This window comes from Lipotes vexillifer, unplaced genomic scaffold (genome assembly GCF_000442215.2).
Source record: "Lipotes vexillifer unplaced genomic scaffold, Lipotes_vexillifer_v1.1 scaffold230, whole genome shotgun sequence".
NCBI classification, from domain to species: Eukaryota; Metazoa; Chordata; class Mammalia; order Artiodactyla; family Lipotidae; genus Lipotes; species Lipotes vexillifer.
Window position 1 is genome coordinate 4,158,910 of NW_006775143.1, and position 67,654 is coordinate 4,226,563.

Sequence of the window (67,654 nt, forward strand, 5' to 3'; positions counted from 1 at the left end):
AATCATACTCACATCTCAAATGCAACCCAAAGCAACAATTCCCATTTTCAGAACTCTGGAAAATTTTGTTTTTATTTGTCTTCTGGTGTATATTTGTGATGTTCAAAGCATAACCACTTTAATTCTCTTGTTTCATGAAAACATCTGTTTAACTTTCACCCATCACTTACATTTGGGAAGGCAGAACCCAAGAAAATTTACTGAATTTCTGTTAGATTCCTTTGCCTATCATTCTAAATGACTATATCAGGTTGTATAATATTCGGGCATACAGAGTAATACTTTTTATGCAGTCTGTTTCATCTTATAAATAGCACAAATATATTGCAATATATTTTTGGTACTACAAGTTCTAAGTTGTTAAATGTTTACAATTAATATAACACATAAATTCTGTATTTTTGCTTTCTAATCTTTGCTTAAACTATAAGGCCCTCACCATCGTAAATAAAACCTGCCTACATCATTCATTTTCCCCAAATACAAAGATCTCCATCTTTCTTGTCTTGCCTTTTTGCTTTCTCATTCACAACTCTGAAATTCATTCATTCATTCATTCATTCATTCATTCATGGAACTCATCAAGTGTCTTAGCTCATGAACATCAAAAGAAAGGCTGACCTCAAGTTGTCACAAGTCCACGGCATGGTACGCAAATTCATTTCATAACACTTGTCATTTTCATTAAACTAATAGTTTTTTCTTGTTCTAATTCAAGTACAGTTCAGTAATTTCTCTTGTTCTCTAAATAGTACTTAAATCAGGTTCCTTTATCAGTCTCTTGACTTTTCAGATAGCTCTCAGGTTGACCAAAATAGAAAGGCCAGAATGAACCAAGCATTGAAGGGGAATTCAGGATCCTGGCCCGGCCCAAGCAGCAAGTTCATGCTAGAAAAATGATGAAAGAGACTGTGCAACAAGAGAGCCTGACCGGCTATTTGGACATTACCTTTCCGGCAGTGGGGAGCCACCGAATATTTTCTAGCTGACAACAGACATTTAAAAAAAAATCCACAGGTCATTTAGCATAACATGGCCTTTAGGATCAGAGAAAACACTACATTCAAATCTGGTCAATTAATAACGATAAGATCTTGGACATCTCACTTCCCATAACATAAACTTCTGTTATTTAGTGAACATAATAAGATACACCTCAAAGAATTGTTGAGAGGATTTTAAAAGACAATGACTGTAAAATGCTTAGCATAGAACCTGGCATAAAATAGGTGCTCAATAAATGGTGGCTGTCAAGTCATATTATGAAGTCATGTTTGGGGAAAGTTAATCTATTAGAGTTAGGTATGCATGAAGGATTAGAGGCAGAAAGATAATTGTATTGATAATATACAGTAAGGTTGGGATAATGGCTTGGAATCCTGCAAGATCTGGGATAAACAGGACAGATGGGACAAGACAAAGGCAAGACTAAGGATGACCCAGATAGTCAGCCCAGCTAATCAGCTAAATGAGAGAATATCAGTGCCTTCCAGAATTAATGTTGGGACAGTGGAAAAAAGGGAGATAAAAGCACTGGACGACCCAGATAGCCCAGCTAAACAGCTAATCAAGGGAACTTCAGTGATATTCAGAGGGAATGTCATGATATGGAGAAGAAGAGGATAAACTTGCTTCTACATACAGTGAGTTTAAAGTCATGGTGGTAAAACCAAGGAAATGTTTACTAGAAAGTTGGAAACATGAAACTCTCAGGAGATAAGTCACAGTTAGAAAAAGAGGCTTTGGAAAGGCTTCCACTGAGGCAAGAGTTAAGATGGTAGAAACAGAACTCTCCATAAGGTGGGACATCTGAACCACACAGGGTTGATGAGACAGGCTCTCTTACCCACTGGTTTTATTCTGGTTTGATTTTCCTTCCTGCTCAACTCAAAACTCCAAGAGAACAGAGAGACTGTGAACAGGGATGCTTATTACTATATATCCAAAGCCAAGTTTAGGGTTGGGCACAGAACAGGCTTTTCTTGAATATTGTTTTTCTAATCCATCACGCATGAGATAATCAGAGAGACCACAGCAAGTCCAGGCTTGATGCTAAGTGTTTTACATTTCTGTCATTTAAAATTCACTCAACACCTCTTTGAGGTGTATATTATTATGCTGTTATTATGTCTGCCTAAATAACAGCAGCTTATGTAAAATGATATGTCCAAGATCTTGAAATTATTGGTCTCTCTGATTATCTCAAGCAATTCTGAAGCTCTAATCATCTTCGATTAGATGTCTTTGATTCATATAAACTACGGAAATAAATTATTGGTAGAAAACAACTTTCAAAACATAGAGTTTTTTTAAAAAAAATACCGTTTTGTTGGGCAGCAGAACTGCAGAGAAATAAAACTGTCCCTGAAGGGGAAGAGTTGGGAGCTGCTTGTGGGCAGGGATTTCAAAGGAGAAGGGATGCATGCAGTCAAAAGCAACAAAATGGTCAAGAACTCTAGAGGACAAACACTGCCCCTCCCTGTGTGTGTGATTCCAACTTGGGGAAACAATCCCATTTGCCTGGATTACTAAAACAGGACCCTGTTGGGATGGGGGGAGGGGTCTTATCAAAGATTTGGCCCATGTTCTTTTTTTTTTTTTTTCACACACACACACACACTGCATTTTATTTTTACAAGAGATAAATAGACTGACACCAAGCATTGTAAATGGATGACCACAACCAAAGCAACAATGATTGCAATTACCAAACACGAAACACACTCACACTATGTCATAATATTGACATTCAGTCCAGTATTAGCCCATGTTCTTGACAGAAGGGAGATGAAGGCAGGCTGAGGAGGAAGATCAGTTCGGCTCAGACCACACCTGCCTCTGCAGCCCCTCCCCGCCAGGCTGGGAATCTCTGAGCTCACACCTCACCAGCTTTGCAGGGTGCTTTCCTCTCTTTCATTTCTCCACTCCCAGCCTGACATTTTCTAGTACCAATGGGCCACTCTCATCATTCCATTGGAATGAATGCCATCCTTCTGGGTATACTTTTCAAGTAGAGTCAATACTCACCTCTCTTTACAAACGGCAAGAGGGGAAGATGATGCAGCCACGGAAAGCCCAAATCTTCTGATAACTGAAAACCAGTCACAGTTGGATGAGGCTGTGGTCAGACATGTTCAACAATCAAGCTTCCTGAGGGACTTTCCTCCGTAGGTTTCTAGGCTTTTCAAGATGTTTCTATCATCATCACAACAGGAGAAATGACTCCAGCTAGCCTAGGAAATCAACATTACATAGATCAAAATGACTGCATCCCTTCTACCTACCAAAACAGTGCTATTGTATGTTTCCCAGCCAAAATATAGGCTTCAGAAAATATCTCCATTAGTAACTTCAGTGTGGCTGCAGTAAAACATTCTAGAATGGTCTGACCTTGCCCATGAAGAAGAAAAAAATTCCCAAAACAACTAGCTTTGCTTCTCCTCCCCCAAAAGAAGGATGAAATAATAATAAATCAGACACCTCTCCCCTCTAACATCAAAATCTGTCCCGTGGGGTGTAGAACTGACTCACCTGTGTGACTAGCTGGTCTATAGCTGAGGTAGCTGCCAAACATAGGGATTTAAACCACAAACCCAAACAGGAAACCACGATGTGAGGAAACCTTGGACACACCCCTCTCTGCTCCCCTCACCCTGGAAGGGGAAACAATCTTCAGACAGTGTCCAGGGCCACTTTTCCTATTCTGCAGCAGTACGAAATTTGACAACTGGTGACCAAGCTTCTTTTGAAAGAGGGGAGAGAGAGGGAGCTCTGCTAACCCCAAAGGCGGATATTGCCAGGCGTAGGCAATGTAGGTGATGGCAGGAGAGCACATGATTGTTTCCCAGTTTTCTGAACATAATAACCTCAGAATAAGACCTGTGTGTCACCAGGCCTAAAGTTGACTCTTTGCTGGTCCATTAGCTCCTCAAAAGCACGGGTATTGTCTGTCCTGTCCACTGCTGGCTCCCAAGCCCCTAAATAGTGCCTGGTACACAATATGCACTCAAAAAATTGTTTGGATAAATGAATAGATGCCTCAAATTTGGTTTCTATTTGGAATTAGTGATTAATTCTAATGAAAGACACCTGACATATCATTGATCCACAGCAACAAAAGAGCTTCCAGAGGCAAGAACAGATGTATAGGGTGGTCCCTAGGGTGTCGATGACTTCCCTCCTATCAGCATTTCAGAAAAAGCACTGATTTGGGGCCAGACCGACCTGGCCTCAAAGCCTGGCCCTACCTCTTTCACTCTGGGTAAATTTGGGCAAATTATTCCACTTCCCTGAACTGTGGGTTTCCATCGCTAAAATGGGAACAGTAATATTGACCTCATACGGCCTTTGTGAGATTTAAACAGTCTAGGGTGTGTCAAACGGCTAACACAGTACCTGGCCCATAGCAGGTGTTAAATGTTATATACCTTTGCTGGTGTTATTATTACCACCAGGTGGAGGAAGGAAGGGCAAACAGTGAGTGACCGCCTAATGTCTATTGTCTCCATTCTTCTGCATTCCTCTCTAGACATCATTACCCTTCTGCCCAAGTTCCTGCTGGCAGGGAGGAAGACCAAGCTGGGCATTCAGGATTCTGGAGGCCCACTTACCATAAACTTTCACCTATCTTAGCCAGTGCTGGGCTAGTACATGTTTAATAACTGGTTCTCTAAGGAAGAAAAAGGGCCTTGATTTGTAGCTTTTGCCAATTTCCATGGTGTAAATATTCCCATGGCCAGTTTCAAGCTGCCAAGGTGATGATATGGAGCACAGAGTTGGTAAGAGATGAGTAATATCATTATATCATATTTTCACCATTCAGCTACAACAGACGTAAATAACCTCGAGTAAACTAATCACAGTAACAGTAAAATGTAGTAAAACAATTAAGAAGTGCTGTCTTGAATATTCCCTTACCTTTGTTTTCATTATAATTCATTTGATTATAAGTTTATATAATTTTCAATAATGGCTGTGTTTCACAACCAGCTTGCAAAACTCCTGAAAATTTAACAAACGGACCAGTGTGAACTGGGCTCCAGCACAATGCTGATTCTAGTCTACTTCTGCCCACAGGGTCAGTACCATCAGAATGGAGTTTGGGCAAATGCAGTGGGCCTGGACATTAAAAGACTCCAACGGCCAGTGAGACTTCCGCAGAATTCAAGAAAACTTTCAGGGAGACAAATTCTCCTTTGACCTTCTCTAAAAGTCTCTCCAGAAGAAAGCAATCACCCTTTGGGGTCTTTAAATGAGGAGATTATTCAGTTTCTTATATTCAGGGAAGATCCAGCATAAGTCAGAACACTGGAATACCAGAGACTTAATCTATAAAGTTGGGGTGATGGAGTGACGTCCGGAGAAAAGAGCATGAGTCATCACCTGCCTCTGGCCACCACATGGCTATGTGTCTTTTGGCAAGTGACTTCATCTCCTGTAGCCTCATTTTCATCATCTGCAGAATGGGGACAGCACCTTCCTATAAGTGTGGCTGTGAGGTTGATGAGATCATGTGTTCCAACTGACTCTGTGAACTGCGAAGCATCATAAACACATAAGGCATTGCCTCTATATGAGGAATGAGACAGAAACCTGGAGTGAGAAAGAGCTGGATGGGAAAAGGAGGGAGAAGGTAGCCAATTTAGACAGGGGACTATGGGGAAAAAACAGGAAGAAGAGGTTGGGAGCAGGAGGAAAATAAGGGAACTAGGGGTGAGAGATGGCAGTAAGCAGTCCGTTGCATTTGGAGTCATTGCCTCAATGTTTTTCCCACCCTCTAGTCACACTCACTGCAGCAGGTTCTTCCTTATTTCTTAACAGTTCCCATGTTCATCCTAGGACAGGGCTTTTACACCATCCCTAATACCAAGAATGGATTCTGGCTTTCTCAGCCTGTACCCTGTGGCCTTCCTGACCCACGTGTACTCCTTCCTCATCACAGACGGACCCACCTCAGCTACCGCTGGCATTAGAATTATCTGACACCCAGAGCTCTATCTTGACAAAAATCCTCCTTGAGCTCAACCATGTTTCTGTCTCTCTCTAACATGAAGCTAGAAATACTATTGGGTCTCAAAAGAGAAAAAAATGAAAATCAATTTCAATCAAGGCAATGGCTTGCTTTTGTAATGACTTTGTTAATCAGGCATTTTTGTGCAAGGATTCTTAAGAAAGTCTCTTTCAAAAACACTCCATTCCCTGGCCAAGGCGGGGTAGAAATGGGATAGATGGGTTGATGTTCAGTGTTGAGACTTTTCAGCAATGGAACAGGCAGTTCAGGAGGTGAATATCTTTTCATTACAGGAAGGACCAAGAAGAGATTGGGCAATGTCTTTAGTAATCATGTCGTAGAGAGGTTGAGAGCACTCAGCAGGTTGGCTTCTCAAGATTCTTCCAAACTTAGACTCTCCTACAATCATTCAAATATACCCAACCTCAGCTCCCATTCTTCGAGTTTCACAGCATAGTTTCCCCACCCTTTAGCAGGGCTGTTATGAAAACTGGAGCACTCCCTCCCCGCAATACACTCAGCCAATAGAATTATGGGGAGTCTACAAAATGGTATTCCTCCTGAGGACACTCATTTCCCAGGGTACCTCCAACCTCAACCATAGTTACACTTTATTTTTGTCTTTGAGGCTACCATAGAAACTTGGGTTCAAAAGTATTTAACTTTATTTGACTTTATATATGGGGAATCTGAGGCCCCCATCCCATATCCCTGCCTGCTGCCTTAATCATCTCTCACCTGGACAAGTGCCACAGGCACTGGTGGCCCTCCTGCCAGCCTCTCTCATACCACCTCATCCTCCACACAGCAGTGGAATGATCGTTTTGAAATGTAAATGTGACCGTGTTCCTCTTCTGCCTACAATTTTTCCATAGCTTATCACTGTCTACAGGTACAAAAGTCCCAGTGAGCCTGGTTTCACTGGATCTTTATGATCTGTGCCCTCCCTTCTTCCCTGCTTTCTTCTCCCTATTACCTATGATGGAACTGTACCCAATCGCAATTGATTGCCCAAAGACACCATGCTACCTCCTGCCTCCATGCTTTATGCAAGTAATTCTCTCCTTTGAGAACAGTGCCACCTGGCCCATCATCACTCCTACTCCACCTGGTAAAGGTCTCTTCTTCCCGTAATGCCTATCTCAAACACCACCTCCTCTTTAATACCTTCCCAGAACCACTTAAGAAGGTTTAATTCCCTCCCGTTTTTCTATTCCCACAGAACCTTATACATCCTTTAGCTCTGCAGTCATCACTCATCTTTGCCTTACCTACCTGCATCTCCGGGGGCTGTGAGGACTGAGACTGAGTTATACTCATCTCTATCCCCCAGAGGGCCTGAAACAACACTTGGCTCTTCTCCAAATGGCTTGTCCAAGGTCATACAACTAGAAGAGGTCAAGTGTGAATCAACTTTTGATAACCTCATTTCCTCACTTGCTTTCTCTCAGTCTCTCAGCCCTATATTATTCACCTTTCCTCATTTTTTTCCCACCCTTTCGTGGATACAAATCTGACCTGAACAACCCGAAGTTTCAACTTTAACTTTTACTGATATGCTTTTCCAAAGCAGCTCAACGAACTTCTGTGCTGCTCTCTCTGCCACTCCAGCTTCCTCAATGGTTTCTGGATGCAGCTCTGAGCATAACCCATCAGGGAGGCACACAACACTACCCCCAGTACAAACTTCCAGAAAATACCTCAGTCTTTGCCACTTACACATACTTGATCTGATTATAACCCACCTGCCATAAACCATCCAGCAACGTCTTCACAATCCACCCTGGTGTACAGCTGGTTGTCCACAAGAGTCCAAAAATAAACATATCTGCAGAGTCTCCTATAGAGAAAGTTTAAAGAAAGGAAAATGATGAAAGCAAAGTATTTTTCCCAAATACTTTCATATCCATTACTGAACTCAATCCTCTTCATATCCACTCATCCCACCCACTTCATTTTACAGACCAGTCAGCAATCCAGAGACGTGAGGTTGCTTGCCCAACGTTGCACAGTTAGTTATAAGCGAAAGTATAGATGTCTTCAGGATCTCTCAGCACCAGTCTTTAAGGTTCTTTTGCATGCTCAAGGAACAGCAGATTCATTCACTCATTCATTCATTCATTTTCTTCCTTTCTTTCAACTCCCACCAACATTAGGGCCACTATTCTAGGTACTGGGGACACAGTAGCAACAAAACAAAGTTTCTGCCCTCATGAAGCTTACATTCTAGTTTCTTATGTAATTCTTTATGGACCCATCTGAATCACAGGAAAGATTTATTTTTCAGAGAAGCCATGAAGAAAAGGAAACAAGGTGAGTTCAGAATTAGAAAACCGAAACAGAATTTGACTAACTAACTATCGTGTTGGGCCACACAACATACCTTGATGCTTTGTAAGGCAAGACTCTGGTTCCCAAGAAGAATGCGTCTAACTAGCATAACTAGATGGTTTAGCACAACTTGGGGGGAAAAAAAGGGGGCAGAATCTGGTTGTAGAACTCCACGTGGTAAAAGTCAAGGCACACAACGAAAAAATAACCAAGATTCAATTTGATTTAGGAATGCACTGAATCTCAGCCCAAAAAGAACCCCTCGCATGCTTCAGTCCCCTTTATCCTCTGGTTTGTTCAGCTCCTGCCAATCACTGAAGCGCACGAGAATTAAGCTAGATTCAGTTCTGACTGGCCACACAGAGTCAGTCTTTGTCAACCAAGAGCTATGGTTGTACCAGGTTACAGAAAATCTTATATACCAGGTAATCTAAACTACCTGCTGCTGAGTCCCTGTGTGAAACTGGGCAGTCCTTCCCCTTCCCTGGGCCTCAGTTTCTCCTTCGGAGACTAGGTAGGCATCAGTCCAAGTGAGCTCTATGGACTCTGATAAGTTAAATATTCCTGGACCCCATATTCATTTATTCAGTAGGCATTTGTTAAACTCTGGCTATCACCTGTCCCTGTGCCAAGTGATGAGGACACAGCTGTGGACCAAGGTAGACTTGATCCCAACCTTCAGAAGGTGATTATCACAAATTCCTCTTTGGAGCAAATTTCTCTTTCATCTGTTCTGTTTCTTAATGAACTATTTATTAACCACTTCTATATAAGGCATGGCCCTGGTGGACCAGGAACTCAAAGTCGAGTCTGCTATGAGGCCTCTTCAGGGAGCTCAGAGTAGTAGGAGAACATATGTACACATCCAGTTTACCACAACCAAGGTGGAAAGTGTTCAGTGGCTTGAAGAGATATACAGAAAATGCCGCGAGGTCAGATCAGAGAAGAGCAACTCATGGTCCCACTATGATTTAGCAAACATCTGCTCCGATCAAATTCAGCAGTGCCAAGTGCTTTTACAGATGTGGCCTTTTTGGATCTTCACAACAACCACATTGCTGTCCCTACTTTACTGGTAAGGAAATTGAGGGACAGAGAGGTTCAGTGTAACTTGTTTCAGACCAGAGAGATAAGAAGTGCTGGGATTCACACCCAGGTCTGTCTGCCTCCATAGCCCTTGCTTGTGTGCCATGTGAAGTTTCCTCTTCTATCACCAGGCACTTATTAGGGTCTACAGGTTTTGGCACCATAGTGAGCTCTTACAGATAAAGAATGAAGAGAAAATTGGCTTCCAGTCTCATCATTTTGGTCTGGAAAAAAAATGTGACTCTGACCCTACCCAACTTTTTCACACTTGCAGGCATGGGTTTGGAGAGAAGAAATTTGAATCAAATGAAGACAGGTTTGTTCCGAGCAGAGGAACAGGGATCTGACAGGTTAAAGGGCTCAGAGGAAGCTAGGATTCGCAAGGGGGCTCCAGGAGGAGAGAGTGTGTTGGGAAATGAGGCTGGCTGGGTGAGCTGGGTGCAGACCATGAACGGTTTTAATTAGATCTCACCGCAATTTGGCCGAAGTCCCTGAGGCCATATTGGGCAGGATGGAAGAGGGATGGATATGAGTCTGAATTAGACATTCACCGAAGATAAAGCAAGAATTGACTCCAGTATCCTCAAGGCTTAATAGAGCTCAGATGGTCCTCAAGGCACCAACAGTAAGAGATCTACTAATTAAGATGAAATTTGCATTTATTTTAGCCTCACGAGGTGAAAAGCATGCCAAGGGGATGGCTTGGGGCATCTGAGGTTTTCTGAAGCTCATGTGTGGCTTTGAGCAGTTAGAGGGGTGAGCACAGCCAAGGGGGCAAGAGCCCTGCTTTGGAGTCAGCCAGGCCTGAATGTGAATCTTGACTCTGCCACTTCCTCACTGGTTGACTCTGCAGTTTCCTTCATGTCTCTGTGCCTCAAGTCGCTCAGTGGGAATAGGGGGAAATGATACTAACCTCCTTCACATAACTTTTGCAAAATTTAGTGAAATTACGTCTGTAAACTTACTTAGCACTTTGCCCACGCCACGTTAGCGCTTCATAAATCATAACTGACATTAATCTAACATGAGCTGAAGAGAAGACTAACCATCTATCAAGCACTCAGTGGGTACCAGGTGCTATACAGGCATTATTTTATTTAATCCTGCCAGCAATACTTCTAAGGAGACATTATCAATGCAGTTTAGCATATTAAGAAACTAAAGTTCCAGGAAGTTATGTTATGCTTAATCATTTGTTTTTAATCTCAGTTTGGTCATTTATAATTTGGACCCGGATTGCCCTGGGTTAAACTCCTCACACCACCACTTCTAACTTTGTTAGTCGATGTACCTTTGTATCTTAAACTACCTGAGACTCAGTTTTCTCACCCATAAACTCTGAACCCTTCTGCCCACAGCTGTCATGAGAATTAATAAGATAATATACGTAGGGGCTTCCCTGGTGGCGCAGTGGTTGAGAGTCCGCCTGCCGATGCAGGGGACACGGGTTCGTGCCGCGGTCCGGGAAGATCCCACATGCCGCGGAGCGGCTGGGCCCGTGAGCCATGGCCGCTGAGCCTGCGCATCCGGAGCCTGTGCTCCGCAACGGGAGAGGTCACAACAGTGAGAGGCCCGTGTATCGCAAATAATAATAATAATAATATATGTAACGTGACCAGCCCACACAAACCATTCAAAAATGGTGTTATCCTTGTGATAAATTCACACAGCTATGAAGAGGTGGAGCTGGAATCTGAACCTATGTCCACAGCCCAGGTTCTTTCCTCTAAATCACATGATGGGAAACAACCCCAGGGTGCAGCTCTATATGAAAGGGTAGACTACATAACCTCCAAAGATGGGGAATTTCCCAAAAGGATCTAGCTGTTCCAAAAGTCTTTCTAAACCTAGCCCAGTGCCTCAAATTCCTACTATTAGTTTCATTTCATTAGCTCAAATTTGAGCTTTCATTTCAAAGCTCAATTAAAAGCCAAATGTTTCTGCTGGAGGCAAACACATTACTTCTTGCTAAAGTGTTATGGTCCTGTGTTTGCATTAGATGGCTATCACCAAGCAGAAATCAGGATATAGGAAGCATAAAACCAAAGACATGTTAAGTTTCAATGAAATAAAGACTTCCACTAAGAGTTGAACAGACACGGGTAGGCTCCCAGAGTTAGACAGCACAGAGTGGGAGGAAGAAACTTGGGTCATAACTGACACTGACAAGTAAGTTCTAGAGCTCTACTAGTTCTAAAGCAGAGCACCTATGGCTAACAATGCTGTATTGTGTACTTAAAATCTGCCAAGAGTATGGATCTTAGTTAAGTGTTCTTACCACCAAAAAATTTAATAACAATAATAAAGGGGGCAGGAGTAAACTTTGGAAGGTGATGGATCTGCCTATGACCTTGAGGGTGGTGATGGTTTCACAGGTGTATACTTTATCCCCAAACCCACTGAGTTATATACACTAAATATGTACACCTTTTTACATGTCATCATACCTTAACAAAGCAGTTTAATAAAAAATAAAGGAGGGCTTCCCTGGCGGCACAGTGGTTGAGAGTCCGCCTGCCGATGCAGGGGACAGGGGTTCGTGCCCCTGTCCGGGAAGATCCCACATGCCGCGGAGCGGCTGGGCCCGTGAGCCATGGCCGTTGAGCCTGAGCGTCCACAGCCTGCGCTCCGCAAACGGGAGAGGCCACAACAGTGAGAGGCCCGCGTACCACAAAAAAAAAAAAAAAAAAAAAGAAACTTGGTCGGTAAGAGGCCTTTACTCGAACTCACTGTGCGACCTCAGCTAAGTCTCGCCCCTCTTCTGAGTCTCAGATTGCCCCTCTCTAACAAAGGGCTCAGACCAAACGTTCCTAAGCACTCTCCAGCTCTGACAGTCTTAGCTGCTGGGGAAGGAGAGCCGAAAATGGCTGAGTGCGACAGTGCTTCCTGGGAGACCTTGAGAAGCTCTAGGGAGAGAGCCGAGCTGGCCTGTGGAAACAGGCCATATTGAGCGAGCAGAGGCCTACATCTCATCGGCTGATTGTAGCTGCCAGGCCATAGGTCCTCATTCCCAGTTCTGAGCTCATTCCACCTCCCTGATCACTCCTAAGTCCAAAACTGAAATTGGAAGGATCCATAACATTCTGAACTTGCATTATTCTATCACTTCAGATGCGGAGCCTATAATCCACGGAGATCAAGCTGATTTCCTCAAAGTCAAACATCCTACTTTTGGATTCATATAGAATTTATGAAAAACATCTTCTGTAAATTGCAAAGTTGGCAATGAACTTTAAACTCTCATCCAGTGCTCCTTTGGCTCCTTCAGATGGACTCCCATTCTAATTCCTCTAGTTCCATGATTCTCAACCAGGGCCAATTTTGTCACCATAATGTTGATAAATCCTGCTCTAAAGCATACCAAAAGCTCACCTCGGTTTTCAAGTTACAGCATCCGAAAGACTCATTCATAAACCCTCTGACGGCTAAGCTGAAAGTGAATCCTAGGTCATATCGCTCCTGGTTTTTTGACCCTCTCCATCTGACATTTATACCACAAAAAGGAACATAAGCTCCTTGTCAGGTACGAAGATGGTTTCTTATCTATCTTAATGTCAAAGATAAAGGCACCTGAGTCACATTTCCACCAAACAGGATAATCTTCCTGTTGAATTCCTGGAGATTTCAAGATGGAAAGAGGGGTCTCTGAGCTAGTTTCAGGACCAGTTTCTGTTAACTCACTGCCTTGGTTTCCTCCCTCCTCTGACAGCCACTCTTTAACTTATGCAACACTGAGTACCACTGATTTGTGCTACAAACGTTTATTATAACAAGGCTTGTGCTGGATACTGGGGATTACAGAAAAAGGCACACTGGCCGCCCAGAAAAACTGCAGTCTAGTGGGGGAGACAGACCTGTCCACAGGTGGTGACAGCACAGTACAGTAACTGCCTTAGTGGGGAAGTCCAAGGAAGTGCTTGACCAGGTTTAGGGAATCAGAGAAGGCTCCCAAGGTGAAGTGAGCTCTAAAGCTGAGGCTTGGTGGAGTTATCTAGGCCAGAGCAAAAGGCGCAGGGAAGTGTTCTGTACTAGGCGAAAACATATACAGATGGCTAAAGAGAAGGGAGAGCATGGCCCCTTTGAGAAATTATGAGTGGCTCCACACGGCTGAAACTGAGAAAAAGATGGAGAGAGAGGCCAAAGGTGAGGATGAAGAGAAGATGGAACCCGAATGAGAAGCGCTTCAGCGCCAGTTACGGAACCGGGCTTTATTCTGAGAATGAGGAGGGAGAAACTTGGTCAGACACACAAGCACAACCGAGGAGGATTATTCTGGCCGCCTTTTGGGGATGGATTGTGAGGGCAAGTGTGGAGGAAGCGAGACTGGCTTGAAAGCACTGTCAGCACCCTCGTGCAAGGTATGGTGACTTGGCTGGCGGGGCGGGAGAAGGGGGTTGCGAGGGGCAGAGGCAGGGGCAGAGAGGATGAGAGATGCAGATAAATGCAGGCAGGTCTCAGCAGGTACGATGGACAGTACCTGGTTACTGCTTGGCTGTGGGGAGTGAGGAGCTGGGAGAAGTCAAGAATGACTCCCAGAGTCCTGTCTTAGGTGACTGGGGTCACTGAGGAAGGGGACACAATGGAGAATTAGATTAGGGACAGCATGACTCTTTCAGTTCTGGTTGTATTGAGCACAGATCTCCTGAAGACCACTGTCTACGTTGGTCTGGAGCTCAGAAGAAAGGTGTAGACACCCAAGAGAGGGTGGGACCAGGTGATACACTATGGCATGAGGTTTTCATCCACCTCAAGACTGCTGACAGCACACCCAGGGCTGCAGGGAAGGAACGAAAGAAATGTCAACAGTGTTCTCCATCACTGTCGAGCATACCATTTAGCTGGAGAAGGACCTGGAGTGCCAGGTGTCTCTCTCCTCCAGCAACCTACGAGGCTGGTATTACCCTCGATTTAACAATGGAAGAAATGGAGCTCAGTGAGGAGATGATGATGAGCTCATCAGCTTGGAGCTGATATTCTAAATGAGGTGTGTCTGTTTCCAAATTCTGTGTTCTTACTAAATAAACCCTATTGCCGTACTTTTCAAAAGACTGCCCCTGTATTTCTAAACATTTAAAGTGGTGAAGCATTACAGGTGCTGATGTTGGGAAAACATGGGTTCAAATCCCAGTTTTATCATTTATTAGTAGCTCAACACCCTCATTTGCTAAGCAGAGGCTATTAATACCTACTTCACAAGATACTGTGAGGATTGGATAAGATTCCAGCATGGAAAGCTCAGCATTGTGGCTAGCATAAAGAAGTACTCAGTAAAGGTGATCAGCATTATTACATTTAAGTACTCTTAAGTCAGTGGTTTACAACTAGGACAACTGTGCTCCCCCTACCCCTCAGGACGTTTGGCAATGTCTGGGGGCATTTTTGGTTGTCACAACTTGGGGGAGAGATGCTACTGGCATTTGCGGGTGGAGGCCAGCGCTGCTGCTAAACATTCTACAATACACAGGACAACAAAGAATTATCTGCCCGGTAATGTCAATAACGCCAAGGTTGAGAAATCCTGCTTTACTTTAATACAAAATATCGAAACTGGGGTGAAATGAAATACGTTAGATTAGAGATGATCTAATTTAACCTATTCATTTCACAAAAGAGAAAATGGAAATCGGAACGGGAAAGCAACTCATGTCCCAAGGAGGGATTACATGGAGGGGAAGAGGATTCTGCAGATTAAGAGCTGGACTTCTGGAAGCTTTCCATGAGGATGTTTCTATGCCCTTCCCGCTCCCCATTTGGGGGCACTTCTTTCCCCACCTCTTTGAAGAGGGGAAAGGAAAGTCCAAGGGGCCCAGGGTGAGGCCATCCTGGCTCAGTCCTTCTGGTGGCCACACCCCAATCCAGCCGTGTCCTACCCAATTAAGGGAAGCAATCACGAATACATGTTGCATAATGTGCCCAGCACTTTATGAGTAACATGTCATTTACTCTTTATGACACGTGGTTCTATTGTTGTCATCCCACTGTGGCTAATGAAGATACTGAGGCTTAAGGAGGCAACGTGGTTTGCCCAAGATTACACAACTGAGAGATGCAGGAGGGACTGGAAGCCAGGTGATGGGGCTCCTAGGTTCACACTGACCCACTTCTCAAAGCTCACCAGAGAGACCCTGGCCTGGGCCTCCAAACCCAACATTTCTTCCATGCTTACAGGGAGCAGAGCTAGCTTCTTCTGAATACATGGTTTGGGGGTCACTAAAATTCCACTCAGCCAAAGTCATCAGAAAGCACATTTCACTGGATTAGCCTACTCTTTTGGTACACAGATGAGAACTGTGAATCTGGGTGGGTTCTCAGCCCACCTTTTTTTTCAGAGATCAGAAACAGCAAGTTTGTGACTGGTCTCCTGACTCCTTGACTGTTTCATATTTGGAAACAGAAAAGCAAAAGGAAAATCACCGACTCTGAATGCTGCTTTCTCAGGAGTGGACAGAGACCTAACCTCAGGACAGCTTCCTTCTGAGACAAAGACATTTGCATGCAGTGATTCCCCAAAAGACTTTGGAGAAAAGGTTTTCTTGCCTCCGTCTGCCAGCTGAAGCAAATGGGAGTCTGGATTGTTAAAGAAAGCAACTTAAAAGGGGTAAGTAAAACTGCAGAATGAAAAAGAAAAGCTACTTGCAGATCCCAAGCCCAAACAACAGTTTCAATTCTGTAAATTTTCAAGCTAGGACCCAAAGCTCCACTTTCCTTTTTAAAGAAGGAAATTTCCCTTTAACAGCGGAAATTTCCCTAATTTCCCTTTAACAGCGGCCATCTTCCAGCAAGAATGCTTTTGATTCACTCATTTACTCTATAGCTCACCTCATCCCCAAAAGTATTTTGGTATTTTGAGGCAACAAACAAAAGTACATGCAATGTTAGGGGGCGGGGATGGAAAAAAATCTAAGTCATGGGCAAATGAGTGTCAAATCGGAAGATGAGCCAGGGAACATGAGTAAACGGCAATGAACAGCTGTTATAATGAGCTTCCTTGTAGCCAACTCAAGGAGGAAAATCAATCTATTACCGGGCTCACAATGCCCCTAAGAAAAAAACATATTAGTTGTTCAGGAGAAAAACAGATTTTCTTTGACATGATGTGAAAAACGAACTTTTATCATTTAAGACACTAAGACTCAGGGAGGTTGTCTATTGCAGCAACTAGCACTAATACCTGACAATTCCCCACCCCTCCAGGCCCCCACCCCACCACCGCTTTGCAGGCACTCAGTTAAGTGTTGAAGGAAGGAATGAGCACCAACTCCACTTCAGGCTTTCTTATTTGCAGGTGATGCTCACTAATCTTGCTATTAGGTCAGAATGCTACAACTTTTATTCCCTAGACCAAAGTGTATTCCCTAGACCTAATATTGACATTTTAGACTGGACAATTCTTTGTTTGGGGGTGGGGTGGGGGGCTGTCCTGTGCATCGTAGGTTGTTTAGCAGCATCCCTGGCCTCTATTCAAGAAATGCCAGTAGCATCCCTCCCCCAGTGTGACAATCAAAAATGCCTCCAGGTTAACTAACACAACATTGTAAATTAACCATAGTTCAGTTTTCAAAAAATGCTTCCAGGTAGTGCCAAATGTTGCTCAGTTTAAAGGCCAGAAACTATCAAACTCTTAGAGGAAAACATAGGCAGAACACTCTATGACATAAATCACAGCAAGATCCTTTTTGACCCACCTCCTAGAGGAATGGAGATAAAAACAAAAAGAAACAAATGGGACCTAATGAAACTTCAAAGCTTTTGCACAGCAAAGGAAACCATAAACAAGACCAAAAGACAGCCCTCAGAATGGGAGAAAATATTTGCAAATGAATCAACTGACAAAGGATTAATCTCTAAAATTTACAGGCAGCTCATGCAGCTCAATAACAAAAAAATAAACAACCCAATCCAAAAATGGGCAGAAGACCTAAATAGACATTTCTCCAAAGAAGATATACAGACTGCCAACAAACACATGAAAGAATGCTCAACATCATTAATCATTAGAGAAATGCAAATCAAAACTACAATGAGATATCATCTCACACCAGTCAGAATGGCCATCATCAAAAAATCTAGAAACAATAAATGCTGGAGAGGGTGTGGAGAAAAGGGAACACTCTTGCACTGCTGGTGGGAATGTGAATTGGTTCAGCCACTATGGAGAACAGTATGGAGGTTCCTTAAAAAACTACAAATAGAACTACCATATGACCCAGCAATCCCACTACTAGGTATATACCCTGAGGAAACCAGAATTCAGAAAGAGTCATGTACCAAAATGTTCATTGCAGCTCTATTTACAATAGCCCGGAGATGGAAACAACCTAAGTGCCCGTCGTCGGATGAATGGATAAAGAAGATGTGGCACATATATACAATGGAATATTACTCAGCCATAAAAAGAAACGAAATTGAGCTATTTGTAATGAGGTGGATAGATCTAGAGTCTGTCATACAGAGTGAAGTAAGTCAGAAAGAGAAGGACAAATACCGTATGCTAACACATATATATGGAATTTAAGAAAAAAAAATGTTATGAAGAACCTAGGGGTAAAACAGGAATAAAGACAGAGACCTACTGGAGAACAGACTTGAGGATATGGGGAGGGGGAAGGGTGAGGTGTGTTAGGGCGAGAGAGAGACATGGACATATATATACTAACAAACGTAAGGTAGATAGCCAGTGGGAAGCAGCCGCATGGCACAGGGAAACCGGCTCGGTTCTTTGTGGCTGTCTGGAGGGGTGGGATAGGGAGGGTGGGAGGGAGGGAGACAAAGAGGGAAGAGATATGGGAACATATATATATGTATAACTGACTCACTCTGTTATAAAGCAGAAACTAACACACCATTGTAAAGCAATTATACCCCAATAAAGATGTTAAAAATAAATAAATAAATAAATAAATAAAATCACTACCTTACACATAAGATCTAAAAGGACAAATTATATATCCCTGTCTCCCAGCCATCCCTCTCCCCCAACATACACACCACTTATCCAAAATACAATGGGCTAAGTGGGGCTGGATGATCACAATCAACATACCTGCTGTAGAGCACAGGGAGCTCAGCTCGGTGCTCTGTGATAACTTAGATGGGTGGGATGGGGGGGTGGTGGTGGGAGGGAGGTCCAAGAGGGAGGGGATATATGTATACACGTAGCTGATTCACTTCATTGTACAGCAGAAACTAACACACCATTGTAAAGCAACTATACTCCAGTAAAAATAAAATAAAGTAAAATAAAAATTTTTTTTAAAATATACGTGCTTGGAAAGAATGGGAAACATACAAGAGTCACAGATCCGGAGCAGTTCTGAAATCCTGCTGGGCAGACTTCAGGAAGCCTCCTGCTCTGGGTAAGGGGGAATAAATGTCCTCTCAGAGCAACCAATGCTTATCCACTGTTCTCATGACCACAGGGTCCCCCTTTTGGGAGCCATGACCTTCCTTAGACACTTATGAAGTGAGAATTAGGGATTTATGCCCTCCTGGGTGTTGTATCTTTTTCTTAGTCTACTTTCTGTTCGTGGAAGGTTGGCATCCCAAGGGTTGTTTTAAGCCTCAAAGATTTTCTAGACCAAGCTCATGGTTTCTTTGGCATTGCATTTCACCCAGTAATATAATAGGTTTCTGATCTATTTCCACTGACCACAACCAAAGTTCTTTTTAAGATATAGTTCTCAAATCTGTCCTTTTCCTTGCTTTCTCATGCCTTGCTTCTCTCTCTCTTAAGCCAATGGCAGCTATCTTAAGACTATATGGAAAAATCAATGAGAAGTCTGCTCTTTTCATTTGATCTATGCCCTGCATCATTTTTCCAACTGACAGGTTTTGCTGGGCCTTTGCTACTTAAATCCTTATTGAATCCCATCTCTTATTGTGTGATGTCTAAAGCACTATGCTCTTCCACCCTCAAGGCCTCACATTTCTGGACTCTCTCTCCTTAATTTCTGCTTGCAATCCACCTTAGAATTTTCTGAGCTCATCTCATACTTATAATACCTTGCCAAATGCAGCCACGGTACCATCATTCTGTTTTCCTACACCTTCCCTGGAATGACAAGTTACAGTAAGCACAAGCTCTGCATTTTCAAGTCACCACAAGCAACAACTTTACAAATACCTTGTCACTGAATACTCTTACCTCCATCTTTCCAGTCTCCCAATTCACTTCCCCATTACCTGTCCCCGATCACTAAGATATCATATATTTTATGTTTTTGTTATGGAGCACTCCACTTCTTACCAATTTCTGCATTAAAATAATTAACAGTAGCTGTCAAAACAGATAAAATCCTAAAATTTCAGTGGATTAAAACAATAAAGGTTTATTTCTCATTCATTCAAAGCCCAAAGAAGATAAGATGCCCTTGTCCATCTTGGACCTACAGAAGAGCCAATTGCTTCTAGACCCCAAGTGATGAGATTTTTCAAAGGCACTGAATGGTAAAGCCCAGTAGAACTTAAGTAGAACGATCAGATTAAAGGTGCGCTTCCTCTGGCGGTCAGCACATGGCAGCGCCTGGCTTGGGGCCGGGGACGACCCGGAGGGCATCCGCGTGCTGCATCACATCGCGGACGGAAGGCAACGCGCATGCTCCGCTGTCCTTTGCGCCCAGCCTCCTCTCCTAGGTGGACTCCCAGGCACTCAGAGAGAGGCTGCTTGACCAGCCTGGGTCCCGGAATGAATATGAATTGGAGCCGTTGTTCTGGCCCACAGTGAACATAGAGCATGAGCAAATGACAAAGATTCTCTCCTCGGCCAACTCTATTCAGGCTCCAGGGAACTGTTCTCAAATAAACTCTGACTTTTGAGCTTCAGTGCTCATCTTTACGTTGTCCAGTTTTAGCAAGAATCCTGCCAAGTCAGTTTAGCCAGAATCCTCCATCCTGCATATCTGATGGCTCTCAATATTCATTCAGGTCTTCATCCTCCACGCGCCCCCCCCCACCCCCCAGGTGATGTGTGGTCACCCCGGCCAGCCTTCAGTGAGAATCCTGTTAGGTCCTGTCAGCCAGAATCCCCCTGATTCCTGATATTTCTCCTTAGCAACTTTCCATCCACTGATCCCCACCCTGCTCCTTGGCTATAAATTCCCACTTGCCCATGCTGTATTTGGAGTTGAGTACAGTCTCTGCAAGGCCTTGTTGTGGTGGCCCCTACACCCATAGAAATACCACCACCCTCCTTGAATAAAGTCTCCTTACTATTCTTTAACAAGGGTCATGAATAATTGTTTTTTTCTTTAACAGTTAGAATATTATTTTTTCTTTACTATAAGAAATAACCATTTGTTCCTGAGAACGCCGGAGATTTTGGGATTGTTTATTACTACAGCATAACTTAGCCTGTCCTGACTGGTTACACCAGTGAAGGAACCGAAGATCATGGTCCTGAAGAAGAGAGACCATGTAGGAACACAGTCATTGTCATCAAAAACCGGAAGAGCTAAGTGGAAAAGCAGCACCAGATTTGCTCACGTGATGCTCCCAAACTGAAAGTCGCGGGGAGGTGGCTCAGCCTAAGGAATAATATTCTGAGAGTTAGTACTAAGTGGTTGGTCTTTGCAGTTCACTGGAGGGCTGTAAGCAGAGGTGTGAGATGGGAGGATAGGAGACAGCACTGAGGCCTCTTCCGGGACTGGGATGCTGTGGTTACAGGGAAAGTCTATACTGTAGGTGGCCTTTTACCCCAGCATTTCCACCTGTCAGTGAGGAAAGCACAGAGACTTAGGACTATCCAGCACCTCAGGTAAGCCAAAGAACCCTTCCTTCCAGGAAGCCCAAAGGGCCAGGATGCAGTCCTTCTCAGGAAGTTTATGTTTTTTTTTCCATTAAACACAGCTATCCATTGGGTGTTTGTGTCACTTTTCCCCTTTCTCTGTCTCTGTCCCTATCTCTCTGCTTCTCTCTCTCTCACTGCCCTGGTTTCTATGTGCATCTGGATCTCCAGGGTGTTGTCTCTGTGTCTTTGTGTTTTTCTTTTTCTTTTGTATGTTTCTGCCTCCACCTCAGTCTGTCTCTCTGTTCCTGTGAATCTTTTCTCCTCTCTCCCAATCTTCACTCTATCTCTCCCCCACATACACTGTCTCCGTCAATACACCACTCAGACGTTTTTTGATGACCCCTTGAAATTAGTCCTTGGGCTTCTCTCCCACCAGAACTGGGACTAAAACCATTTACTTGTTCAGTCACATCTTCTGCCTCTGATTCTCTTTTTATCACTTCCTTTTCATCCCTAGATTGTAGCTCCTCCCCCAACCAGACATTACTCATCTCCAGCCCCAAAGGCTGAAAACCTGTGCTCAACCTCTCCCTTCTAAATTCCAGAATCATCTCTGGCCCTGGTTCCAGGGCAGTGCCTTGACCTCCTTCCCTGCCCGAGCTCTCTGTCCAGTTCCAGAAACATTCCCCAGAAAGCCCATGACAAGGGTGTGGCCACTGCGGACTTTCTTGGGGATGAAGGGTGGAGGTTTACAGACTCTACATAGAATGTCCCTGACCACGGACACCCACCCCGGCCTCAGGAGCGGCCCAGCTCTCTGCTGTAGCCTCACTCCTGCCCCTCCTCCACACAGTCCTCTAGATGTGTCTAAAGGCTCCTGCCTCATGCCTTGGTGCTCACCCTGACCTCCACTGGCCACACCCTCCACACGTGGCAGTGTGACAGGATGGCAGAGGGAGCAGAGCACATGCTAGGAACTTGGGGGTCTGGGTTCAACTTCAGCTCCAGCTTTACTACTCACTTTTTGGGTAATTCTGAGCAAGCTGCATCACCCTCCTACTTTTAAAAACTGGAGTCATAGTGCCTACCTGCCAAAGTTGTGTGAGAATCAAATAAGATCACGTATAGGAAGTTCCTGATGCAGAGCTGGAACAAAGATGGTGATGGGGAAACCTTTATTACTGTTCTACCTCTTCACCACCCAAACCCCAGGCCCCTCCTCGCCTCCCTGGCTGACCTGCAGCTGGTAGACCCCGGGACAGCAAATACTATTGGTATTTGCCACCAGTCTCTACTCTGATGGATCAGCAGGCACGCAGTTCCAGTTGTTATTTACTTTGAATACCGCCCCCCCACGATCACCACCACTCCTCCCCATTTTCCCCTTCCATCTCCATCCATGAAATCCACTTCAAAGGCCAAACCAAACCACCCCCCACTTACCTCTGAGCTTCCCTGGACTCCTCCAAACAGTGATAATCTGTCCCCACTTTGAGGTCCCAGTCACTGGGCGCTGATGGCAAGGTGAAATGCATGATGCTCCCTCAAAATTCATGTAGCATCTACACTCTGTCCTGAACTTGGGAGACCTGGCAAGGAAAAACGCATAGTCTCTACCCTTAAGACGTTCACAGGCTAGTGGGCGGGAGAGCTGTGTAAATGAACCATGACAATGCAGTGTGGTAAGACTTCAGTAACTGAGGTGTGGGCTAGACATACTGAGAGGAGGGAACTCTAACTTTGCCTGGGGCTAACACTGTGAATGCAGCTGCATAGCTGAGCCCTCTGCTCCTCTATTGCAAGATCCACTTGATGCAACGCTGCACTAAGAGCCAGTGCTGTCCGTGTTGAGAGAGAATAAGCCAAGGACAAAATAACAATGGTGTTCAGCCTCAGATCTGGGTCACACCTGTGTATCCAGTTTCTGGTTGAGTTTGGGCCACAGAGTAGGCATCCGAGGAATCAGAGAATGCCCACAGCCACAGCCAGGCCTCACAACTTAGCAACGTTCTTGACTGAATACTGTAAAAGCCAGAGAAGGAAGAAAGAGTTCAAGGAAAGAGTCTAGTTGTTTGACCAAGACAACTCAGTGTCCCTCTCGCCTGCTCCGAATTTGCTCCAACCCGCTCTCTTCACCCGAGCACCCTCCTCCCAACCAGAACATGTCATCTGCCCAGAGACAGCTCTCCATCATGTTCTTACCATAATCAAGTGGTCAACAAATGCACAATCATAACTCCAGGCCCTTTTAAAGGAATGCTGATTTAAGGAAAGACTTAACAATGGGACCAGGCTCAACAAGACTTCACTTATCCAGCAACATCAGCTGCTGGACCAGAATCAAGAACCAAGAAGAAACAAAAACATTCCTCTGTGAGGCCAGAACAGATACCCTGAAATCTATGTACTAACACCCATCCGCGTGATTCGTTGGAAAGTCTATTAGGACCACACGCAGCACCCACTGATTCTTATTTCTTGTCTATTTTTGGATCTCAAAAAGACAGAATTGGAATTGTCATAATCCCTGGATCATGTCACACACATCATGGTCCATGCTTGGACTGTCTTTTAATTAGTTAATTAATTAGTTATAACGTTGTAAATACCAATTAACCAATGATGTAAAATGAAAGCCAGGACCTTGAGGGGTATCATATGACACTATACGAAACCTCTTGCAGCCACCCATTAACTGCCCCAGCTCAGGTATCCATCATCCTGGGTCCTGTGTTCATCATGGCTTTATTCTCCTTTTTAATTAGTTGTATCGTATGTATTTCTGTGTGTGTACAGGCACATGCATTGTTTTTAAGTTTATATAATCTTGCTGGATATAACCTCTTTATATAACCTTGTTGTATATAACTTTTCACTTTATATCATTTTGCTAAGATTCATCCACAGTGAGGCATGTTGCATTGTTCCTCCATTTGGAAGGCTGTATAATGGCCCCATTGGGTGGCTTTGCCATACTTTATTCACCACCTTTCCTTGTGACATCCAGGTTTTTTCTACCGTGGTGACTGTTACGACAAAGGTCATTGTACGTACCTCCTGTTGAATGTGTGCGAGAGTTTCTCTTGAGCAGGTGCCTAAGAGTCGACCAGTTGGCTCTAACCTGCTTGAGAATTTTGATAAGTCTAAAGGACATAAAGATGTAAATGTAAGACTGGAAACCATACAACTGCTAGAGGAAAACATAGGCAGAACACTCTTTGACATAAAATAGTATCAATATTTTTTTGGATCTGTCTCCTAAAGCAAAGGAAATAAAAGCAAAAATAAACAAATGGGACCTAATTAGACTTAAATCTTTTGAACAGCAAAGGAAACCATTGACTAAATGAAAGACAGTCTACTGAATGGGAGAAAATATCTGCAAATGATATGACCAATAAAGGGTTAATATCCAAAATATATAAATAGCTCATACAACTCAACATCAAAAAAACCAAACAACCCAATTTAAAAATGGGCGGAAGGGACTTCCCTGGTGGTCCAGTGGTAAAGAATCCGCCTTCCAATGCAGGTGACGCGGGTTCAATCCCTGATCTTAGAACTAAGATCCCACATGCTGTGGGGCAACTAAGCCCGCAAGCCATGACTACTGAGCTCATGCGCCTCAATGAGAGAGAGAAAACCCGCACGCCACAACTAGAGAGAAGCCCGTGTGCTGCAATGAAAGATCCCACGTGCTGCAACTAAGACCCAACACAGCCAAGAAAATTAATTAATTAAATAAATAAATTTTTTTTTTTTTAAATGGGCAGAAGACCTGAATAGACATTTCTCCAAAGAGGACATGCAGATGGCCAACAGGCACATGAAAAGATGTTCAACATCACTAATCATCAGGAAAATGCACATCAGAACCACAATGAGATATCACCTCACACCTGTCATAAATGCTATCAGCAAAAAGAACACAACAAATGTTGGCAAGGATTTAGAGAAAAGGGAGCCCTCGTACAGTGTTGGTGGAATGTAAACTGGTACAGCCACTGTGGAAAACAGTATGGAGGGCTCGCAAAAACCTAAAAATACAACTACCATATGACCATGTGATACATACTCCTGGGGATATATCTGAAGAAATCAAAAACACTAATTTGAAAAGATATACGCACCCCAATGTTCAGAGCAGCATTATTTACAATTGCCAAGATATGAAAGCAACCCAAGAGTACATCAACAGATGAATGGATAAAGAAGATGTGGTGTATACACACACACACACACACACACACACACACACACACACACACACACAATGGAACAGTACTCTGCCAAAAAAAATTTAAAAGAATGAAATTTTGTCACTTGTAACAACATGGATGGGCTTGGAGGGTATTATACTAGGTGAAATAAGTAAGACAGAAAGACAAGTACTGCATGATATCACTTATATGTGGACCTTAAAAATACAACAAACTAGAGAACATAACAGAAAAGAAACAGACTCACAGATATAGAGAACAAACTCGTGGCTACCTGTGGGGAGAGGGAAAGGGGGAGGGGCAATATAGGGATGGGAAATTAAAAGCTACAAACTTATGTATAAAATAAACTACAAGGATATATTGTACAACACAGGGAAGATAGCCAATATTCTATAATGACTATAAACCTTTAAAAATTGTGAATCACTATATTGTACTCTCTGTAACATATAATATTGTACAGCAACTCTACTTCAATAGAAATAAATAAATATTTTTTTTAAAAGAAGAAAAATTATTTCATCAAATAACTCATTTCCCAGCAGAACCGGAAAGGGGAGGCCCTGCAACCAAGAACACCATTCCAGGAAGGCGGAGCTGTGCCCTGGATTAGCAATCTCCCAGGAAGACTGTGGATGTTGCACAAGTCAAAGCACACTTAAGAGATCAAGAAGTAATTCCTGAAAAATGACTTTTTCCCAATTTGGGAAGCAACAGGGGAACCTCGGCCTCCCTTTCCCAGCTGCCCATGCTAACCCCTCATTGCACATCGTGGGGAAATTGCCATGGTACAGTAAGGACAAGGGTTACTTAGCAGACAAGGATGTGTAGAGATGGGTGGGGGGAACAACCAGTGAGAAGATACAGAGAATCAGAGAGACCCTGAAAACGTTAATGCCAAAAGCACCTCAGCAATCACAAAGTTCAACTCCCTGTCCCCATTTTACAGATGCAGAGAATGAGGCCTGAAGAGTAGAAATGATTTAGTCATCCTGTCTCAGTGAGATCAAGAACTGTAAAAGACATCAACTCCAATCATCTCTCGAATGATTGAATTTCTCCTAAAATATCCCCCAATAAGTGGTTATTCAGGTCTTGCATTTACTGATAAGACAGAGAGCTCCCACCTTTGGAAGCACCATGATTTATCATTGAAGAGTACTGACACAGGCTTAACATTGAGCTGAAATATCCCTCTCAGTACCTTCCACTCATTCACCTCTGTGGATGCCACACAGAATGGTAAAATAATAATAACAACAATGATAATAATACAAGTTCACAATCCAAACTCTAAAAATGTGAGACACAAATGTAAAACACTGTTATGATGCCTTTGGCAGCAAAGCTGACCTGAAAGGGTGAGTGTGTGTGTGTAGATAAATCCCACTCAGTATGAGTATGCTGGACTTACAGAAATACCTCCATGCTTGATTATAGAGTACTTTTCCAGACCACACTGGGAGTGTTACATAATATAAGGCATTTGGAATGTACTATTACAGTGAACCATATAAAATTATTATTATTGTAGGTCAAGAATAGTCAGATATTGGCAATTTCATATTCAATTTAACGCTTTTCTAAAACCTGGTCCCGAGGATTTTGCATTAAGGACTTGAGGACCTGTGATTACAAAAGGAGCCTCCATTTTAAATCACTAACTATGTGATAGGTACTGCCTCAGAAGTGACCCGAAATTTAATATCTCCACCCAAGTCTCTCCCCAGGACCCCAGTCATCCAACTGCCTCCTCATCATGTCCTCTCCACTTGGTGTCTAAATCACCTTAAAGGATGCACATCTTTTTTTTTTTTTTTTTTTTTTTTTTTTTGGCGGTACGCGGGCCTCTCACTGTTGTGGCCTCTCCCGTTGCGGAGCACAGGCTCCGGACGCGCAGGCTCAGCGGCCATGGCTCACGGGCCCAGCCGCTCCGTGGCGTGTGGGATCCTCCCGGACCGGGGCACGAACCTGTGTCCCCTGCATCGGCAGGCGGACTCTCAACCACTGCGCCACCAGGGAAGCCCCAAGGGTGCACATCTTGATCCGAGATCTTGAACTCCCTCCCTGAGTCTTCCTTGTCTCCATGAAAGGCATCTCCATCCTTCCCATGTTCCAACCAAGAACTTGGACTCAGACTTTTCTCTTCTCTTTCCCACTCATTCACATTCAGCTCAATAAGAAATTATATCTGCTCTACTACAAAATATATCCTGAATCTGCCATTTCTTGCGATCTTCCCTGCCACCACCCTATCCAATCCACCATCACTCCTCACCTAGGAAACTGCAGCAGTTTCCAACATGGTCTCCCTGATGCCACCCTCCTGTCTTCAGGCCACTCTCAACAGAGCAACCAGGATCATCCTTTTGAAGCTGAAATCGGAACCCGCCACCCTTCTGCACCACACCTTCCAAAGACTCCCCAACTCACTGAAGGAGAAGCCAAGTCCTACCCAACTCTCACCCCAGAAGCCCTGTGTGGTCACCCTCCTCCAACACTGCTCCAGCCATCCTGGCCACCTTGATGCTCCTTGAACACACCTGCTTCGAGGCCAGGAGAAATCTACCAGACACCCACAGAGCTTCCCCTCACTCCACGTCTTCACTCAAATGTCCACTCTCAGGACAGGTTGCCTCTTCTGACCACCCTATTTTAAATTGCAACTAAGGTAACTCCCTGGCTCTCTTTTCTGTTTGTTAATTTTTTTCTAAAGCACGAAGGCCATCTACTATACTATAAATGTAACTTATTTTTGCTGTCTACTGGCCATCTCCGCCCACTAGAATATGCGCTTCATGAAACCAGGGATTTTTATCCGTTTTCATCACTGCTTTATCCCATCACCTAGAACACTATCCTGTAACCAATAGTAAGCACTCAAGTACAATAGCTCATTATTTACCTGTAAGCTATTTACCTCTGCCTTAGAATCCACTGAGAATCAAGAAGGAAGGGAGAGGTACCTTGTAGCAGCCAAAATAGATGTGTCTGTATCACCAAAAGGGTTATACAGATGGCACATGAGTGCATGAAAAGATGTTCAATGTTGTTAGCCATTAGGGAAATGAAAATTAAAACCACAGTGAGATATCACTGCACACTTAACAAAATAGCTAAAATAAAAGAGTAGTAACCCCAAATTCTGGAGAGAGGATGCAGAGAGGATGCTGGTTCTTTCACACATTGCTGGTGGGAAATACAATGATACAACCACTCTGGAAAAGAGTCTGGCAGTTACCTACAAACGAAATATGTGCCAGTTGTATGACCCAGCAATTTCACTCTTGGGCATTTACACTAGAGAAATAGAAACATGTTCACACAAGAACCTGTACACCAGTATTCATAGCAGCTTTATTCGTAGTAACTCTAAACTGGGAATAACCCAAATGTTTATCAGTGGGTAACTAGTTAAACAAACTGTGGTCCATCCATACCATGAACACCATTCAGCAATTAAAAGATAAGAAGTATTAATCATACAATAACTTGGAGAGACCTCAAGGAAATGATGCTGAGTGGGAAAAAAAAGCCAGTCCCCAAAAGACACAGACCACATGATTCATTTATATTACATTGTCAAATAACATAATTCCAAGTTGGAAAGTAGATTTGTAGTTGCCAGGAATTAAAGGGAGGAGGCGGGGGAGCATGGCAGCTGTGACCATAAAATGCAGCACGAGGGATCTTTCTGATGGAGATTTTCTGTATCTTGACTGTAAGTGATGGTCACAGGAGTCTATACATGTGATAAACATCACAGGACTAAATACGTATACACAAAAAAGTACATATAAAGCTGGTAGAATCTGAATATCAGTGTCAACTTCCTGGTTGTGGTATTATATCAATATTATAGTTATGCAAGATGTTGTCTTTGGGGAAAGCAGAGTAAAGGGTATATAGAATCTCTCTGTATTTTTTCTTACAACTATATGTAAATCTACCTCTACAGTTATCTCAAATAAATGTCTGCAGGTCCATGCCCTAAAACTCTTATCCTCTTCCCACAGAAGTTCCCCAGGCACAAACTCAGAATCCACTGACCCTCACTTTAAACAGAATTATAACAAGCTTAGTTACCACATTTTGCAGGTAGCTAGATACATTAGAATGAGGAGAGTCTGCTAGAGTTCTCAAGGTCACACAATAAAGGGACTAAAACCCCGGTATCCAAATCCCCAGTCTGGTGTTTTTAGTATTCACCATCTCTTAAGGCCTTCTTACATTATGGATGATAATACATATCTCTTCATTTGAACCCATACATTTACCACTTTTAAGACCCTGGTTTGATCAAGCACACCAACTTTCTAAAAAAGAAATACAAGGGTAAGAACATTTGTAAATCCCTTCAAGATGATTTGATGTTAAGTGTGATTTTGTGTTTAAAAGTTACAACAGCAAAGAGTTAGGTTCGTTTCAAGGAAAAGTTTCTTATTTGATTTGTTAAACCAAGCATGGGTAACCACGGAACACAAAAAAAATCATCCTTTGCTGGAATTCTTTGAAAATATGTTAGATGCTTATTTCAACAGATGTTGGTTAAGAGTCTTCTGTGTGACAGTTACTGTGTTAGAAGCTACAGGGAAGGGTTGTGACTGCCCTCTTAGATTTGCTACCTTAATCAGGGTGATGAAAAACAATCAATCACAGTCTAGTATGAAGCAGTCAATCACAGAGGAAGAATGGGAAAAGCTATAAGAACACAGATGAGCATCTCACCCTATCTTGGAGGCAGGGAGATGCAGGAAAGTTTTCTACATGAAGTTGAAAACAAAGATGGGAGCTTGGTGATATGAAAGGAAAGGAATGGAAGATTTCCCAGTGGAGCGAACAGCAGATTTAACAGTGCAGCTAGTCCACAGTGCATTTGGAGAAACTGCAGCTTAGAACGTAGTAAGAGAAGAGCTGGATGCCGAGGAGGGATGATGGTGGGCAGGTCATGAGAGGCTTTTCCAAGTAGCCTGAAGGGTTTAGGCTATGATATAAGCAGATATAGCCACTGAATGGAGGCACTAGTCAGACTGGTTTCCACCACATGCCACAGGACATCCTTAAGCTTTCCTCTTCCTGTAACCCATCTTTTTGCAGGGCCCTCTATTCTTGTCCACTATCACCCTCCCTAAGTTTCAAGACCTTGTTCCAATACCACCTCTTTCTCCAGGAAGCCTCCCAACCCCTAACTGGAAGGGATGACCTACTCCGGGTAGAGTGGGTATGGGTATCTGTGTAGGTGCACTGTATAGCATCACATACAGTACAGTGTAATAATCAGGATGCTCTGGAACCAGCTTGCCCCAGTTCCAAGCCTGCCTTTACTGCGTACTCTCTACGCGCCAGTTTCCTTACCTGTCAGGTGGAAATAACAACATTTCTATGTCAAAAGATTATCTCAGGGTGGAATAATTTCATGGATACGTTTAACTCACTCAGAAGAGTGACTGGCCCAAAGCCAGCGTTTAATCAGTCTTAGCCTTTGTTACATGTTGTGGCCCCCGTACACACCCAACTGTAGGCTCAGTCAACTTTGGACTCATCAGAGAGTAGAAGTCAATGTCCTGCCCTTATAGACAGTCACCTCTATGACCTCATACTCTTTCCTCAGGCAACTGGTCAACACAGGCTAGAAATACGCTTTCCTTTCACAGGCAACCGTGTAGTAGAGGCAAGAACCTTAAACCATGATTTGGAAAAACTAGATCCTCTTCCTGGCTCCTCCGTCTTAATCCCTGGCTGACCTAGGGCAAGTGCCTTCTCCTTCCGGAAGGTCAGTAGTCCCATCTGTGCAATGGGAACGAGCTCCTAGGAGACTCAAAAAGACAGAGGGCTTGGCAGCACTTAGCAAACTGGTGATGCAAACGTGGTTTCCATCTCCCAGGCTGCAAGCCACACCACCCATACTCACTTTCACTTCCAGAAGACGCACACTCCCCAGACTGGCACACTGGCAGGCCTCCAGTTCAGGGAGCAGGTGTATTTTCATTGGCCCCTCCCACTGGCTTGATGAATTCATTTTCTCCTCCTCCAGGGACTTTCCTAACTTCCTTCTGTAAATGAAGGAAGGTGCACATGAGCACACTGTATATATAAATATGACTGGGAAAGCTTTCCTCCTCTTCTCTCCTTCTCTTTTTTTTTTTCTTAAACCAAACTTGGTTTCTGTTGTAGGCGGTGCATTCCCTAGCACGGCAGGGTGGGTCACAGTGCGCTGTGGAAAGTGGAGGGGGGAGGGCAGGGGGAGGAGTAGGCAGTGGTTAATTCACCCACTGTGAGAGCTGGGCTTCTATTTAATGGGGGGCTCTCTCTGCTCTGAAGGAGTTAGAGGCAACTCTAGGACCATCAGGGGCATGGCAGAGGATCTAGGGCCGGGCTTTGGGGAAACAGCCAGCGTCGAAATGCTGCCCGAGGACGGAGGCTGCAGGCCCAAGGCCAGAGCTGGGCTAGCATCCAGGAGCAACAGTGCACGCTGCGCTCTGACCTGCTGCCTCGTGTTGCTCCCCATCCTGGCAGGACTCACCGCCTACCTGCTCGTTGGCCAGCTCCGGGCCCAAGGAGAGGCCTGTGTGTTTCAGGTAAGCAAGACTCCGCAGTGACCTGGGGGATCAGCAGACCCCCTGGGGCCACCTGGCCGCTATCGCAGCTCTGGACAGAGCTTCTTGGTCCATCATGGTCCCTGCTTCCATATGCAAAGGAAAGGTAGAATGTGAAAGGTGGAGAACTCCAATTTGGTTTTTATGCTCAGTATTTCTGGGGGATGAATTGTGCCTTTTTAGGTTTATATGGAAACAACCACAAGCCACTTATTTTAGATAATTATAATCACAGTGCACTGATAATTTGGGAACATTCATTTTCTTTAAAAAAATGAAAAACTAAAAAAAAAAAACTAAATTACAAAACTAATACCTAGTCATTGAAAAAAGGTAGAAAACACAGATAAGGAAAAGAAGATAATTATCATTACCCATAACTGCATAGAGTGACCATTATTAACATTTGGGGATATATAATTCCATATCTTTTAATAAGATAGGATTGTTTTGAGTCTCCTATTATGATTTTGTTTATTGTTAGTAAATTCACAGCAGCATGATGATATCGATGGTTGTATTGTATTCTTATGCATGTATATGCTATAGTTTAATCAACTCCCCTTTCTTGGGTTTAGAAATATTCTTTTTCGAAGCTCAAGAAAGAATCTCCTACCTGATTATTTATCTCTCTGGTCTTGGTAGGGGTGGGGTGTCAGGGAGCTTAGTCAAAAAAGAATACAGGGTCTAGGGAAAACAATGGTGCAATGGTGGGCAGGTGCTGACAGGTGATGGGGAAAACATAGTTCTAGACTAGGAACTTCAAAAACCTTAAAACCTGAAGAATGTGTCATTCAAGGGATACCCTTTAAAAAAAACAAACAAACAACTCTCCTACATAATCTCTGGTAGCCAATTAAACTTCGGTCCAAAGTATTAAATTCCAGAGGGGAAAACAGGTTTTTCAGTTGGTTTAATTGGAAACCTGTTTCCTAAGCACTGCTGGCAACTTCAAAGCAAGAGACCATGAGCAAGCCATGGTTAATGTGTAACTTTCACCACCCATGAGGGTCAGCAAACAGACTGAGATTCAGACAGCAACATCCATGGCCACATGCCATCATTCAGGAAATGTAGAAATATGCAGACAACCGGAAATGCTGTTCATGTTACAGGAGAATGGGAGGGCATGGGGGTTCAGGCTGTGACGCCTAGACTGCCATAGGGCTGGTTCCAACGAAGTCAAACTGCAGCGTGCTGTCAGCATTCTGGACTCAGTCCCTCTTTAGCCAGAAAGAAATGGCTGTTCTTGAATGAGGCATTAAGTGGCTTCCAGTAACCTGAGCTCTCCTGCGTTCTGATGAAAAACACTCCCTCTGCCCCAAACGATGTCTGAGATTGCCCATGTTGTGTTGATCTAGAAGTCCATCAGGTGCGATGCCACGGTACAGCGGAGGCCAGTGACGTGCTTAGGAAGAGAGTGCGAAGCACTAGCTGGCGCTGCCCAGGAAGCCCCTCTAGGGAAGGAGCTGCATGCCTGCCCTGTTGCAGGCACTCAAGAGATGCAAAGGCTGCGCTTCCCTGGCGGCGCAGTGGTTGAGAGTCCGCCTGCCGATGCAGGGGACACGGGTTCGTGCCCGGGTCCGGGAAGATCCCACATGCCGCGGAGCGGCTGGGCCCGTGAGCCATGGCCGCTGAGCCTGCGCGTCTGGAGCCTGTACTCCGCAACGGGAGAGGCCGCAACAGTGAGAGGCCCACGTACCGGGGGGGGAAAAAAAAAAAAAGAGATGCAAAGGCCAATACCCCATTCTGTCATGGGTACCTTTGGAGCTGTGGTTTGGCCAAGCTATATAACTTAGAAGAAAAAGAAAGCAAAATGGGGCTAAGGCTGGGGCACAGGAAACAATGGGAGTACTGAAAAGAAACACCTGGCCCATTCAAAGAGGAGATTTAAGTAAGAATGCTTAAAGAGTTCAAAGAAAGGTCAATTTACTGAGTTGCAAACAGATTAATGAGAACCGCAGGGCCGGAAGCATCCTGGGGTTACCAACAGTATGAAGCTGGTCACCACCCCTTGGCCTGAAGAGGCAAATAGAGGGAAAAGTTTTAGCGGAACCCAAGGAGACCTAAAACGTAGGAGAGGGCCTGCCTGGAGGAGCTGAGGGTTGAGTTGAGGAAGGCCATCTGCCAAAGCAGCAGGGAGGGAACAGAAAGCAGCGAGGGAAAACTCTGACCAGTCTGCCCCCAGCCTCTCATCCCCTTGGCCAGACTCAATTGGAAGCCGGGCTCAAAAGAGCCAAGGAGCAAGTGTGCCAGGAGGTCAGTGAGGGCTCAGGGCATAGAGTGGATCTGCAGGGGCTAACAGACAATAACCAGCTTTGTCAAAAGAGATGCAAAAAGATGGGATTCAAGTGGGAAAACCAGGTCACCGGGACAGCTTGGGGATATAACAATGAAATGTCAGGACTCTTAGTCACCTGAGTTTGACTCCCAGCTCCATAACCTCCAGCTGTGTAAATAAGCACATGGCTTCTTTTTTTTTTTTGGAGTCTGTTTCTCTTTCTACCAAAAAAAGATACTAATATCAGTACTCTGACAGCACTAATAAGGTATGTGCAGGAGCAGTTTATATGTTGGGAATGTGGGGAGAGCTACAAGTACGCGGTAACAGGACTCGACAGCACTATTTGTCACGCAGAGTTCGTCCAAACTTCTCCTTGTAATTGAAGTGACCATCTGTGTTAGGTAACTGGCTTTCTCCAGGGGAAAAACCAACTTCTAATTTCCTTATGGTAGTTTGGCAAATTGGAGCAAGGTGCCCACCTAAATTAGGCACCTGTCTTCCTACAGAAACTGGGAGGTGGGGGCATTACCTCTCCTGGTATTCACATTTCAGAGAGATGCTCCCAGGTCACGGGGGCAGGGGGGAAAGAAAAGGCCTATCTGTTCTTCAAAAGGATTTAAATACATTTCAAAGCAAGGAGAAAGTACTTAGAAGTTTTCTAACCTAAATGCTCTAGGAAAAGGAAGGGAAAGAAATCTCGTCCATTATTTTCAACAGGGGGAACTAAGCCTCTTATTTTTCATTTGCACTTGTTCTTATGATCTAGACCCCACAGTTAGTAAGACCTAGATCCAGAACTCAAACTCAGATCTGTCTCCCTCAAAGCCTGGAACATTCCACGAGCCCTGCAAATACAAAGCCCCACTGTGATCTGCCCGAGTGGACTCCCCCAGACTCACCTAGGGGCCAATAACCACCTTCGCCGCCACCTACACCCGCTTCCCCCATGTCCCAGCCTTGCCCCCCACTCCTCTTCACCTCCCGCACGCAGCCCCACAGTCCTCCTCTTCTGCCCACAGCCTTCGTGAGATCCATGGAATCTGAGATTGTTTATGGAATGAGTTTTCCATTCCCACAGTGGCCAGGCAAAAGGCAATTCAATCCTAACACAAGAAAAATTGAGAGAGGGGGGTCACACAGACCTTCAGATACATTCACAGGCCTGAAGAGCTGGCTCAGCAGCAGCAGAGGATAAGCTGATGATAATAATGACAATAATAACGACATGATATGAGCTCCCACCTCAGTCTCATAGAGAACTCTCACAAACATGATCCCGCTGGATATTCACACCAACCCAGAGATGCAGTAAGACCGTGAGCAGTGGCATGTGGCAGACGAGGAACTTGGAGAGAGAGCGTCTGCGTGAGCACCCAAGGTCACAGCGGGGAGGGACGGAGCCAAGTCTCAGTTGGCAAATCCGGTTTCTCTCAGTTTCCCTGTTGCCTCCCTTCCACCTCCTCCCCAACCACAGTCAAGCTCTCGATCAACGAAAATACTTTCCATCTGCCCTTTTTGTGGATGAATGAGGGGATCACCCTCATGTGTTGAGGAGGACAGGAAACAGGAGTATTCTGTGAAACAGGAAATTCTGTAAAGATGGGCCTGGTCTTGATTCTCCACACAGGAGCCAAAATTATTCTTTGGAAGCTTTCACTGCATTGTGTCACCTCTGTGGCTTCATCTTCTACTCCTTTCCCTTCTCTCCTGCCTCTGGCCTCTCAGCCATCCCGGCTTCCCTCAGTTCCCTTCCCTCAGGGCTCCAGTGCTCTCCTGTCCCCAGTCCTCAGCGGGGCCGTTCCCTCTGCCAGGGCTGCCCTAAGGGACTTCCTCATTCCATCCCTGTAGCAACCAGAGGAGGCCAGCATCCCTGAGAATCTTTTCTACTCTAATTTAGGAGGGAGTTGAGGCTTGAGAAGGCTCAAAAGGACTTGAAAGGAAGAGAGTAAGCAAAGTACAGAAGCTCCCCGAGTTTCAGTCTTCCCATAATATCCACCCTACTGAAGTGCAGTGAGGATTCTAAGGAATCTCTATAAAGCCCCTCACAAGTGCTTGCAACATGGGCACTAGCTGGGTATTTGTCCCCTTCTTTCCCCGAAGTGGAAAAGCTCTTCACAGATTTATAGAAATTAAGAGATGGAAGTGCCCTTAGTCCCAGGGTCAGCAAGTATGACCCATGGGCCAAACCTCACTCACTGCATGTTTTATAAATAAAGTTTTACTGAAACACAGCCACACCCACTTGCTTACGTACTGCCTTGGCTGTTTTCACACTAAACAGCGGAGTTAAGTATTTGTGACAGAGGCCATATGACTTGGAAAGTTAATATTTACTATGTGGCCCTTTACAGGAAAGGTTTGCTGACCCTTGATCTAGTCTAATCACCTCATTTTACACTTGAAGAAACCAAGGATCAGAGAAGGGAAGGAAAAGTTCAGGGTCACAGAGCAGGTTGGGGGCAGACCTAGAACTAGATACTATTTCTATGTTGCCTGGCCTCGTTCCACCAGAAAACAGGACCACCTCCTTTCTTGCTGGGTCCCTAGACCAGACTGTGGAAAAGCAACAGCAACTTGTGAGTAATGTTCCAGGTTTTTATTAGCAGCAACAAAAATGGTCACCAGGACTGTTAAAAAATATTTTAAACTGGACTCTTCCTTCAGGGGTTGTGTAAGGAAAGATTCAACATGACAAACTTATTATCCAGTAAGTTGCAGAGCAGAAATCAAAATTAGATTTGAGAAGTTTGGGTTAACTGCCTTTAGGTGAAGTGACCATAAATATAGCATCAATTAAATATATCATGGTCCTTTCATGCAATGGAAAATTAAAATGAAGCATCTCTATGTGGAAGGATGGGGAATTTCTTGAAGATGTATATTAAGTGAAAAAATCAAAGTACATAACAGCATATAGAATGTGAAACACTTCATTTTCTGAAAAAATAATGCACATTAATATATATGAATGTATTTATAAATGCACAGACTATCTCAGGAAGATGAACAAAGAGTCTGGTAACTCTGTTAGCATCCAGATGGGGAAACTGGGTGGCTGGGTAACAAGGGAAATGGGGACACATTTTTGAACCTATATCCTTTTGTACAAAATGTATATGTTACCTATACAGAAAAATACATATATATATGTTTAAAAAATACATACATATATATATATATATATATATATATATATATATATATATAAAATAGAGAGAGAGTGACACAGTAAAATGTTTTAGGCTCTTTAGACTCCTGGAGAATGCTGGATAGACTTGCAATGTGGAAAAACCATGGGTCAAAAGTTCAAACCCAGTTTGATTTCTGGCTTAGCCACTTCTTAGCCACGTTACCTAAGCTTCCTGGCCTCAGCTTTTTAATGTATGAAACAGAGATAATTAGAAATAAAACCCTTAAAGTATCTGGCAGGGGGTGGAGGATTAGCAATTGCAACAGTTATGTCCTCAGAACTTCCCTGCTCATGGAAATTATGTCAAAGAGAACAAATTCTGCAGCTGCCCTGGAATCTGCCATCACCAGTCCAGAGAGCAGGTTCTGGCACTGGAGGGCTTTTCTTGGTCTCTGATATTTATATATATATATATATATATATATATATATATATATATATAAAATAGAGAGAGAGTGACACAGTAAAATGTTTTAGGCTCTTTAGACTCCTGGAGAATGCTGGATAGACTTGCAATGTGGAAAAACCATGGGTCAAAAGTTCAAACCCAGTTTGATTTCTGGCTTAGCCACTTCTTAGCCACGTTACCTAAGCTTCCTGGCCTCAGCTTTTTAATGTATGAAACAGAGATAATTAGAAATAAAACCCTTAAAGTATCTGGCAGGGGGTGGAGGATTAGCAATTGCAACAGTTATGTCCTCAGAACTTCCCTGCTCATGGAAATTATGTCAAAGAGAACAAATTCTGCAGCTGCCCTGGAATCTGCCATCACCAGTCCAGAGAGCAGGTTCTGGCACTGGAGGGCTTTTCTTGGTCTCTGATATTTGTGAGCTATCTTCGTATCTCCTTCTCTACCCTAGTCTTGTACCCTCAACCCACGCTCCAATCCATCCTTTACCGGCTGCACTTGACCATGGCCTGGGCCTTCTTTTGGTCCTTAGTGGCATCCGTTGCCTTCAGGACAGGTCCACCACCCCCACTCTGGCCCACAGGTCCCCAGAGGCCAGGCCTTTGTCTTCCCAGAGCACTGCTCCAAAACACAGGACTCTATGCTCCAGGAATAACGGAATGCACCACACTGGCTCAGCCCAAGCCCAGCACAGAACGGGCACTCAGCACTGTGCAATGAAGAGTCAGGGATGCCAAGGGAGGAACTGCTTCCCAGGGCGGCACCACTGTCCGTCTCTGTCCTTCCCTCCAAGTCCTACTTCTAGAATCATCTGCACACATTTTCCTCACCTCTCTTTGGTCCTCTCCAATCTCACTTTCGACCCTTCCCGAAAATCCACGCAAGACTCCTAGTCCTTGTTCCCTGCACCTCCTTTCTCCTACACATTCCCCTGAGATGCCCTGGTTTCCATCCAGACCAGCAGGACCCCAGTGAGGCCAGCTCAGGCTTCAGAGGTACACAGATTAGAAGGAAAGCCATGGCCCCACCACATCACAACTGTGACCTTATAATAATTTATTATATATCAGACTCCATTCTAAGTTTTTTCATCTTTAGCGTTTTGAGAAGAGTACATGAGATCATGATATGAAGTTCTCAATGTGAGGTCTGGCATGTAACACGTGTACTACATGTTTACCGTTGGTATTTCATGCATCATCTTAGTTAACCCTTGAAACTGCACAATGGAGAAAGTACTACTGTTATCTCCACTTTAAAGAAGGTGAATCTCAGGCTTAGAAAATCGAAACCACATGTCCAAAGTCACACAGAGTGTGACACTGGGATTCAAACCCACGTGTACGCTCCTCCTAACCCCTACACTAGTGTGCCTCTGAGTATAAACCCAGCAAATTATTCACTTGCTGGCGGTGGTCAGGGGGACTTAAAAATGATACCCTAGAAAATGCCTTTCACATAGTAAGTGCTCATAAATGCTAGTTCCCTTCCTCCCCTGGGGACACCTAGCTAGCCCTGGCATACAGAGGGCACTCACTAAGCATTCCCCGGTTGGAGAGAAGGATGGAGAGATGCACAAGGTGCCTGACCTCCCTAAGTCTTATACTACCTGTCTACAAAATGGGGAGTGTAACACACTTTCTTCATAGCGTTTTGCTGAGAATTCTGCAAGGAGAAGTCCGGAAAGCTATTGCCATAAGGTAGATGCTCCACAGACATTACTTCTCTACAGACTCCACATCTGAGCCTTTTATTTCACTCAAGCTGTTCCCTCTGTTGGATGAGGACGGTAACGGTAAGCCCCTTTGCAAAACACTGAGCACTCAGTGGCTGCCTCTGCTGTAGCCTCAGGGAGCCCTGGCACAGCTGGAGGAGAAGCTCAGCTCACTCCCAAGGTCAGGCCAGGGGCAAAGGGCAGAGAATCCAGAGAAGGTGAGGGTGCGCTGTCGAAATGAAATGGAGGGAGGGCAAGCGAGCAGGAAGCGTGAATCCCACACCTCTGCTGCAGTTCCTGGCTGGCGATTCCACGATCCATTCATTCCCCCTTTAAAATCAACACGCACATCGCTCAACCCCAGCTTCCTCATCTAACAGACCACAGGCAGCCCAGCAGCCGCAGCACCGTGGCTGTAAGAGGTCATCTCCCAGCCTGGTGTCCTTAATGAGGCCCAGGAGCTGACGGCGGCAACAAGCATGGAGGATGAACGGGTGGAGGGATATCCCATTCCCTAAACTGTGAAACGGCAGGAGTCCAGAAGCAAACTGTGGACTGAGGAGGCCCCTCCTGTTGGGAGAAGGGGGAAGCCGTCCAGAGCTCCGAAATGATCTCTGTGCCGCTGGTCATAAAGAGACACACAGGTGGCTTCTGTTTACCACTACAGTGGTGGGACCAAGGGGAAGGTATATGGAATCAAAAACACATACCACAAGGATTGATTGAGCACAAACACAGAAGGAAAATGAATTGGCTATCCACTCTATGTGTCTGGTCTTTCTTAGCCAGCACAACAGTCCTGGGAGGAAAGAATCATTGTTTACTTTTTTTTTTTTTTTTTTTTTTTTTTTTTTTTTTTTTTTTTTTTTTTTTTTTTTGTGGTATGCGGGCCTCTCACTGCTGTGGCCTCTCCCGCCGCGGAGCACAGGCCCCGGACACGCAGGCCCAGCGGCCACGGCCCATGGGCCCAGCCGCTCCACGGCATGTGGGATCCTCCCAGACTGGGGCACGAACCCGCGTCCCCTGCATCGGCAGGCGGACTCCCAACCACTGCGCCACCAGGGAAGCCCCATCGTTTACTTTTACTGATGAGGAAACTTGAGTCTTACTGAGGTAAGTGACAACTAGGAAATAACAGAGCTGGGATTTCCACATTTGCTGGGCTGCAAACACCACATTCTTTGCTCTGTACCACTCTAAGTGTTGCATGTAAAGCCCCGTCCAGTTAAAGATCGAAATGTAAGGCCAGACACTATAAAACTCTTCGATGAAAACACAGGCAGAACACTCTATGACATAAATCACAGCAAGATCCTTTTTGACCCACCTCCTAGAGTAACGGAAGCAAAAACAAAAATAAACAAATGGGACCTAATGAAACAAAAGCTTTTGCTCAGCAAAGGAAACCATAAGCAAGACGAAAAGACAACCCTCAGAATGGGAGAAAATATTTGCAAACGAGGTAACTGACAAAGGATTAGTCCCTAAAATATACAAGCAGCTCATGCAGCTCAATATCAAAAAACAAACAACCCAATCCAAAATGGGCAGAAGGCCTAAACAGACATTTCTCCAAAGAAGATATACAGATTGCCAACAAACACATTGAAGGATGCTCAACATCACTAATCATTAGAGAAATGCAACTCAAAACCACAGTGAGGTATCACCTCACAGCAGTCAGAATGACCATCATCAAAAAATCTAGAAACAATAAATGCTGGAGAGGGTGTGGAGAAAAGGGAACCCTCTTGCACTGTTGGTGCGAATGTAAATTGATACAGCCACTATGGAGAACAGTATGGAGGTTCCTTAAAAAACTAAAAATAGAACTGCCATACGACCCAGCAATCCCACTCCTGGGCATATACCCTGAGAAAACCATAATTCAAAAAGAGTCATGTACCACAATGTTCACTGCAGCACTATTTACAATAGCCAAGACATGGAAGCAACCTAAATGTCCCTTGACAGATGAATGGATAAAGAAGATGTGGCACGTATATACAATGGAATATAATATTACTCAGCCATAAAAAGGAATGAAATTGGGTTCTTTGTAGTGAGGTGGATGGACCTAGAGTCTGTCATACAGAGTGAAGTCAGAAAGAAAAACAAATACCGTATGCTAACGCATATATGTGGAATCTATAAAAACGGTACTGATGAACCTAGTGGCAGGGCAGGAATAAAGACAGATGTAGAGAATGGACTTGAGGACACGGGGGGAGGAAGGGAAGCTGGGATGAAGTGACAGAGTAGCATTGACATAAATACACTACCAAATGTGAAATGGATGGCTAGTGGAAGCTGCTGCATAGCACAGGAAGATCAACTAGATACTCTGTGACCACCTAGAGGGGTGGGATAGGGAGCGTGGGAGGGAGGCTCAAGAGGGAGGGGATATGGGGATATACGTATACATATAGCTGATTCACTTTGTCGTACAGCAGAAACTAACACAACATTGTAAAGCAATTATACTCCAATAAAGATGTGGGGGAAAAAAACAACAACACCGTCCAGTGCACCTTAGAGGAGGATGAAATGAAAACCACCTTGGAATCAAACACGTCCAGGTTGGATTTATCCTTGTGCAAGTACAAACAGGAAATTGCAAGAGGAAAAGGCAAAGGCAAATGTCTGTGTATTTCTCCTAGAAGTGCTGGGAGGATGTTATGGATCATGAAACATTTATGCCTTTGCAATTGTGGCATTTATGACGGCAAGAAATAGCTCTCTCTTCCTGTGTATTAATATACTAGAGAGTGAGTACAGAATATGGGAGAAAGGCTAAATGGGTCATTAGTTAAAATACGCTCAGGGGATTTTTCTGGGGAAATGCCAATAAGAGAATCTCAAAGACCACATCGCTTCAGGCTCATCCATTATGTAGTCAGCTAATGTTTATGGGGCTCCTGATATGTGCCAGTCTGTACTTGGTCTAAAGGTTTAGCTCCCAGGCCTTTCATGTGCTCTTTGCCTTTGGCTTACAAAGACTATAATCAGGTGATAACCTCTTCTGAGAGCAGCTGGAGTACTTACTAGATGAGGAGCCCACATAAACACCAGAAAGGCCTGACACAGGGAAACCCTCAGCTAGACAGTAGTCTCCTCCTTCCCTCCATCCTTCTTTGTTCCCTGTTGGAAGTATTAGAGAATTCCGAAAATGCTTAAAGTAATAGGTCATGGTTAGTTTGAGTTGGGGTTTACCAATCTATATGCAGCCACCACCCCCCCCCCACAAAAAAAAGCAAGAAGAAAAAAGGAAATAAAATCAAGTGAGAGTGAAAATTCCCTGACCTATAAGAACTAAGGGGTGAAAAGCACCAGCTTACTTTGCTCGGGCTAATAAATACCAGGGTGGCAGGCAACCCACTCTCCCACTAATATGTATGCCCATCGGCAGACACATTTGCCTTTTCTGGCTCTGATCCTGGCCAACTGTCACAACTCTCAACAAACATTTCTAGAGCCATGGCTATGCTCCAAGCAGAGCCTGATGAAAAACCTTGGAGGCCCCAGTACTAAAAGATTATGGCTACCCACCTCTACATAATCAAGTTTTTAAATTTAAACAAAAACTCAAAACTTTGCATGTATTCTAAAATTAAAGGGTCTCTTTCCTAGTTTTTTTAATGGTAAAACTCTGGCTACAGTCACTGAAGCTGAATTTTACTCCATCTTCTGCTCTGTTTTCTGCCTGTCTTACTGGTGCCTGAGGATCAGTGTATTTTGCCAACTGGATAATCCAGTGGGAGTGCCAGGCACTGTCTGAGGTGCTACAAATACAGTGGTGAGCACGACAGGCAGAATTCTACCGGCAGCTGGAATTCTGCTAGAGAGAGAAAATCAATAGCATACAAATAAGTCATATCACTTGAGGGAGTAATAAATGCTCCAAAGGGGAAATAAAATTGGACCCTGGTTCTCAGCCAGTGATTTGAGAAGGTATTTAAGGGGAAATAAATCACATTCTTCAGGGGTGTTCTTGGACTCCATGTCTATTCAGATTTGGAAGCTAATGTTGCAGTGACCAGCATCTCTAGGGAGCCATCATCTCCTTGGTACCCCAGAATAATCAGAAGTGATGGAGATGAGTCAGAGTTGGAAGACAGTAAGCCAGCCATTTATTGACTGTTTTTATAAGCAACCATCTTGAGAGCAGGCATTGAGCCAGCTCACATGCATAGACCTTTCCTCAAAGACCTACTAGTTCATCCTCTCAAATCTCCTCTTCATTCATTCCTGCTTCTTATCACAATAATCTTCCTCCCATGATAAACAGAGTGATTATTAAAAGAAACAGCAATGGAAGCCTTTAGATGTTGTTCTCGGAAAGAGGGTCCCAGCTGACGTTCTTCTTGGAGACTCTTGGAATGTTGTGTTCTTCAAAACTGCCAGCAGGCACTATCTTAGCCTCCAGATGTTTAGTAGTATTCTGGGCGGGCCACTTAAAACCCACACACATCCATCCATATATGAAAATAAAATGTGTCCAAGTTACAGAAATCCAGCAGAGCAAATAAGGAAATGTGTTCACTCTCAAATTCTTGCTAATGACAATGGGACCCTGAGCCAGAAGAAATGCTCCAGACTCTTAGCTGAGGGTCTGCTTAGACAAAAGTAAGTAGGATGTTCAAGAAGGTTTCTCAGCAGAGAACTAAATGAAGTAGAAGGTGGCCAACCAAGGCAGCCATTTTCTACACGAGGGGATGCGACCAGGCTCTTCCAAATTCTTTTTGACAGTTCACCTTCAGTTTTCTGCCTTGCCAAGGGATCGAGTCCTTTGTCAGCTCTGTCAATGGCAAGTGAGGAAACAGCCTACAGAATAAGCCCATTTCTAGGCTGCTTCTCCACCTTCCAAGCTCATCAAAGTTACTGATGCTGGGTAAGTAGTCATGTCGATTGGGTTTAGGCTTTCAAAGACTACGGTACTCATGACCCTGTGCTAAAAGCGTATAATATATTCACTTGGCAGCAGAAATGCTTGCGGTTTCCCAACTGCTCCTGTGTTCTGTTGGACCTCCTTACTCTTGCACAAGCTTTTAGCCTTGTCTGAAATGATCATTATCTTTATTACCTGGTTAATACCTGTGAGTATTATATACCTGTGAGTATATATAAGATGCAGTTCAGGTGCAATCCCCCCTGATTCTCCCACTTCTGGGCCAGGTTCCTGTTTTTTGGTCTCTGTGTTTCCCCCGCTGTCACAGTGCAGGGAACCACTAGTACTTATCCATCCACCTCAGCGGATGAGGGGCTTGCCTGGAAGTTATAAGGAGCAATGGCTGAGGGCTTGGGATTCTGGAGTCAGTTGACCTGGGTTAAAATCCTGCTCCTCCGCTTTCCGGGTATAAGACACTGGGCAAGTTTCTTCATGTCCTAAGCCTAATTTTCAGTATGAGGATATAAACAGCACCCACCGTAGAGAGTCACTGCCAGGCTGAAGGAGATAATGCATGTGAAGGGCTTAGCAGAGCCCAGTGCCACTACTCAGTGAATAAACGGTAGCTACATTTACTGCCTTTTTCATGTCCCTTGAATCATTCGCTGGGGTTGCCTCTTATGGCCGGAGTACAGAGAACTTGGAGAAGGATAAATAGTAGGTTAAGAAGACTGGGATGGCAGTTGGCACTTTGAATGCCAACATAAGTATTTGGGACTGTGTTAAAGGTTATGGGGAGCCATTGAAGGTTTATGAACAGAGACGTGTCTCAAAGTGATGCTTTAGAAAAAGCCCTCTGAAGGCAGGCTAAGAGATGGGTTCAAGAAAAGGAGGAACCAGGGGGAGGAAGCTCTGTTAGGAGCCTGTGGGAAGAATCCAGGAGAGCAGCGTGCTGAGGCCTGGCGTAGAGGCATGAATGAGAAAAACTCCAAAACAGAAATGACAGCTTGGGTTTGCGGAAGAAGAAAGAAAGAAATTTCAGGCTTGGTAACTGAGGAGAGGCCGTAGTGTTGCCATCAACAGAATTAGGAAGTGGAAAAAAGAGCACTGGAAAGGGGAGAAAGTCAGTCATTCATTCAAAGACGAGATCTCTGCCTTCAAGAGGGCTTCCAATAGAGGTTAGGTCACATGACTTGGAGTAAAAAGAGCCTGGTGGTCTGGGCTCTAATAAGATCACTGTTATCACAGGACTGCTCGCAGACCTAGACTCACCAATGACACAGCTGCATCCACACAACCACACATGCATGTAGAGAATCCATGCACACAACACCAGACCACAGACACACGTAGACACACAGATGCAAAAACACATTGACCCATACCCCCTTCCACTGATGAAGCTGTCTTCTCTCATACTCACATGGACATACAATTTCTCATTCACAAGTACACACACACACACACACACACACACACACATGAATTTTAAGATGTAAAATGACAAGTGTTCATGGTGACATGAGGATCAGTGGTCTTGGGCACTGTGTAGTTATGAGGATCAAATCAGAAGACTCTGGGTTAAGTCAAAATTGTATCAGAGAAGAGAACATTGGAAAATGTAAGAGAGTGATGTCATTCCTAAACTAAGAGCTTAGTTTTGCTCCTGAGTTTATATGCAGGTCTTGTGAATGGTGGTTCTTCATTTTCCATGCATTCTTTGCACTGACTCATACATTTTCTTCATCTCAGATCTGGGAGTTATCTATCGCTGGGGTTGTTATTATTCCCATTTTTCATATGAAGACACCAAAACTCAGAGCAGAAGTGTCTTGCTCGAGATTACATTGTTAATAAATGGTGGAACCAGGATTCAAATTCAGGTCTGTCTACCCCCAAAGCAGTTACTCTTTAACTACCATGTGGTATCTGAAATGGCTCACAAACTAGCGTTGCAAGAATAAAAAAGTCTTCATATATTGCATGGAAACAAGGCAGAACTGTGGAGGTTGATGAGAAAGAGAGCATAGTCATTATTTCTTTTTTGGTATCACTTTTCGCAACAGTTCCAATTTTTAAATTGTGCTGAAGAAAAGAAAATAAAGCAAGTGAGGCTATTTGTTCAAATAATAGAAGCAATGATAAGATGACAGAGTGCCCTAGAATGGAACAGGAAAAGCTCTGAGGACAAAACTTTAAAGTTGAGCTTCAGAGATAAGCAGAGGAGAGAGAAAGGTCATTGGGGTGCTGAAAGATGAAAGAAGAGAGCTTGGGTACAAGATTCCCATCAACCCAATATTCTCATTCCCATTTCCCTTATCTCTGAGTACCGAGGCTGGGTAGCAGCAGCATCTTAAACACGCCCATAACATGGGCAGCTGCATGGGTATGGAGTCAAAAGGACCACAAGATAATATGAACCATATCTTTCTTTCCCAATAGACTCCAAAAGGACAGGAGCCTGGACCTTCACATCAGCGATCTTGTAAGTGTGTTCATATTTCATGCCTTTTCTTGTGGGGAACAAGCACATTTCTCATAGTCTGGTACATGGGAAGTTAAGATGCAGACCCAGAGGAAAAGAGAGGCTCCTCCCCAGTCACTAAGAAGGCAAAATGGTGCCATGGCCAAGTGCATGGCCTGTGGAGTTGACAGCCTTTAGGCAAATAATTTCACCTTTCTCTGTCTCAGTTTACTCACCAATAAAAGTGGTTATAATAGTACTTACCTCCCAGGGTTAGTGTGGATTAAATTAGTTAATTCCTTTAAAGATATTAGAATGATACCTAGCACATCAAAAGTATGCAATAATTTTTCCTTTTATCATCAATAACATCATCTTTATCACTGTAGTTAGAACACACCTGTCCAGTATAGTCATCTCTGAGAACCAAAAGGAAATGCTGAGGCCTTCTGGAGAACGGATAGGGAAACAGAGGTCCAGAGAGGGAAAGGGATTTGCCAAGGTCATATAGCTACAGAGTAGTCCCCACCTAGTTCTGTTAGGACATCCAGATGGCTCAGTGGATATGGTTAAAGGGACTATGAAGAAGGCAAAAGGCCAACCAGCCCCCACAGAACCAAGAGAAGCAAAGGAGAGGCAAGGTGAGCTTTGCTGAACACCAAGCATGTGCCAGGAATCATTCTGAGCATCCATCATCCATGGTAGGAACTGACGTACCCATGTTAGATACGAGAAAACAGAGTCTCAGACAGGATGGATAACTTGTCCAAAGTCATGGGACCAAGGTTCATTTGTGTTCAAGATTATTTCTCCTGAGGCTGCCTTGTCCCTGCCCCCCCAAAAAAAGACCTGGACCAAACTTCAGGAGAGGGAACTGTTTCTCTCCAGCTGCAGGCACCACGCAACTCACCAAAGGCTGTCTTCACTCCAATCACCCTCTGACTCACAGAAAGCATCTTTCTCCTTTCCTTACAGACGCACCTCCTGGAGCCGGTGGGGATAAGCCAAGGGCACACCTGACAGGTAATTCTTCCGGGTGTGTTTTCCAGGAGACTATGGGCCCTGGGCCTGAAGTTCCTTTCAGTGTCTGCCAAAACTCATTCTTGTAGCTTTAAACTGGAAACCACACCCTTTGGTAACAGACTCCTCCTCTCAGTCGGGGTCTTCAGATGTCTTCCTCCCTCGAAGTGTCCAAAGCCCCATGTTTCTTGGGCATTTTCTTCCAGATTCTATCAGCTCTCTTCCTTATCTTCTGTTTCTCTCTTTCATTCTCACACTCAGTCATTCAGAAATGGCTTTCCTCAGATTCAGAGATTCGTGTAATTTTGAATCTAGTCAAAGATGAAAGCTCCCCTAAGCCAATTTATTGAGTCCATTCAAGAAGTTATTGGACACTTACATTCAGGTAGGTACTTCTAAAGAATTTTCATTGATGTAACGAGATTAAGAGCAATCTCTTAACATCACCAGTTGGCCAGATTCCCAAGTCTACTGTAAAAATTCCTGACACCTCACATCTGGAGTCACATATACCTCTACGACTCCAGAGAAAAGAGCAAAGACAGTGCAGAAATACGTGTTAAAAATCCATTGATATGGTATACAAAACAGATAACTAATGAGAACCTACTGTATAGCTCAGGGAACTCAGGGCTCTGTGGTGACCTAAATGGGAAGGAATCCTACAAAGACGGGATATATGTATACGTATAGCTGATTCACTTTGCTGTACAGTAGAAACTAACACAACATTGTAAAGCAACTATACTCCAATACAAATTTTAAAATAAATAAATAAACTTTGCTGATTTTGATTCACTTGCTGTACAGTAGAAACTAACACAACATTGTAAAGCAACTATACTCCAATACAAATTTTAAAATAAATAAATAAACTTTGCTGATTTTTCCCAAAAAAATCCATTGAAAAACTAGAAAGTTAAAAAACAAGCATATTCTTCTCATCTGTAAGAAAACCTGCAACCCGCAAGGGGATATCCTTGTGGCCCACAACACCTGTCTTAACGTTTGACCAAGAGGGAACTGCGGTGAGTCCTGAGTGAGGATTAGGACCAGGGAGATGCCAGTCACTATCACTTACCACTTGCCTCTAAGAATGGGGGTTATTGAACAGGCTGGGCAAGAAAATCCTAGAAACTGAGTATGGAGATGCCAATCCTCTTTCTATTGAATGGGGAAGTGGAAATTGGGAAAGGAATCTAGGTTCTACTGAGCTTTTAATATGTACCAAGCACTGTGGTAGGCAGTTTACATCCAGGATCTCTTTTAATCTGCGTATCAGCCCAATAGGATGGGGAAACTGAGGCTCAGACAACTAAATTCACTTGTCCCAAGTCACAGGACTAGGAGGGTTGAGATCTGAGACTGACTCCAACTGTTTCCATTACAAATACTCCCTACCCAAACTCCTACTTGCTGCTGTGTTGGCCTAATTGCATACCAAGTTAATAGAACTTGCTTTGTCTAGAAGATACATGATTTTTGCTTTTAATCATCTGAGATGAATTTTTTAAATCTATTGCATCACCCACAAAGAAGGAGTAGAGACTATAAGAGGTGACTAATAAAAATGCCCTTTACAGATTTTGCAAAGAAGCAACAGAGCTCTCCAGGGGCCACTTAGTGCAGGGGCCAGGGGAGACACACACATTCTAAACGTGTGTCGTAATTGCAAAAGAAGCCACAGTCTAGTCAGCAATGGGAAAGACACTTTAGAAAATCCAGGAACCAGGTTTCTGGTCAATTACCAGGTAAGAAGTTTGCTGAATGAACACTTACTTAAATATGACCTATCCCAAAACTATGGCCAGCGGTGCATAATGGTAATTGCTATGGATTTCAAAATCGGTTGTAGGAAATTAAAATGTGTTTTAATTTTTTCTGAAAAGTATTAGTTTTATTGCAGGTTATCTTATTTGAAATCAATGATTTGAATCAATGGTGTGATTCTATTCATTTTTTTCTGCTATAGATATAACCTCATAAAAAGCATTCATTCATATGTTCTATATAACATATACTTGTAAATAAAGCGAACATAAAAACATAAAAATATATAAAATGAAACAGGCTTATTTTTTAATCTGTCAAAATGAAAGATGCTAGCTTATTTGAGGAAAGAAAATAAATATGTATTGGGTAACACTGTATCCAGCCATCATGATAAATATGTCCATGTCTCTTTCACTCATTTGATCTTCAGAACAAGACAATAAGGGAGCTTTGTCTCCAGTTCACAGACAGGAAAATGAGACTCAGAGAGAAGAACCTACCTGATACAGAGTCGGGGTTGGAACTGGGCCTACGTGGCCCAGAGCCCCAGTCCCCTTCACTCCACAACTCAATTATATTTTGTCTTACATTTTGGCCCTGTTGATGTGGGAGAAGCATTTGCAAAATCTTCTGGATCTCTGGTGTTCTGCATGCTAATTTTTTATTAATTACTGCCTGTGTTTCATGTGGCTTTGGACCATGCATTGGAAGGGAGTAACAAGGAACATGACTCTCTCTCTCTGCAATGCCCTCTTTCTGTAGCAGAGCATTTCTGAAACCAGAAGCCTACTAAAAGTAAAGGTAGTTTAGAGGATATTCCTAATTCCACATTAAAAAAAAAATTAACCATCTCTTAATCCTTTCCACAGGTATTATTATCTCATTTTCCTTTCCTTTTTTTTTTCTTATTTATTTGTTTTTTAAGGAAAGGTACGTCAAAAAAGCAAATCTTTGCTTAGTAAAGAAATACTTCAAGCAAAAGGATTATCACAAGGTGGGGAGGTAGGGGAGTGAAGGGACTACTGCAGTCAGGAGAACCTCTGACCATAAAGTCTGCAAGTGTCTCAAAAGTTAGGCTAAAAGGGTTTTTCTTTTACAGAGAGGAGGACACAAAGCTGAAAAGAACCAGGTGTGGGGAAGTGGGATGAAAGGCTGGCTTGATAGGCTCAGAGAATGTTTTACCCTGAGGCCAGCCTATTTTCAGGAGGCTGGTTCAGGTTGAGGGTCAGGTTGAGGGTGGGCCGAACTTCAGGGGCCTGGGGGAAGGAGAGAAACTTAACTAAAGTTTGGTTAAAAAACATTTTGTTCTGATGAATCAGTGAGGGTAAAACAGTCCAGCTGATCATTTATGAAGCAAAGAATGGGAATTGGGAGGGTCTGGTGTCTGGCCTTGGCACAGGTAAACAAGGGAGGTCATCCATCAGTTTTACCTAAGTCACTGGGGGAGAGTAGTTCTTTGTTGTAAAAAGCTGTTTTCCAAAACACAAAGGAGTAAACGGAGAGTTTTTAACCTTAACTCTTTTCCAGGATCACAGGGCTCAGGAAAAATTCAAAATTTTCAAATAAGAGAACTCAGGCTCAGAGAGGCAAAGCGACTTGCTCGAGGTCACCTACCTAAGGTGCTACTCTCTGAACAGATGTGTATGTCCACTCACATATCCTCTACACATTCCTCCTCAAGGGACTTGTTAGCTGTCCGTTTTATCCAATCTCTTTACTCTTTGAAAATGATTTCAGACTCTTTTTAGCAAATTCCACAGGTTCTGACACAAGCAAATGAAACCTCCCTCTTGTCTTTGCAGTTGTGAGACAAACTCCCACGCAGTCCTTGAAAAATCAGTTCCCAGCTCTGCACTGGGAACATGAACTTGGCTTGGCCTTCACCAAGAACCGGATGAACTACACCAACAAATTCCTGGTGATCCCAGAGTCGGGAGACTACTTTGTTTACTCCCAGGTCACATTCCGAGGGACCACATCCGAGTGTGGTGAAATCAGCCAAGGGAGCCGACTAAACAAGCCAGACTCCATCATCGTGGTCATCACCAAGGTAACGGACAGCTACCCTGAGCCGACCCAGCTCCTAATGGGGACCAAGTCAGTGTGTGAAATAGGCAGCAACTGGTTCCAACCCATTTACCTAGGGGCCATGTTCTTCCTGAATGAAGGGGACAAGCTGATGGTGAACGTCAGTGACATCTCTTTGGTGGATTACACAAAAGAAGATAAAACCTTCTTCGGAGCCTTCTTGCTATAGTGGCAAAAGGCAGATGTCATTGTGTGAAGGTCCTCTGCCTCTTAGCTCCTCATTTTCCTCATTCATACGTAATTATAACTAGAAGGTTTTTTTGGAACATCCATAGAGACAGTGGTTAAGCCACGAAATTTAGGGGCCCAAAGTTCACACTTTATGTGCCTGACTGATGAGAATACTAACTGGAAAAAGGCATAAGAGAACAGACCTATTATCATGGTTGCTTGGAAGAGTGGTGAGTTTCTAAACATTAAAACACTGATCACCAGATGAATGGAACATTTCCACGCCTTCCTACTACACATTTGTCACCAGAGGGCCCAGATACTGTTCAATTTTATTATGAAGCATTTGCTTCGGTTCAGGAACCTTGAAAACAAAACCTAATGCCCTGGAAAACAGTGTAAACCCTTCAGAGGCAAAATCCTACGTCAGTTCCTCTAAACACATACTTTAATGCCTAGCCTACAAAAATGAAAAGAGAGCTGGTATTTCTCATAAGTGTTCTCAAAAAAAGAAACTAATTTTCACACCATCTATGGCAAGTGAGAAAAACTACCTTTCTCTTTACTATGTACACATGCATCAAAACAAGCAAGTGTGAGTTCCACATGTTTATGTCGAAATACATACAACAATACCATCTATTCAGAACAGTGTTCTTGAGTGCCTTTTATGTGTGTGCTGCCTTAACCCAAAAGACACTGTGAAGACTAGAGACAGATTCTCCCCAAATGTATATGAATACCACTAGATGGCTTCTGGTCAAATATCGCTCAACATATTCCAAGGACTAATTCTAAGTTCTAACAAATCAGACACTGTTACAGAAGATTTCTGAAGCTCTCCTGACTATGTAATATAACCAGCTGATTAGGTCACTCAAAAGACTTGAAGACAGAGTTCTAGCTAACAGACCAATTATATAACAAACTTGACTGATGCCAAGAGACAATGGACTTATTCCCTGGGGGGGAAGATATCAGTCACCAAATCTGGAGATGTTAACCGAGATCTGCTCTGAGGTTTGATCCACAACTTTATATGCAGAGTGTTATATGGGTATTTTTCTCTTCAAATATTCAAAGGGATTTAAATGTGGAATTGGCTGATCAGCCCAGCCAAGGCATCTTTCCTGAAGAAGAGGCTGAACATTGAGAAGGTCCTTCCATTGCTTCAATGAGTTCATATCCTCTAATCTGTATGAGTTTTCTGCACTCATATGTCAAGGGTTGGAGAGGCATTTCTGCTCTCTTAGCCTCTGTTGACTTGTCTGTAAAGGAGGAATCCACCAATCTGTTTCCCAGGATCAAATGAGCTCATGGGGATGAAACATGCTAACTTTGAGCATTCTGTGAAGTCTGAGAGCATGTCAGTGTGACATGCGGAGTGATCTCCAGCACCTTGGTCTCTATAATAAATGTTCCCTATTGTGAGAGACCTCACAGGTTGGTCTGAAAGCAAATGTGGCAATGACATCACTCTTACTTACTCTTTTTACCAGGAGACTACAGCGGCAGAGACATGCATTATGGGGTTCCTGAACATGATGACTGGTGTAGCAGTACCTGATCAATATCTGTTAAGTTATAATTAAATAAAAATTAATTTCTAATTTCTGAGTTGGGAGGTTAAGGTTCTAAAGCCCTCAGCTTCTCAAAACAGTCAGCGCAGGCCCAGCATGAGCACAGAGCAGGGTACGGTCACCTCCACCTGGTTCAGAAGTGACTTCACAAGGGAAGTGAAGCCTGAGTGACTCCTGAAAGGAGGTGGGCAGCCAGCGGATGGCCTCAGGGAAAGGGCATCTCAGACAGACTAATTACCCTTTACTTAAAGCAGAAAGGAAAGGTTTCTCAGTAACTACAAACCCAGCTTGATGAGAGAATGTTTCCTCAACCGACTCCTAGAACAATATTTATTGTTAAATCAGGAATGTTTTATCAATGACTCCAGTCTGGCTCCAAGATCAGAACTAACACCCTCTTAGGGAAATAAAATGCTCTGCCTGCATCTGCATGAGCACACCCAGCAACTTGGGATGTGGCAAAGGATCTGCATGCATAGAAGAGTCCAGAGTGGCCTGCTCACCTTCCCCTCCACTGAAAGGAACCCCTATACCAAGGGCCCTCAAACCTTCCCTCTGTTCCACAGGGAATCTGGTGAATTTGGAAGTTTATCCAACAAACAGGAATTTCCTACTATCCTAGAAGACTTGAGGCTTTGGAAAAATCCCTGCCACACATTTGTTTTGTTCCTGTCATAAGCTTGTTTATTGAAGATTGTATTGTGCTCAAGTCTTCACTGCTGAATTTGTTAAATTCTCTCTGATATTTCCTTTACTGTTCAGATAGGCCCAGCCAGACGTTCCTAGTGGAACTCAAGTCAGAACTTCTGTTTCCTAGGCATTATGTCCATAGCAAAAATTAGCATACTAGTTGGGAGAATGAGGTGGGAGAATGCTTTTTAAGAATGTGATGGTCCCCTAAAAAGAGTAAATGGGGTGTATCCAAAGATTTGGAAGGGAAAAAGGCGCATGCTTATGTGCTTTAGAAAATAGTTAATTTAGGGAGACAATGTTTTACCGATTCAATGTCTCTGAAAAGGCTGAATTCAAATCAATTCCACAAACACTTACTGAGTACCTACTTGCCCTGGGGATACAAAGATAAATTATTTTAGTCTCAGAGGTATTCATTCTAACTGCTTAGCACCTCCATTGTCTGCAGATCCTTTAATTTATTTTGGTTGTTATTAGCTAATTAATTAGCTAACTTTAGACACATGGATATTTTCTCATTAGGAAAATGGGTGCCATTTGATGAAGGATGATCATTAACAAAATAACTTGTGTTTACTTTAAGTGGTTTTTTAACTAGCTATTCAAGGATAGTTCTCCGTAAATAAAAGGGGAGAAAATAAAGATACTTTCTATGCTAAAATCCATTATTTAAGCCACATGTAGAGAAAGGTTTATTATCTCCTGGACTAGAGTTTGGCCATCAACACCCATGAAAATATTAGAACTTTATGGATAACCCAGATGTTTTGAAAAGCCTGTGTTTCTCAGCCAATACAGGAGCCATGATCAAAATGCATGGGGTCACTAGTATTCTGACCCTGGTTTAGATCTATTTGGAACAAAATTGCTTAAGCTACTAAAATTCCCAGATTTTTTTGACTAACATACTGTAGACTGTGAAAAAGTACACTTTCACATCCAGAAAGGTGTCTGGTTCAGTTCAATAACTAGGCATGCCAGAGCCCTTGCCTCTATTTCAGTCTAGGCTATGTCACCCCAGAGGAAATTCCACCTCTGCGATCGTCAATAACCCCTCTGGCTTATAAAAGTCCAACTAGCTCACTGTGCACACTGCAGGTCTGTTGCCAAGTTTCTCTCGCAAGGTATTTTCCCAAGTCCTCTCCCTGTCGTGTTTCCATGATTGTGACATTGGGGATTAATTCTTCAGCACAGGACTCTTTACACGCTACACCTTGCAAAACACACGCAGAAGCCACTCGCCTCAAGACTTCTTACTCTCCCAGGACCCAGAGTCCTGGAAGTATTCTGCCATTTTTAGGAGAAATTTTTTAAACAATGTACCGCTGTCCTGGATATTAAGAGCTATTGCATCACACTGGCAGCTGGGCCTGGGAAGAATTCAGTGGACTATTGACCCCTGAATGCTTTTGCTCCAGCAGTGAGAGAGTGAGGGCCAGAGTAGTCACATCTATGCCCTGCTCCACTCTGTTAACCATATTTACAACTTTCCAAGCTCTGAGACACATTTGCCCCCTGCCATCCCTTCCATCACCCATTTTAAGAAGGAAATACCATACCAGCTCAGACGGAACTTACTTGTTCAGGACCACACAATGAGTTAATGGTGATCTAGAGCTAGGATACTGTTCCCCTGAATCATAATCCTAGGCTCACCCAATTATCCTCTGCTCTTATTAAACAGTAATTAATAATAACTGGAGGAGAAATCGGAGGAAGACATGAGAAATATTATCAAATATCTATGGGGTGACGTAGAAAGAGGGAAGAAATTTCTTCCATGTCTCCCTAGAGGAAAAAGCTAGGGCTAATAAGTTAAAGTTACAGGGTTACCATTTCTGGCTTGACATCCAAATGAACTTTCCACCCCAAAACAGAATGTCCCCAGATAGTGATTGCTCAGTCCCAGGAGACATTCAAGCAAAGGGCTCATCTCAAGGCTTTTGCAGAAACCATTCCTTCATTGCTCAGGTGAGAGAAAGGATTGAGCCAAAGGATTTCTGAGGTCTTTTCCAAATCTTTGATTACATGGTCATTTTTCAATTGACTTCTGTGTGTTCTATTTGATCATTAAGAACCTGGCAGGTCTTGTTAAGAGTTCAGGACTTCTAGCCTAGAAGTGGTTGCCATTTCCCACTTGTTCAGAGATTGTCCAACACAAGTGACTCTGAGATGTTGACCAACAGAGCACGTCATGGAATTTTAGAGCTGACGGGATCTGCAGAGCTTATCTGCTCCAAGTTACATCGTTTTAAGGATGAAGGAAGCAAGGCTCAGAAAGGTGATGTAAATGGCCCAATGCCAGACAGTAGCTAGTAGCAGTGTGAGGCTAGAATGCATATCTCCTAACACCCAGCCCAGCAATCTTTCCATGTCATCCACGACTCAGTTATTTTCTTGAGCATATGTCACATGGCAGCACTTACCTAGACGCTGGAAAGCCAAGGCAAGAGGGAGTATGACAGGCAAGTCCCACTATCATGTTGCATATGCGTTCAGGAGGAAGGAGACACACAATGTTGAGTAAATAAAGTAGCTGAACTTAATCAGATGACTTTTATTTGTAAAGTCATTAAAATATGTAACTTCCCCCCTTTTGTTTCAGGGGTGAAAAGATTAAACAAGCATAGGTGTTTATGTGGTTTTAATGATAAGCCCCATGTGCTTTTACTGATTTTATGTTTTATGTTAAAACATCACAAACCCAAGGTAAATTGCATATTGTATGTTGTTGGATATGTATTTAACTGATATAAGTGCCCTGTCTTCCAGCACTACTGTATGAATTCCAATCACTGTGAATGAAATGTTGTCCGTGTTTAAAGTATTTAATAGATGTAACTTAATAAATTGGCATTGAAAGCTGCAGAATTTTAATAATTAGATCAATTCTTTTGTCCATCTGTTCATTTATTTTTCTTTCTAGATTAAGGTCTAAGGATAACCTCTTGGGGTTTTAAAATGCCTCTAGTTCTCCATGTATTTGAATTCAAAATGGCAACTGATTTTCACAGGTTATAATAAATCCTATGACAAACTGACTATGAAACCCCACAGACTGTGCCACTCTGGTCGGATGAGGGAAAGGAAGAGAAGGAGGGAATAAACTTAGTTCCTTTTATGAGTTAGGAGACTCTGTGGTTAAGTGGCTTAAACTCACAGCAAACAACCCTCAAAAAAGAGAAAGAAAGGCCAGAGAGAGTCATATTAGTACTTGAGGGAGCCAGAATTTGGACCCAGGTCTCTCTGAAACTATACATGCTGCCACTCATGAAATGGCAAACAGCAAGAATTAAAAGGGTTCAACTCACCCATCTCTTTCCATCTCCCAGAGCAGCAGTTAGAGTCACCATTGATGCTCAGCCAATAATAGGGTGGGACCATATTAAACTGCCATTTCTGTGGGTCAGAAAGGGTCACATTGAAATTCCGTCTGCTTCCAGCTAACAGCTGTAGGTCAACTGAGCCATGGATTCAGGGAGAAGGGGAGAGCGCTCTCCTCTGAAAACTCAGTCTCCAAATTCCCCTCCCAGCGGGAAATGGGAGCATGCAGTAGCGTCCTGAAATTCAGCTCTCACAGTTAGCTTGTACCCAACTCCCGGGAGTGATAAGAACAAAACATTTTTTACCCTTACGTAAAGAAATGAATTATTTGCCCTGAATTTATTAAAAGCCAAATGTCTACAAAAGTCATAACGCCAGTTCTCCAGATGAAAAAGATTGTTCTCCAATCCAGCTCACCAAACACAACTTTTGCACTCAGTTCTCAAAGAGACTCTTCATCCCTAGGAACTTTAGGTCAAGGAGACAAAACTGACCAACTGTTAGATAGTTTGACTATCTTTATTTACCATCCCTGTTCACATTGCTTCCACTCACCCACATGTACACACCAAAATAATAGTAATAATAATAATAATAATGCTCCAGGGTGGAACTGTAGAAAACACAGTGGATTGGAGTCAACAGATCTTTGTTCCAGGCCCAGGTCTGCCAGCTGGCAAATTCTGAGGCCTTGGGCCAACCACTTCATGCCTATGAATCTCAACGTCCTCCTGTGAGAATCGTGAGTAGCAGTGGATAAAGTGAGCTAAAGCCCCTTCCGTTTGTAGTTTAGAAACTGGTCTCAATATTCTATGCTTATAATGCTTGACTTTCAAACGAGCTTCCCTTTTTCAGTGTGTGGGGGTAGAGGAGAGGGTTTCTGCAAGAGAAAGCAAAATTCCCCATGTACTGTACACTTCGTGTACCTTACACTTGGCACACAGGGACTTTTTACCCCTTTGGGGCATGAAATGGAAAGGTAGCTGGAATTGAGACCTCAACTCCAGGGTGGGTGAACGCTGTTCCATGCTGACAACACTCTCCATGCCCCTCTGCCCCCCCCCACCCCGATTCTCCACCGGATATGGCAGCCCACTCACCATTCCACATAACAGGGATGGCCCCTCACGGGCTGAGGTTCGACTTTAACACTAGTACTTAGAGCAGGCATTTTCTGTGTTCTTACCTTATGGCACACATTGAACCCAACTCTTCAGACAGTTCATCTTACTTCCCAACGTGATGAGACTGCACTATTATCCCATTTTACATATGAGGGAAATGAAGCCTAGAAGATTAAGTTTATCTGCCCAGAATTACTCAGCTAAGTCAACATTTGAACCCAGGCAGGATAAAAGTGTCCAACTCTCAGGGTTTACTGTTAGCAGTAAATAACAATCACTGACATTTAGTGGGCACTTAGATAAGCACTGCATCATCTGATTTAATCCTCAGTCAGAGGCTGATTTCCTAGTCTCAAATCAGTAAAACACATCTGCTCCCACAGAGATTGGCATTCTCAGGAACAGACCTCCAAATCCTCCAAAGACTGGGTCTTCCGTTCCATGTAATACCACTGATTGAACAACCACTCTAACCTGAGAAGGGATCCAAGGATGCCCTCCCTTCCTGAATACCACGTCCCACTTGATGTCCTAATCCTGGTACCTGGAATAGGAACACTGGCAGCACCACTGTCCTGTCAGCTCAAACTTACCCCGGCCTGGACGCCCTAAATCTGGACACACTCATCCCTCACACCAGTTCCAGCTCACTTGATTTCCTTCTCTACTGGCCCCAGGGTCTTGGCAATATCACCACCTACCACTAGAGCCCCATTTTGCCTTTGTCTTGATTCTCCATTCTGCTTTTGTCAACCCCAGAAAGATTTGAGCACCTACCCAGGGCCAAGCATGATGCTAAGCATGTTGCAAACACAATTTCCTTTTAGCATCACAAAACACTAGAGGGTAGATACTATTACCAGTATGGCTAGTTTGTAAATGACGAATCTGAGGCTCAGGGAAGCACAGTGACTTTCTCAAAGGCACAGAGCCAGAGTGACAAATCTGGATTTGGATCCATCAGTCAGCCTAATCCCAACGTCTTATCCACTGTCATGTTCTGCTTCTCTGTTTTGACCATGTCTCTACCTCCTACCCACTGCATGGCCTTGGGCAAGCCATCTAACGTCTCTGGGCCACATTGTGAATTTCTAAGTTCACCTTCAGCCTAAGATTCTCGGAATCCCAGCTGAGCAATGCCAGAATTGTCATCATCCCCATATTATAGATGAGTAAGATCAGGTCTTTCTTTTTAAGCGGACATCCTACCCAGATCCCTCTCCTCTCCAGGTTGTGCGTTCATCCCAGGGGACCATGATGAACCGTCATCAAAGCCTTTCCCAGGGGGCTCTGCCCCCAAGCAAAGCGGCTTGTCTGGCTGTATGTTTATCTCATGCTTTTCAGGGCAATAGTTCTCAATTTTGACTACACTTTGGCCAGAGCTGGGGTGGGGGATAGGGCTAGATTAACAAAACCTGGTGTCCAGGCACTACCCCAGACTGATTAAATCAGAATCTCCAACAATGCAAGACAAGCAACTGTATATTTTTAACTCCTAGGTAATTCCAAGGTGCAGCCAGAGTTGAACCAGAATTTTTGAAGCACTGGCGTATGAAGCAAAAAGCAAGGCCCTGAAGCTAGACAGATCTGCCTTATGTTCTCAACTCCACCCTGCTCCAGCTGTGAGACCTCAGACAGATTAGTTAGTCTAGCTGAGCCTGACTTTCCTCATCTGCAAAATAAGAACGATGATAGTGCATGCCTCAGGTGTCCTTGTGAAGATAAAATGAGATACTGCCCATGAAGGTGCATGGCCCCTGGTCAGAGCTCAATAAATGGCAGCTGACATTCTGTCAGAAAATGACCTGGAGATTCTGCTCCCTGTATTTCTTTTCTTCCGCATTTAAGGAAGCAAAAGCAAATTACGGAAGTTATAAGATTATAATGAAATGGGGTAGGGTAGATGATGAGCTGCAGATTTGGTTATTCATTCATTCAACTGATATTTAATAAGCACCCTCCATGTGTTAGGCTCCTGCTGGGAGTTGTGAGTGAAATCGACATGGCTACTGAGCTCACTGAGCTTCCAAGCTACTGAGCTGAAATTGTGAAGGGGGTACAATAAAGGAATTAAAAAATAATAATACATTCTCATAAGCCATCATCTAAAGGAAACAAACAGGGTGCGAAGACAGAGAACAAAAGGGACCCACATAGTTGATTCAGTGTGTCTGATTTAGTAACATTTGGACTGATGGCTCCACAACACAATTACTGACTGATAGCAAGCATGACTCACCCAGCAGGTATTGCTAATTACTAGGCCTTTCAGGGGCAAAGAACAAGATGACTGAGCACTGGCCAGCTGCCAGCTGTCCCTGAGCCAAAAGCAAATGAGCTGCACCTTGGACTCTTCTGGCACGGCTGGTAACAACCACCCCAGCAATCCCTGGAGCTCCATTCCATGCTCTCAGATGGGAAACATTTCTCTTGTACCACTGCGTGGGGATTGAGAACGCTTCTTGGCACTCTCTGCGGTTTTTTTAGAAGTGACACCCAACTGGACTTTGCTTCCTGTACTAGGGAACTCTCCCAGTTATTGCCCTGGCACTAAGAAACACAATCTGACACCATAAAAAAAATTAGTGGCATGTATCCCTTCCAGAGGAGAATAGGCTCTGGATGACAGTAACCATTTTATAGAGAAGTAAACTGAGGCCTAGAGAGGAAACCATCAGGCCCAAGGATTCATAGGAATAAAGGGAGCCATGTCTGATCGACACCAATACAGTGTTCCCAGCCCCTATAATGCCTCCCTAGAGGGTGTGGTCCCTGAGCAAAAGGGCCAGACATGTCCCACTCTGGAAGTCTACACAGCAAATTTAAATCCCTGTAAGTGCTTGCAGATATGCTGCAGGCAGGAACAGAGGAGTAAGGACCAACACACTGGGACCTTCTCACGTCTCCACGACCTTGTCCAGTATTTTCACTGTGAGCATTTTTACCATAGACATCTTTGCTGCAAGCATTTTTGCCACACAGCCAACTGGTTGTAAGGCAATTTTGCCATAAAAGATAAAATAATTTAAAAAGAGGGACATATAGGGCTTCCCTGGTGGCACAGTGGTTGAGAGTCTGCCTGCCGATGCAGGGGACACGGGTTCGTGCCCCGGTCCGGGAAGATCCCACATGCCGCGGAGTGGCTGGGCCCGTGAGCCATGGCCGCTGAGCCTGCGCGTCCGGAGCCTGTGCTCCGCAACGGGAGACACCACAACAGTGAGAGGCCCGCGTACCGCAAAAAAAAAAAAAAAACAGAGGGACATCTAAAAGGACATGACATGTATGCACTGATGTGTATAAAATGTATGACTAATAAGAACCTGCTGTATAAAAAAATAAATAAAATAAAATTCAGAAATTCAAAAAAACAAAAAAAAAACCTAAAAAGAAAAACAAGGACATAATGATTTATTTACAAAACAGAAACAGACTCACAGACTTAGAGAACATACTTATGGTTACCAGGGAAAAAGGGTGGGGGACAGGGAGGTAGATTGGGAGTTTGGGATTGACATGTACACACTGCTATATTTAAAAAGGATAACCAACAGGGACCTACTGTATAGCACACGGAACTCTGCTCAATATTCTGTAATAACCTAAATGGGTAAAGAATTTAAAAAAGAACAGATACATGTATATGTATAACTGAATCACTCTGATGCACAACTGAAACTAACAGAGCATTGTTAATCAACTATCCTCCAATATAAAATAAAAATTTCAAAAAATCTCAAATCTTAAAGAAAGGACATAATGAAACATGAAAAATGAATAACAAAGTTAAAGACTTTATTGCAAAATACAAAATATCTGAATATATTTAAAATGTGCGTAGATTCATGGCAACACTGCACAAAGAACTGATTTTACTTTGTGGGTTGTACCTAAGCACTTGTTTTCCAAGTCTTTCGTTCACAGTAATACACATGTTTTGGCTTATTGCTTCATCTCCTCGTTCAGCACATCATACATTTTCCTTTTTGCTAAAATTTCTTCTGTCATTAAGAGAGATTTCCAAATACTAGGATGCATATTTGTAACCGAGCTCTGTATTGCATGGTGAAAGCCTGTTGCTTATTCTTGACATACTGGCACATGTCTGTTGATAGACATCCCATGGGAAAGGTGGGTTCAACTCTGTGCCTTCAAAGTCCTTGGCCCATTTCACCTCCAATGTAGTGTGTTTCAGAATAAGAAACCAACTCTTGGGGCAAACCATCCTGCTCTGTCAACTTGATAAAGCCATCAATAACATCGCTAACTGGGAAGAAGGCTATTCATTCCAACCATTTGAAACCAAACTGTCAAAACAAACTGTCAACCAGTTATCTTTCACAGCAAAATTGCCTTACCATCAATTTGTTATGCGGCAAAAATATTTTCAGCCAAAAGGCTCGTGGCAAAGATGTTTACGGCAAAGAAGCTCACAGGAAAAATACCTAGAAGCCCCCAGGATATTCTCCCCGTCCATATATTCACGAGCCCTAGCACTTCAGAGGCATATCCATCCTCCACCAAGTGTCCAAAAGAAGGAAGGAAGGACAGGGGAGGGGGAAGGGGAGGGGAGGGAAAGGGAGGGATATCTGCCATTACTGAGCACCTCCCCTGAGGCAGGCGTGACACAAGGTGCTTTACACTTGTTAACACATTTAACCTTACCTAGAAGATAGGTATTAATATTCCCATTTTACACATGAAGGAACTGAGGCTTAGAAAGCTGTAAAAAAACTGACCACTGCTGTTCACCTCATAAGCAATAGAACTCAGCTTTCAGAGGCCTTCTTTCTTCCAGGGTTTACATTTCTGATCTGACGCAATCTTCTAACCCGACTTCCCCCACAGTCACTCCCAGGAAATGGCTTAAATAGAAATTGATGGCTCAGCGTTAACTCGAAAGAGAGTGAGCCAGTCAACAGTTGCTCCAGATGGACCAGGCTAATCATTAGGATTATTCAGGAAGACAGAAAAGTAGCCCGATCGAATCACACAGATGCTCTAAGCAATGTTCCATGGCTTTGGCAAATAAAGAAGGAAGCTATGAAGAGAGTACTGAAAAACACTGGACATTTGCCTGTGCTTCCCCCATAGTCCCCCAAAGTGAACCCTGAAAGGTTAAAAGTGGTTTCATCACAAGTGTGGTTGCCAATTTCATAAAATGGGGAAGAAAAAGTCATTCGTGGGGAACTTAAGCCTTCTTTCTGCAAAGGTGAACGCTGGGCCCCAATTCATAACCACAGAGAGAAGAAAATGAAGCCCCTTACAATACAGCATAGAAAAGCAAGAGGCTAGAGACATGGGGTCCCTGTAATGCTCCACCGCATGCCCTTATCCAGGTCACTTAACAAAATTATTGTGCACACATTCAACCAACATCAGCACCTAGTTCTAAGCACTACCCTGAGAGAACAAAGATAAAGAAGACATTGGGACTTCTTCCAGTTCTAGCCATGCAGAGTAATGACTAAAAGACTTCCTGTCATAACAGCTGTAAAATTGGACTAAGTATATGAAGCAACTGCTTTGGGGCACTGGACAACAGACAACACAGGGCTGTGATCTTGAGAGAAAGGAAATATGTGAGATGCGCTCCACATTCATCTCAGCTTCCTGCCTGTGCAGTTTCCAAACAGTGACCCAGGGAAGTGGTACCCAAAGAGAAAGCAGCAGTCTTACAAGGTAGAGGAAACAGCAGGTTTGGGGATAGCTAGAATTTGTGCGGAAGGATACAGGAAAGAAGGATGTTGTGTAGAGAAGCTGCAGAAATCTTCATGCAGGTCCCTCTGGTTGAATATTAAACTGTGCAAATGCAGAAGCATCACAGCAAACAGCTACAGGGAGCTTACAAGCTGAATGGAGATTACAGAAGTCACACAGTATTGTGATAGGATGGAATTCTGACCAACCAGAGTAGAGACAGATGACTGGAAGCCCAGGCATTCAGCTGAGACCCTAGAAAGACCACATTTAGCAATAGGATAAATGTTAGTAGACATGAGTCTCATCCTAACAAGCCCTTTGAACATGGCTTGACAGGATCAAGACTTCCAGAAACAAAACAAAACAAAACAAACAAACAAACAAAACACAAAAAAGCTCAACATTTTTCAAAGTAAGACAACAAAAATCCAGGCTCTCAACAACCTAGCATCCATAATATCCAGCATAGAATAAAAATTACCAGACATGGGCAAAAGTCAGGAAAAATGTGACTTGCAGCCAGAAAGAAAAAAAAAAAAATCACTGAAACATACCCAGAGATGGCAGAGCTGTTGGAAATAGGGGACGATATCTATTTGATATTATATATATGGTCATTGTTTTAAATCAAAAGATGGACATGACAAGTAAACATCTGGACTCTCAGGGAATAACTGGAAACTACAAAAACAATCAAAAGAAGATTCTAGCACTGAAAAATACCACATCATAAATTTCAAAATTTGCTGGATGGGTTTAACAGCTTAATAGACATTGCAGAAAAAAAAAGTATTGTTGAACTCAAAGACAGGTTAATAGAAATTAACCAAATTAAGACAGAAGAAGAAAAAATACTGAAAATATTAACAGAAACCCAGTGACCTGCGGGACAAAATCAGGTCCAACATATGTTTAATGAGAGTCCCCAAAAGAGAGAAGAAAATTCACTGAAGCAGAAAATATACATGAAATAATAGCAAAATTTTCCCAAATTTAATGGAAAAAAAACAACACATGAGCCAAAGAAACTTAAAGCCACCAACAGAATATGTTTTTTAAAAAGAAAGAAAGAACACCAAACGAAGGTTCTCATATTCAAATGAATGGAGAAGGGAAAAATCTTAAAGCAGTCAGAGAAAAATACACATTACATTCAGGGAAACAATGACAGGAATGACATCCGATTTCTCAACAGAAACAAGACAGTGGAATAACATCTTTAAATTGCTGAAGGAAAAAATATATCAACACACAATTCTGTATTCAGTGAAACTCTCCTTCAGAAATGAAGGCAAAATAGAGATTAGACTGCAGCATGGGAGACCTGAGAGAACTGCAGTAGTCTAGGTTTGTCTGTGGATGAAATGAATCATGACTCTCAAGCTCTTAGGTTAAAATCTCAGGGAATGAAAGAGATGATGATAACTTTACTGACCCACGATCAGAAGGGCAATTTCTTCTAGTTGTTCACCCAGAAATAGCTTTTGACTACCAAAATTTTTTGAAAACTTTTTCTATGGAAAAAGATTCTTTGGGAACCTTAACAAAAGCGACAAAAAGGCACATTTCTTGGGGGACAATGAATGAAGAGAGACTGCATGGGAAACTTCTCATCATTCAGTGTTCCAGTTTATGGTACAGAGAAAATCTGGACAGGGTTTTTTTCATGGAAACAATGCAGTAAATGTGATACTGCCTCTGCGATCAGAAAGCATTGTGTGAACTGAGTAACTAGGATTCCCTTTTTAAAATACCCCAGAGAATTTCACTAGGGTAATTTTCCTGTGATTGACAACATATCAACAGAAAGGACCTATGGGCTTGATATCATTTTAGGAGGCCAATGCATTCAGCTCATTCATTCACCCAGTATTTGTTGAGTGCTTACCTTGTACCAGACAGTGTTCTATGTGTCATGACTATAACCATTAACAACATAGGCATGGTCTCTGCTCTCAAGAAGCTAACATTCTAGGGCTTCCCTGGTGGCGCAATGGTTGAGAGTCCCGTCTGCCGATGCAGGGGACATGGGTTCGTGCCCCGGTCCGGGAAGATCCCGCATGCCGCGGAGCGGTTAGGCCCGTGAGCCATGGCCGCTGAGCCTGTGCGTCTGGAGCCTGTGCTCCACAACGGGAGAGGCCACAGCAGTGAGAGGCCTGCGTACAGCAAAAATAAAAAATAAAAAAAAAAGAAGCTAACATTCTAGTAGGGTGGGAGTGGAGAATCTTTTAAAAACACAATTTGGATAGTACACATGCTCTATATGGGCAATAGGAGCCATGGAGAAAGTGATGGAGCTGGGGACAGAGATCTTAAAAAAGGAGATGATGATAATGATTCCGGGGGTCGGGGAGAGGGCCAGATTGGGAGTTTGGGACTGACATGTACACACTGCTATATTTAGAACAGATAACCAACAAGGACCTACTGTAAAAAAATAAATTAAAAATTTAAAACAAAAACAAAAAAATAAATTTTAAAAATCTATCAAATGGAATGGAGGTTCATTGCGAAGATTTAAGTGTACTCCTTTAGAAGTCATCAAGCCTCTCAACTGTAGTTGAGCATCTGGGCCCCAGTACTAACCCCCCAGATGAACTGTGGCCTCTTCCTAATTCTATAGGTAATAAAGCCCTAGTTGAAGAATTTTCAAATGCTGAAACACAGAATCTGGACACCTGGAACAAGCTGATCTGGACTTTTTATAGTTGACAGTCTTGGTATTCAAGTACCAGGCGACTCTTCAGAAGCTACCCTAGGTCTTTTGGACCACAGTTCCCAGCAGCAGCTCTTTCAGGGCACTGATGAACTAACATTTCAGCGGGTAATACAGCTCAGCTGTAGCAATAGGCAATAGCTCCAGTTCAGCAGCCACACATAGGAACGCTTCAAAGACTGAACGAAAGGAAACTAGATTCCATATGGCTACAAGTAACCTGAAATGAATCTACTGTTGTCTCAGATGGCCCACAGAGACCATACCTCTCACCCATGTTTTTATCAGTCATTATTCAAAGTCATCCAATTCATTGATTACCTTAGTGAAGAGTTCCCTGAAACTCTACATGTAGCTCTGCATCTCTTTTGTTTCCTTCATGTCACCTTGCACAGTTTATTTTTAAGTGCTTATAAGGCAGAATATCTGCCGTTTCACTGAAGAATCCCAGCAGTTAACACAGCGCCCTAACTATAGTGACTATGTAACAAAAATGTGTTGAATGACTATTCAACTGGAAAATAGCTTACTGAAAGGCAGGAATG

The 67,654-nt window shown here is 43.5% G+C and overlaps 1 protein-coding gene across 1 annotated transcript; it reads left to right on the top strand.

Annotated features, from left to right (window-relative positions):
- The first annotated feature begins 31,681 nt into the window (after positions 1 to 31,681).
- Positions 31,682 to 52,434, top strand: TNFSF15 (TNF superfamily member 15). The gene is made up of 4 exons (XM_007449728.1): positions 31,682 to 31,953; positions 46,899 to 46,941; positions 47,896 to 47,943; positions 51,516 to 52,434. The coding sequence occupies exons 1-4, from the start codon at positions 31,729 to 31,731 to the stop codon at positions 51,968 to 51,970; spliced, it is 771 nt and encodes a 256-aa protein (XP_007449790.1). The 5' UTR covers positions 31,682 to 31,728; the 3' UTR covers positions 51,971 to 52,434.
- Positions 52,435 to 67,654: the final 15,220 nt, after the last annotated feature.

Excerpts from the sequence above, each read along its gene's own strand:
- TNFSF15 (XM_007449728.1), top strand. The coding sequence starts at position 31,729 with ATGGCAGAGGATCTAGGGCCGGGCTTTGGGGAAACAGCCAGCGTCGAA. Across the intron at positions 46,942-47,895 it reads ACCTTCACATCAGCGATCTT|ACGCACCTCCTGGAGCCGGT; the intron begins GTAAGTGTGTTC and ends CTTTCCTTACAG. Across the intron at positions 47,944-51,515 it reads GCCAAGGGCACACCTGACAG|TTGTGAGACAAACTCCCACG; the intron begins GTAATTCTTCCG and ends TTGTCTTTGCAG.